At 39.9% G+C, this 72,089-nt stretch overlaps 1 protein-coding gene across 3 annotated transcripts; it reads right to left on the bottom strand.

The window, feature by feature from the left end:
* Nucleotides 1–25,057: 25,057 nt before the first annotated feature.
* Nucleotides 25,058–38,838, bottom strand: Mbip (MAP3K12 binding inhibitory protein 1). 3 transcript variants are annotated; one of them, XM_075947751.1, is made up of 9 exons: nt 38,654–38,838; nt 35,152–35,271; nt 33,228–33,446; nt 33,043–33,139; nt 30,615–30,680; nt 30,228–30,380; nt 28,700–28,797; nt 26,906–26,944; nt 25,058–25,676 (listed from the first exon to the last, which is right to left on the bottom strand). In XM_075947751.1, the coding sequence occupies exons 1-9, from the start codon at nt 38,780–38,782 to the stop codon at nt 25,569–25,571; spliced, it is 1,029 nt and encodes a 342-aa protein (XP_075803866.1). In that variant the 5' UTR covers nt 38,783–38,838; the 3' UTR covers nt 25,058–25,568. The 3 variants fall into 3 exon arrangements, with proteins under 3 accessions (XP_075803866.1, XP_075803867.1, XP_075803868.1); XM_075947752.1 differs by having other exon boundaries at nt 25,427–25,673; XM_075947753.1 differs by lacking the exon at nt 28,700–28,797 and having other exon boundaries at nt 25,521–25,676.
* Between the last annotated feature and the right edge of the window lie 33,251 nt (nt 38,839–72,089).

Raw genomic sequence — 72,089 nt, 5'->3', positions numbered from 1 at the left:
TCTCAAATAAGACTACAGAGCATGAGACCCAACACGCACGACTAAAAGAGACTGTCCATTGGAAAGCATCCGAGACAACGTTAGTAGAGGAGTATCCGAGTGGATTATGTCTTTCTGGATCATCAAATTTATATATATTTATTTTTAACAGATGATTGCGCTTTTTATTATCTAGTTTAAAAAGTAGGAGAGGTAAAAGTCTGCATCACAAAACTTAATATCAAGTCGTATTGAAGATGTCTATCCTTTTATTATCCTCTTGGAGAGCTCGTATTGTATTGTGGAACTAGAAAATGAAGCCATAATTAATTTCAGCAGCTAGTCCAGCCACACGGACAGAAGCAATTCACCTGCACTTATGAAACAAATTGGTAGTGAGAATCTATTTTGCTGCTGAAACCAAATAGATTTTTCATGATATTGTTATGCTAAGTTGAACATCACACCTTTTGTGTTCTCTCCATTTGGCCTTGAATAAACATTAGTACAATAATAATCTAAATGGTTTGCAAATGGTCATGAGCAGTTGCCCATCTGTTTCGGACAAAATTATACAAATCAATTACATGGACATAAAAGCCAAAAAATGTGGGCGAATCAGCAGCATAAGTAAAATGGATCAACCCTTACACGTTTTTCACCATATATCATCCCTCCTAACCAAAGATGAGTAAATTAGACTCATTAACCTTGAAAAATTATATAATTTATGCATAATGGGTTTGAAACAATACTTTGTCTCTGAGTTCTGATGAATATTTTGTCAATGGCACTGTATAGCTTAATTGGAAGTTGTCAAAGGGGCTTATTTGAAAAATTGTTTGTTCTTTCCTAGGAAAACTGTTTCATGAAATTGGCTGGTATTTGTTGCCACTCTAGAACCCTAAATGAAAAATCTAATCACTCCATCATGTTTAGACGGAAATGAATGTGCATTAAATTTTATGAAATTAGCACTGAATCTGTGTACAAAGGTTTGACTTGAGAGAAACCAAGAAGCCAGGTGGTGATGGCTCATGCCTTTAATTCTTGAGAGGCAGAGGCAGGTGGATCTCTGTGAGTTAGAGGCCAGCCTGGGCTACAAGAGTTATTTCCAGGACAGCCAGGGCTACAAAGAAACTGTCTAAAAAAAATCTAAAAAGAAAATGTCTAAAAAAGAAAGACAGAAAGACAACGAAAAGAAACACTGTTCACTGGACTTTGGCCCATAAAGTCTCATAAAACTATTTATCACTATCCTCAAAAATCCACCAGTCAGAGTTTGGGGTGAGGGTACATCTGAGACATGAAGAAGAAGATTGGGGGTGAATTTGATCAAAATACATTTATAAAATTCCCAAGGAATTAATAAAAAGTTATTTGAGACAGGGTTTCTCTGTGCAATAGCTCTGGCTGTCCTGGAATTTGCTTTGTATACCAGGCTGGCATTGAACTCACAGAAATCCTCCTGCCTCTGCCTCCCAAGTGGTGGGATTAAAGCCATGAGCCACCAACCCAGTCTCAATAAAAACATTTTTAAGATATCAACAAATAAAATTTTCATTTGGGGAAAAGGGATTAGCTTATCTGTTCTGCAAATCTACCATTGAAAATGACCAATGAGAAGTGATTTTTCTCTCCACTTGCGTCTTTTATCACTATTATTTCTTGTTTCCTGATACCTTGCTCAGTGCTCCATTTAGAGAAATGTTCTTTCTTATTCTTCCAATACTTCTGTCTCCCAAACTCGCTTCTGAGAGTGCGATGGAAGACTGAGAAGATGGGTTAGCTGGTAAGAGTACTTGCTGAGCAATCATGAGAATCAGAGTTTGGGCATCGGCACACATGAAACAAGCTGGGCATCCTATACACTTCTGTTATCCCAGTTCGGAAGGCAGTAGAGAGAGGAGGGTCACTGAGGCTTGCTGGCTTCCAGCCTAGTTAAGAGAACATGAGTCCCAGGCTCAGGGAAAGACCCTACCTCAAAGGAATACGCAGAGTGCTGAAGGAGGACAATTGGCATCCTCTTCTGATGTCCACATGCACAAACAGTGTGTGGCCACACATAGACGTGAGCATACACACAGACACACACACAGATTTAATCACATAAATCTGAAGGTGAGATGCAATATAAACGTGTGATATTCTGAGCCTTAAGTTTGTAGTCTGTTCTGATGATGTCTGGGCAATCTTTATAATTTGTTCTTGCTGCCTTTCTCTGTGTGTGTTCTTTCTCACAGCACCTGCACACATCTTGATTCCTTAATCACTCGGGGTTGTTGCTTGCGATTGTTGTATTTTTGAAAGCTCTTCATGCGTCAGGATTAATCCAGAGGACTTAAGTTTGGCACTGGGGGAGTTAAAACACTTGAGGAGTAGTGTAAGTTCTTAATTAATACAGAAAGAAGAATCACTTATAATTTATTTCAAAATATCCAGTGCTGATCCAAATAATATTTTGGAGTAAATGGGTGTGTGGTGAACAGTCTTCCATGGTTCCTCATTCACAGATTCTCCCTGCTGGTGTGAGGGCTGTTCAGAACAGCACTTCACTTTTTGGTTTATTTATTAAGATCCTGCACTCAACTATAAGAAATTAGCCTCCTAGAGGTGAATCACTTCCTCCACTGCAAAGAAGAAACCTGTTACTATAGCGAGGAAGAAACGCTTGCATACATTCCCGAAGCAGACAACAGAGAAAAGACCAAATAGCTTTATTGTCTAGTCCATCCCGAGTGTGAAACAGGGCAGCTGGGGGTTTGAGCAATGTGCACTGGCTGTCTAACAGGGTGAGCTCGTGACATCCCATTAGACAAGGGGTATTCCTAGATGGGAACGTGATTTTTTTTTTTTTTGGAGAGCTTTTAAACTGGGAGTTCTTCAGTAATTTAAAAATGGAACGACTTAAAGAAAGGTGGTTTTTACCCCCATAGGACATTCTGAACGCTAATAGCTTGACTGCAACAGAAGAAACACAGAGAAAATGCCAGTCAGGACCTGGGTCTGCTACGCAAAATCACCTGGCTATAAGTCAGTCAGTGCCTTCATTGTTGGCAAAGTGCTCTCTGAGGTAGTGTTACCTCCCTTATGTTTCCACTGAGTGTACTGTCTGTTCGTTTGCGAGGTTAGCATTTCCAGATAACTGATACCAAATAGGCTTTGAGTCTCTCAGAAGAAAAACTATTTTTCACTGACAGCTACCTTGACTAAGATGTAGCTGAATGACAGAGGACTTGTCTAGCATTGTAGAGCCCTGCGTTCTAACAGCAACACTGAAAAAACTCAAAAATAATGGTCCCTCAGGACAAAGCTGCCGAATTTACAACTAAGCTGCCTGCCTGAGCAGAGCCGTATGCAAATCTCCAAGAGGGCAAACAGTTACTTGGTTCTGGTCATGCCAGTTCCCACTCTTCCTCTCTCTTCTTCTCCTTGCTATCATAATATATATATTCATTTTTGGAAGGTTAAACTCACCTTCATCTCACAATCCACAGGCATGACACACAGAAAGATAAACGTGACCTTCACTAGTACTTTGCTTAACTAAGGGACTTTTTGACAGGGACAATTTTGTCTGACAAGTATTAGTTTAGGGACGATCCCAAGTACTACTGCTCATATATTCAAAAATTATATAAGGAACACTGAGCACTGACTTTATAGACAACACTGGGGTATATCAGGCATGTAGCCCCCAGCCTCTTTATTGAGATTCATATACTTCCTGCCTTGTGGGTCTCCTTGTTGAGACAGCCTGTTGGTAAGAGAAAAACCCAGAGTTTCTGGAGTTTCTGTCTCATGTCAAGAGCCATGATATGGGACAGAAAGAAATATGAGTTTAGAAAACATCTTTGTTCTTCTTCATATCTATCATACCTTTCATTGAATATATGTATGTCTATATGATTAATGTTTAAGTTTTTCACAATGAACAATGAGTTTTTCCTGCAGTGACATTTGAAGTTTCCAGGAAGAAGATGGGGCTCCATAACAACTTTACCTGGTTGATATGACGTCATGATACTGATAGCGCTACTATAAGACCTGTTTTGGGTACCAGCTGCACAAGACGGTTCCAACTTGGTTAGCTGAAATGGTGCACATCTTGTACAACATTCTGGCCAGACCTCCACAAAATACTCAGAGACTATTTGCAATTTTAAAAGACATTGATCTTGAAATTTAACCATCATTTTACTTTCACAGGATCCCCCAGAAAGAACATCGCCCCCATGACAGCTGGAAGTAATTCTAGAGGACGACGTCCCCTCTCCCAGTAAGGTTTGCCCTTGGGTTTAGGAACATCATTTAGGGGTTGATTATAATTAGTATATGGTTGAGGGTTGGGGGAGGAATTTTATAAGCTCAGGGATCATTTGAAAAATAAAAAGAGGGATGATGGGATAATAGATTGGTACTTGCTGGTACTTGTGAGTTATTGTTTTGAGACAAATATATTGGCATCGATTCTTATATATTGATACAAAGTTAAATTGACGTATGCATGCATACTTCTACCTCTGTTTAAAATATTTTTTATGTATTGATATATACATTGTATTGATATTGTATATTTACCATATTGCAGTGTACATTTCTCCCTCTGATTAAGATACTTATATATTGTTTGTGTATTGACATATATTTATCATATTGCAATGTATATTTGTACAGTGTTTATATTTGGAGGTCATTGTCCTCATTTATTGCACAGTTGTTCATTGTCTTAGTCTTTAAGTTAGATAGGTATTGAGAATTATATAGATCAATAGTCATCTAAGTTTGTCATTTATAATTAGACTAATCAGGTTCTTTAGATACATAGAGATTATATTCAGTATAGATAGATAATCTTCAACCTCTTCAAAGAGCTGCAGAAAATGGCCTTTAATCTAACTCAGAGTTTCGTGGTAGTAAGACACAATTGCTCCTGGCAACACTGATCTATTCCCGAGAGAATGTTGAGCACCAAAGACACTCCACCTGGAGCCTTTCTTCTTGGCAGAACTGGCCTTTGGGCAAAGAAACGCCCATACCTCAACCACTGTCAGAGATACAGAATATCCGTACATGGAAAAAGCAGGACTGTCATATCCTGCCAAGACAGGGTAAGATAGTTTTGAAAAGTTGCTTGCCTTTGAAAATGGTATGTCAGTTATGTTAGGCCTTAGCCAAAGTTGTTTGCTTCAATGCTGCAAACGTGACCTTGGGTGATTGCCCAGGTAGCTAGTTGTCTCTGTGATTTGTTGCATAACATTATTTCCCTTCTCAGGTCTTCGATGGGGTTGATGACTTGGCCAAGTTATTTATTACACAAGCCTTAAGCTAGTTAGAATAGGATATTTGTACTTATTGTATATAATTTCATAGTAGGTTTAGAACTCTCTTACTTAAACAAAAGGGGGAGGTGTTGCGGGAGGTCCTCTGGCTCCTTCAGCCAATAGCTGCTGAGATACCAGCCCACTGGGGCGTGGTCTCTCTCCCTTTAAAAAAACAGCCACTTCCCTCTGCTCTCACTCTGGCTTCTGGCTCCTCTTCCAGAGACTAGGCTCCCTTCCTGATTGAGCAGAGGGCTGTTGTCTGGGACAGTGATCTGTAAGTTTTTCCCCTTTAAATAAATAGCTTCTCTATTGGTCATAATTCCAAACTGGTGTGGGATTGTTTGTGACTTACGCCTTCACACTGTAAATGTATTTTTCTCTCCATGTAGAGACAAGGATACTGACCTGAGAGATGACAAAGTCAGGCAAAGTCATCCTGCCTTCAGAGCTCCTCCCCCTTAGGTCTGAAGGCCAAGGCCGTTCTCTGCAAACAGGGATAACACAGATACCGTAACCTCTTTGCTTATTATAGGCACACATCTGATGAGGAAATGCACAAGAAGTCCACCAGAGCTTGTATGCAAAACTATTAGTTCCACCCTTGTCTTTTATTGTTGGGAGCAGTGAGACCCCAGATCCTGAATTTCTTGTAATCCCCTGATCTGAGTACCTACAGCTGCTCTGAGCATGAGACCTTCAGGAGTTCCTGATGGCAGGAGAGTGGTTTCTGGTGGGTTTGGCTGGGGCGTGGCTATCTCTATATAATCTGCCCCTGAACACAATAAAGGGGGCATTCTTGGGGAATTCAAGGATGACCCATGTCGCTGTCTCTCTGTCTGTGTGTGTCTATATATTTTAACCTCCAGCCCCCTTGCCCGAAGCTCACGAACTGGGTGCCAGCGCACAGAGCGCAGACACAGGGGTGTGGTGCGCAGCATTTTATTCCTATTTTCTATTTTTAAAAATCATTTATCCATTATAAAAATTCGGAATTAGCCAGGTGGTGGTGGTGCATGCTTTTAATCTTAGCACTCGAAAGGCAGACACAGGCAGATCTCTGTAAGTTTGAGGTCAGCCAGGTCTAGTTTCAGGACAGCTAGGACTTTACATAGAGAAACCCTGTCTCGAAAAACAAAACAAAACAAAACAACTCAGAATTAAATAAAATTTTACATTTTCAGCCTAGCTATTCTTAAAACTGTATTTAAGTAATTATGAGAAGGCATTTCAGATACATTCATTGCAGTTTCTTCAAAAGGATCTTTTTTTTTTTTCTGAAACTGATTCTCTGACACTTAGCTGTTAAAGGTTAAGATCCTTTCTGTCATAACCACTTCCTAATCAAATTCACGTACCAAAGCATCTTCATCAGTTCCCTGCATCGTCGCCAGTAGCCAGAGGGAGCTAGCAAATGTACCAGTCTGAGGGCACAATACCCGGGTCCCCCTCACTAACCCCGAGCCCTATTTGAAAACCCCCTTGGGCCCAGAGCCTTCCTCCCTCTCAAGGATCTGCGTTCCACTCTTCCGTTTCCAGCGGCTGGCACTGCACTCCGCATATGCCCGCTGAACAATGAACTAGGTTCAATGAGGAAGTGAAGAACAGGATGGTTGCATTTTCTGGAGCCTTTATTAGATTAGAGAGTTCAGTCAGATGGCCTTCTTGCCGCTCTAGGAAAAAGTGCATTCGTCAACTTTAATATATATCTGCATTTGGCTACTAGCAAAAAAGAAAAAAGAGTCATATTGAAAAAATCAGCCTGTATATTTAAATGTCTTTTGTTTTTGACAGAGTATTTTCTCTTTTACTGGAATTCTCTAGTTCGTAAGCAGTGGGGACAATGTGCTTTGGGCAACATAAACAGTAGCTGACGGCAACCAGCGGGATTCACGTACATGCACATATGGTTAATGTGCAAAAATTAGTGTCAGCAAAATGAGTATGCGTAAGAGCCGAATGAGTATGCGTAAGAGTAAACATGAGGAAAATATACAAGTGCTCCTATTTCCCCAAATATTTTTAATACAATTTTCTAACTCTAGAAAACAGTAGAAAAGAAATATTCTGAGTAAGAAAACTCCTTAACCACAACTTAAAACTTGCTTTTGTTCTGGAAGCACTGCAAGAGAGATGGGTAATAAACATGGCGTGGAAGTCAGCTGAGCTCTGTGGATGGTGCCTGACTGTCCTCTGACTCCATTCCCCCACCGTCTTGGGGAGCTGAGTTTCACCCCCTTGCAAAAGGACTGTCCTAGATGGGCTTATTGTATGTCCATGTGAGTCAGGAAGGGCAAGGAAGATGGGGGTGGGGAAGCAGGCTCATTTATGCAACTAGGGGGAAGCCCTCACCTTGCTGAATAAATGCTTTTGTGGTGCAGGTTTCTGGGAGAGTATCACCCACATTCCTGTAAGTGTCTATGATGGTTTGAACAGGTATGGCCCCCATAGACTCGTGTGTTTGGATGTTTGGGCCATAAGGAGTGATAGAATTAGCAGCTGCGGCCTTGTTGGAGTAGATGTGGCCTTGTTGGAGGAAGTGTGCCACTGTGGGGGGTCTCATATGCTCAAGTTACGCCCAGTGTGGAATACAGTTGCTTCCAGCAGGGAAATAGGGTCTTACCCATGGTCCTATGTGAGAGACCATGGTAATTAAAGAATATTCAACACTAGAATTGCTGGAATTGGAGAAAACATTTAAACAAGCTATGAGAGATTCCTCACATCTGGCTTGTGAGTAAGCTATAGGATGTGGAGGCCTACATCAGCTTGTCTAGTGTGGGAGGAGCCAAGAAACTGGATAATATAACCACACATGGGTCCTTACGACACAAGCTGCTTTGGTGTAGGAGTTCCTTCTGTTTATGTGTTGCTTTCATTGGTTAATGAATAAAGAAGCTGCCTTGGCCCTTTGATAGGTCAGAACTTAGGTAGGCAGAGAAGACAGAACTGAATTCTGGGAGGAAGAAAGCAGAGTTGGAGAGAAGCCATGGATCTTCCGCCTGAGATGGACGCCAGTTAGAATCTCCAGTAAACCACTGCTATGTGGCGATACACAGATTAATGGAAATGGGTTAAACTGATATGTAAGAGTTAGCCATTAAGAAGCTAGAGCTTATGGCCAAGCAGTGTTTTAATGAATACAACTTCGGTGTGATTATTTTGGGGCTAAGCTAGTCAGGCAGCTGGGATGAACAAGCAGGCCTCTCCTGGCAGCACTGCTTAGCTTGAAGCAGGTCAAGAAGAGTTGGTTTGTGATGCACTGGCTCATATGAGCCGTTAGAGATGCTTAGTCCTCACCAGTGCAGGTCACCATATATATGAGGGACTGTAGTGCAATAGAGGAAGGGCAGGTTCTACTGAGAGAGTGAGGTCTGGGGGAAGCGGTATGTGGTACCCGGATTACAGGGCCTGGGAAGATTTAACAAGGAACTGGATCCTTCAAGGACCTCGAGACTGCTGTGGAGCCTTGGCAACTTTCCTGAGTCTTTGGTGGGACAGGGTGTTTATGAGGCTTTGAAGGACCTAAGCGGCATAGACCATCATGCAGAGTGTCTGGAAGGAGGAGGGAGAGCAACCTGGAGGAGATGAGAGAGAGGCAAAGCAGAGTAAGGAGGTCTGTCTGGGTTACTTAAAAACAAATGTGGCAAATACATGTGGCAAAAACAAAACAAAACAAAACAAAAACATGACAAGAAGCCCAATTCTATGCTAGGGAACTTCTGGAAGGCTTTAAAGCCCAAGGATCAGGCATCCCTGATGAAACAATTTAGGCACAGAAAAATCAAGCTATCCCAGGGTGGGCAGTTCCCTCCCGTCTAAGCAGAGCATTTTTCTGTCCTGCGAGAATATGTTAGGGGCAGAGTTGTTTTGCCTAGTCTGGGCCTCCCACAGCAGCCAGGCGCGGAGAGGCCACAGTTGCAGTGATAGCCCCAGTGCCTGCCCAGAGCCTCTGACCTATGGAGCTGGTCTGAGAGCAGCGCAGTTGGGAGAAGAGGTGTCTCGTGTCCCCCTTAGCCCTGGACAAAGCTAAGCAGCACAGGACAGTCCTGCCACACTCATCAGGGGTGGAGAAATACAAAGAGGCTCTGTAGTGTTGAAAGTGGAGAAGCTCAGAGAGAGAGAGAGAGAGAGAGAGAATGACTGGAGGGTTGGGGGAAGCTAAGGTAGGGTCCCCTATCCGTGCTACTGTACCCAACATGGGCCACGGAGGAAACAGTTGGCACTAATGGACAAAATCTTCCCGTGCTGTTAGACGCTGCTTCTATTAGACGTTAGCATCTCCTTAGTTGTGACCTTGTACAATCATCAGTTACTTGGCCTGAAGCAGATGACAACAGACTTTCAAAGTGCTTCATCAAGATTATGGCCCCAGTTCCACCCTTCATTACGAGATGACGAGGGAACTTTGGACTTGGGGACTTTGCATCATTGCTCTGCCCATCCTTGGTATAACTCTTTTGTTATGTATGTGTATAAACTGAGGGTTTGGACACCAGATCTATAAACTGAGGACATCTGAGGACATGACCACTCCAAGGGCTGGTTGAGGGGAAGGTTTTATTGTAGATAGGAGGGAGAAAACAGTCAGAGGCATCTGGAAGAGTCCAGAGCAGGGAGAGAAAGGAGTGGACTGACTGGACCTGGGCCATGAGAGGAGAGCGGGAGTGGCTACAGAGCATGGCAGAGAGAGTTCAAAGGAGACCGGGAGAGAGACAGAGACAGAGAGAGACAGAGACAGAGAGAGACAGAGAGAGACAGAGACAGAGACAGAGACAGAGAGAGACAGAGACAGAGAGAGAGACAGAGACAGAGAGAGAGACAGAGAGAGACAGAGAGAGACAGAGACAGAGAGAGACAGAGAGAGAGACAGAGAGAGACAGAGAGAGACAGAGACAGAGAAAGACAGAGACAGAGAGAGAGAGAGACAGAGAGACAGAGAGAGAGAGACAGAGACAGAGACAGAGACAGAGAGAGACAGAGAGAGAGACAGAGAGAGACAGAGACAGAGAGAGACACAGAGAGAGACAGAGAGAGACAGAGAGAGAGACAGAGACAGAGAGACAGAGAGAGACAGAGACAGAGAGAGAGAGACAGAGAGAGACAGAGAGAGACAGAGAAAGAGAAAGAGGGCCAATAGAGAGGGGATCAAGGGGATCAAGAGAGGATGAGAAAAGACAGAGATTATAGTAGGGTTATAAGAGAATGAGAAGCTGGGGGTGGGGAAGCCTGTGAACCGGGGAAGTTTAGGGTAGGGTGATGTGGGAGTGTCATATATCAATCTGTTGATTTCATTGGCTAAGCAATAAAGAAACTGCTAGGCCCATTGGATAGGCCCACCCTTAGGTGGGTGGAGTAAACAGAACAGAATGCCGGGAGGAAGAGGAAGTGAGGTCAGACTCCACAGTTCTCCTCTCGGGAGCAGAAGAGAGGCCATGCTCCGCTCTCCCAGGCAGGCGCACGCAATGAAGCAAGCCGCCAGGTCAGACATGCTGAATCTTTCCCGGTAAGACCGGTGCTCACAGATTATTAGAGATGGGTTGATCAGAATTAGCCAGTAAGGGCCAGAGCTAAGGGCCAAGCAGTGATGAAAAGAATACAGTGTCTGTGTAATTATTTCGGGGCATAAGCTAGCCGAGCCGGGCAGGCGGCTGGGGTGTTTGGGGACGCAACCCTGCCGTCGCCCCTATTACTACAAAATGGGAGCCCTGTGAGGGTAGCCACAGGTATCTGTGACCCTGTGGAAACCCAGAGGCCAGCATGTGCTCCAGTATGTTAAGACAACACAAATAGCCGCTTGTCCCCGCTTTCTTTTGGACCTGACGATATGGATAGCATAACTCTAACCTATGAGTGTTTTGCAGACTTCGAGGTATGTGAGTCTATCTATAGAAGCAATCATTGGGAATTTAGCCCACAAAGGGAGCAAAGGCTAGCTGTTCCTGTGAGAATTCTTGAGAGCTTTATGGTTGGGTAAGGCACAAGTGATACCTGCCAAGGGAATTGGGGAAAGTTTGCAATAGTCTGGGTCTCTAAACATTAAAAAGTACTTAAAAGTTTTAAAACAGATGCTCCTAAAAGCCGTAAGGTGCATAATTGGGAATTTCAGAGCTAGGCGTAGGTAACCTTCTTAGGAGTTGTTAGCCAGAGGCCTAGAGGTGCCTAAAACAGTGAAGGCCATTGCCACTTTCTGGGTTGCATTCCAGAATGAATGATAAGACATTGTTGTTGAAGAGGTCATATGCTTGGCTTCTGGATTTGGAGAAATAAAGACAGAACTTCACCAGCCCTAAGGGTCCCCTCCATGTAGGCTAGCTCCTATAGTACTAGAAGTTGCTACTGAGCACACTGGGGAGAAGTAAGAAATATGCTGTTGATCCTGCTTCACTTGGAACCTGTTTTGGAATGGATCCTGTTTCAGCACAGAAGTGCCAGGTCAGATGTGCCAGGCAGTGACTTGAGTAGTTACGGATAGAACCGACTGTCCTCTGACTCGACGTAAGGACCACCTCACAGAGGCCATTCCTATCTGGATGCATGAACATAGACAAAAGCATGTTACCATAGGCTCTGGATTTGAGTTCACAGTCCGTTTACCACTGCACTCCGTGTCTGTTTGGTACATTTCTGATTCCTGTTTTCCTCCTTTCCCTCGCTTGTGTTTTCGAGTGGGAGAAATACCCCAAAGACTCACCAACTGCCACGTGCTGGAAATGGAGAAATGGATAGAATGGCTTGAGGGTGCAGTCCCTTGATGGAGTGGGAGAAACAGAGTGAACACCTAGGTCACCCACCCCCTCCACGGCTCAGGGGCCATTGTGGAAGAGGGGGCAGAAACAGGTACGAGCCGGTAGCTGGAGGCAGGGGTGGGGAGTGGTTGTGTATGACTGTCCTCCAAGCGGAGTAACTACCATCTGGAGGGGCAGTTCAGCTTCACCCCTTGCGAAAGGATTATCTCAGTTGGAGTTGTTGAGTGTTTCCATCCTCTCACAGAGCAGTGGAGAGGTCCCTCAGTGAGTGTCCCCACCACATGTTGTATGCAACTCTGCCCTAATCATATGTGGCCTAACAGAAGGGATAGGGATGTGGAGGTGAGGGAATGGGTGTGTCTCCATCTAAACAGTTATGGGGAAGGCCTCATCCCTGCTGGGCTGGAAAAAGGCTTTCTGGGTGCAGGTGCAGCCTTTGATGGGTAAGGCAGGAGGGGTACCCACACCCCTAGGGCCTTAAAAGGAGGGGGTAGAGTTTGTCTTTCCCTGAAAGAAAATTTTCACAATAGTAGTGTGTACAGCAATTCCCAGTAGAAGAAGACAAGAGGGAAATTTGGAAAAAGACTATTTCTTCATATCTAAGGTCCCTAAATTCAGGGAGCAGAAAGCTGGGCTGACAATTAAGAAACTAAACTTTTTAAGACAGCATCACACTTGAATTTGTTTAGGAGTGAAATTCCAAGTTTTAGGCTTTATAAGTGGGCTTTTACGGCATCAAATAATCGGAGACATGACACATGTACTTTCTGTTAATCTTGTCTCATTATGGAGAATTAGCGTGTTATGATGGCAACAGTATAAATAAAATTAGCTGTTTAACACAGATCTTAATTTCCCATTCATACCAATCTTTATATATCAATGAGCCATCATCTGGTTGGTGGTTGACTGGTTTTTTTGTTTTGTTTTCAAGCTGAAAATAGAGAACATTTGGGGTCTGGAGAGATGATGGCTCAGTGGTTAAGAGCACTGACTGCTGTTCAGAGGACCTGAGTTTCCTCATAATGGTTCACATCTGTAACCTCCAGGGCTAAGAATTCAAGGTCTTCTTATAGCTTCCACGGGCACTGTGTGTGTATGGTGCACAGACATGTATCCAGGCAAAACACACACATCAAACTGAAACACTAAACGATGGTGCTGTGGGACCATGGTTTTACTCTGTAAAGATTTGTTTCTTGTACTTGTTTAATAAAATGCTGATTGGCCAGTAGCCAGGCAGGAAGTAGAGGTGGGGCAATGAGAACAGGGGAATTCTGGGAAGAGGAAAGATTCAGTCTTCAGTCGTCACTCAGATGCAGAGGAAGCAAGATGAAAAGGCCTCGCTCATAAAAAGTACCAAGCCATGTGGCTAACACAGACAAGAATTATGGGCTAATATAAGTTATAAGAGTTAATTAGAAGCCTGAGCTAATAGGACAATCAGTTTTTGATTAATGTAGACCTCTTGTGTGTTTCTTTGGGACTGAATGACTGCCGTACTAGGCAGGACAGAAATCTGGGCCAACAAGATGGAGAACTTTGGACAACTCCAAACTTTAAATGAGCCAAGTTAAACTGTATAAATAGACCCCCTACCTTGTTGGTCATTGGTTTACAAAAGCACACGGTGCAATTGTGGGGAGGATGTTGAAGAAAAAGACTAAAGGGGACATTGCTTTTGCCACTGTCCTAGACTGTTTTATCAGGATGCCATCCCTGAAAGTGAGAAATCCATGTTGCCACATGAAGTAGCCTAAATGTGAGAGCAGAAACACGGGGAGAAATCAGGTCCTCACGTGACAGTGTTGCTGAACCATAGCTAGTGAAATAATCAACGTGTGTTTCTCCTTATTTACAAACTTCATTGTTTAGACCAGTTCAGTAGTAATAGAAGATATATAAAACCTAATAATGTTTAGCTTTTCTCAATATTTTCATTTCTGTGCTCTCTTTGAACATGTTATCCATGCTTCTGGGAGCATGAGTAATAAAAACCAAGAGACAGATATTGGGTTCAACCCAAAGATCAGAAAAGCAAAGCCGTCAAGCCAGTAGAGAGCTCTTACCCCTATAAAATCTTCAGACTGAAAGACTGAGTTCCTGTCTCATCCTGGCTTATATTCCTCTCTAGTGCTGGGATTAAAGGCGTGCACCACTACTGCCGAGCCTCTGTGGCTACTGGGATAAGTGTGTGTGCCACTACTACCTGGCCTGTATGGCTGACTAGTGTGACTGTTTTGCATTCTGATTTTCAGACAAGCTTTTTTAAAATTATAATACAAATGAAATATCACTACATTTTATAGATTAGTTTGGATTAAATGGCCATGCTGTCTGATGAACTATCATCTCTTCTAATTAAGAGATGTCTCTTGTTCAAATCATATCTTTATCAATTTGATGGTATCCATAGCTTTTCTTTTCCTGTGGAAATAAAAGCAAAACTCTTTAAACATAACACATGTTCCATTCTGAGGTCAGTACATTTTTAAAATATATCAGTTGATTTAATTCTGCAGTTTTTTTTCTTCTATCCAGTGTCTCCTCCTGCAGCTGTTGCTACTTTCTCCATAGCATTTAGAAAATTCAAAGTTAATAAAGCATTATGCAATCTATTTCTGGGGGTATTTATCATTTTTTCTGTTTATTTAATACATACTTTAGACTTTGATCTTTCTATAACTGTCTGCCCTGTTGGGTTGTGTGGTATACCTATAATATGCTTTATATTATAGTAAGCAAGAAATTGTTTGTCTTAGAGACATATTCTGGAGCATTGTCTGTCTGATGTGGGATTCCCCTCTGTATGGTGTGAATACCACTGGTTAATAAAGGAGCTGCTTTGGCCCTATTGCAGTGCAGAATAGGGAAAGGTGGGAATTACAAGCATATAGAGGAGAAGAGAGTAGGTAGAGTCAAAGAGAAGTCGTGTAGCCACCACAGGAAACAAATGCCAGATGGAACCTTTTCAGTAGGCCACAACCATTTGGTGATATACAGATTAATTTAAGATATAAGAGCTAGCTAGCAATATGTCTAAGTGATTGGCTGAGTGGTGTTTTAATTAATATAAGTTTCTGTGTGATTATTTCAGGTCTGGGCAGTCGGGAATGAACAAGCAGCCTCAGTCTACATCTTTCTTTATTCATACAGGCATACCCATTATGGCCATAACTTCTGGTAAATGTGTTATTGCCAAAGTAGCCTTTCCTGAACTAAAAGCAGTTACCCATTGAAAACCCAAATAGGTATCAATGGTGTGGTGTATATATTTTAGTTTTCAAAATTCTACAAAATGGAATATGTCCATCTGCCAGATTTCATTCCTTTGAGTACCCTTTGGATTACTTCCTGCAGGATGTGGAATTTGGTTGTATAAAGAACAAGTAGGACATTTCCTTATAACTTCCTTAGCTTGTTGCCATGTATGGAAAACTTCTTTTAAACTTTTGCTATCGACATGATGCTTTTTTATGAAATTCTGAGACTTTTAGTACATTTCCAATTAATAATTGATCAATTTCTGCATTACCTTGTGCTAGATAACCTGGCAGACTCATATAGGATCAGATGTGTGTTATGTATATGGGATGATTCCTTTTTCTTTTTATATCTTGTAACTGAGTATATAATAAAGTCAGTTCTGTATCATCTGTTATAAATTCAGTACTTTAAATATGCAAAACAACCCTTTCTGCATATTGTAAATCAGTAACTATGTTAGAGGTTCTTTAAAATCCCTTAGTACCATGAGAATAGCATATAATTATAACTTTTGGACAGAATCATAGGTGTTTTGATCCACTCTATTCAAATCTTCTGATTTGTCACCTGCCTTTCTTGATTTATTTGCATCAGTATAGAATGTAGGGGCTCCAGTTATTGGTGTGTGTGTGGAAGGATCCAGTTAGTTCTCTTTATAAGTTGGATTCTCTTACTTTTGGGATAGTTGTTGCTAATCTCTCCCAAAATTTACTACAAGCTCTTTACCAGAGTTTACTTTCTTCCCATAATTTAACAATTTCATCATTATGAAAAGATACTACAATTTCTACTGAGTCTATTACTGCTAATTGATGAAGCCTCAATTTTCTTTTCATAATTAACTCAGAGACTTTTTTTCACATAAGTTTTAAATTTTTTACTCAGTTTATGTGGTAAAAGGATCAATTCTAATATAATGTTTTCTCTGTGCATTAAAATTAATGTAGGAAAATGTTTAGAGGGTAATATGATCAGAATGCTATTAAGATTTGGATCTACACAATCCATATGTGCCTTCTGTAATTTCTCTTCAAAGTTAATTCTCTCTCAGCTTTAGCTGGTAATTCCCTGGGATTATTTAAGTCCTTGTCTATCTATCAAAGATTTTGTTTAAATTAATCAGGTCCTTAGGACCTATCCCAATATTGCACCATAGATGAAAAATGTCTCCTACCAATTTTTGAAAGTTATTAAGATTCTGCACTGATCTCTCCTAATTTGTGCCTTTTAGGGTCTAATTTTTTAGCCTAAATAATTATAGAATCTCCTCTTTGTATTTTTTCAGGAGAAATTTGTATCTCTAACAAGGGAAAATTCTCTTTACTTCTTCAAATATTCGTTTTAATGTATCTACATTTGAATTAGATAGTAAAATGTCATCCATGTAGTGGTAAACTATAGATTAGGAAAATAGCTTAAGTATCATTTCCAATGGCTGACTTATAAAATATTTGCACAGGGTGGGGCTATTTAACATTCCCTGTGGGAGAATCTTCCATTGATAATTCTTAGCAGGCTGATAATTATTGTAAGTAGACACTGTGAAGGCAAACTTTTCTTTGTCTTTTTCTTGTAAAGGTATAATGAAGAAACAATCTTTTAAATCATTAACTGTAAGAGGCCATAGAGAAGGCAGAAAAATGCCAGACTGTAGAGAGTTCATTGGCTGAATCACGTTATTAACAACTCTTAGATTTGTTACCATTCTCCATTTTCCAGATTTCCTTTTAACAACAAATACAGGAGAATTCCAAAGACTGGTTGATTCTTCAATATGCTGAGCATCTAGTTGTTCCTCTATGCTGTTCTAATGCCTGAAGTTTCTCTATTGTTAAAGGCTATTGCTTAACCCATAAATGTTTGTTTGTCAACCATTTTAAAGGTAGGGGTGTTGGTATCTTTGGAAGATCAGCAGCTATTGTGCCCTGTTCTTGTATAACCTGAATGGTCAGTGACTATTCTTTACAATACTTTGTAATATTTTTCCCAGAAACATATGCTATTTTTTGGTTTGTTTCTAAGATTGGGGGAATGTTGAGTATTCCACTGTTGTAACATATCATGTCCCCACAAATCCATTGCTATGTTAGCCCCATATGGTTTTAATAATCCTCTCTGTCTTCTTGGCCCTCTACATTCAACCCATCTTGTGCTCTGCTTTACCTGAGATAAAGTTCTGATCCCTAAAAACTGAACATTTATGTCCTGAAGAGGCCAATTTGGATGCCAGATTCTGATAAAATTATTGTTATTTCTGCACCTGTGTCTACCAGACCTTCAATGACAATGTCATTTATTTATATTTTTAACTTTGGTCTTTGTTTACTCCTACCCAGAATTCTCCTGTTCTCATTACATCATTTCTACTTCCTGTCTGGTTTTCTGCCTATATTTCCTGCCTGGCCAATCAGCATTCATTTAAAATATGATTGACAGAATACAGAAAATTCTCCTGCACCACTAGACAGTTGCCAAAATATTCACTTTATAGTTTCTTCTAAATTTTTTGTTCTCTCTTTTATAGCTGTTCTATTACCCAGAGCAGTATGGTTTCTTACAATAGGCATTAGGTTTTTTAATTGCCCTGGGAAATTTCTTCTATGATGACAGGAAACAATTGAACTGAATTTGGCATAGGAGCCTGCAAGATGCCCTCTATGAAGTTTTCCAAAGGCAAAGGATTACCTTGAATATGCCTTGTTGATCTACAGTCATTGGTCCAATGCCTGTCTTTGCCACACCTTCTGCATAATCCAGAAGAGGGGGGGGGTTCCGAGTGCATTATTCTTAGGGATAAAAAAAAAAACATTGTTTCTAGCAACATTCTGTCTACAATCCCTCTTAAGGTGCCTGTCACAATTATAATACTTGACATTTTGATTTTTCCTCAAACCTCTGGAAATCACTTCCCCCATCCATATATCATCATGGTCATGAGATTCAATATTAATTGTATCTCGAATCCATTCCTCCAAAGGTGCTGACCTTGCCTTTAACAGCCTAATTATCCTTTTTCATTATGCCTTAGCATTTTTGAAAGTCAGAAAATCAATTATTATTTGTCTAGCTTCTGAATTTGGCATTATTCTATTTACTGCTGAAGTCAGTCTTTGTAAGAAATCTGTAAAGATTTCTTTTGGGCCCTGTATGACTTCAGCAAGTGATTCAGTCTTCTTTCCTACTTCTTCAGTTCTGTCCCAAGTGTTCAGAGCTGCTGCGTAGATAGCATAAAGCCAGGATGTGACCATCACAGTGCGATTGCCTCTCTACAGTGGCATAATTTCCTTCTCCAAGAATTGATCTTGGGAGATTTCCACACCTCTAGCTTTACTCCATTGTGCAATAGTCTTTCCCTCTTCTCTGAACCAGATATTCCACTGTAATTATGGGTCGAGCTCTAAAACAGCTTTAACCAACTCTATCCAGTTGTTAGGGATAATTCTATTACAAATTGACCATGAGTTTAATATTTGCTTCACCAAAGGTGAATGCATGCCTCTTGTGACTATTGCTTCCTTGGATCTCCTTAGATCTAACATTGACACGGGAGTCCGTTCAGCTCCTACTCTATCATTTGGCAATTCCTGTAAGGTTCCTGGTTATATTAAGGTTGGTTGGTTGTAAACCTTAGGCTGTTCCTCTCTATTCTTATAATGCAATGGTGACATTGGTTCTCTATCAAATTTCTCTATATGGATTTGAATATCTTTGTGATCTGTTTTATTGGGTTTTTTCTAAGGCCTGTATCTTAGCACTCAGATTAACCAACATTTTAGTAATGAGACAAAAAATGATAACACTGATGTTTACAGCTGACATCATATAACTCCCATCTAAATTAGATATCCTCTCATTTAATCGTTCCATTGTCAAACTGTCTAGCTTATCATCACACAGAATCCCAAATGGCTTTTCCCATTTTTTAATGTGGGAAAAACTCTCTTTTAACTAATTCCTCCCTTTAAGAATTCCCAATTGTCTTACCAACTCTACTGATAATGCTGATGAACATGTGGGGCTTGTTGCTGCTACATGGAACAGTAAAGGCCTGGCTGGATTTCAAGGCAGTTACTTAGTTTGGCAGCAGCCCAAGAAGGGGGTTCAGGGAGGCAGCAACCCATGGTGGAGAGAGAGCCAGCCAACTAAAACCTGCACAGGGGATTTCTCAGAAAAAGCGCATGGGGCAGAGCAGAGAGCTGCCTGAAGGCAGAACCAGCCAGGCTAGGATGGGTGAGACGTGTGACATTTGGAGCCCAGGTGCTTCTGGAGTTTGGGTGCCAGCTAGAGACTGTTTCAGAGAGGCTACAACAGGAAAATCCCAAACTTGCTTAGAGGCTTGGGGAGAAAAGAAAAGAAAGCCTAGCTGGGTGGGGCTGAGGCTGTGTAGGTGGCTAAAAAGCCATAGGCAAACGGTTTTTCGTGAAATCATACCCATGGTGGGCATCAACTGTAGCACAAATAATAAACCCCAGAGACAGATATTGGGGTTCAACGGAAAGATCAGAAAAACAAAGCAGCCAAACCACTAGAGTTCCTACCTCTATGAAATTCTTCAGACTGAGAGAGCAAACTGCTGTCTCATCCTGCTTTATGTTCCTCTCTAGTGCTGGGATTAAAGGTGTGTGCCACCACTGTGCTGTGTAGGGCTGCCTAGTGCGACTGTTTTGTGGCTGTTCTGATCTTCAGGCAAGCCTTATTTATTAAATACAAATGAAATAGCACTACACCTGGGCCTTTTCTAAAAGGTTCCAGAAGTTCTCTGAAAGGAAGCATCTGGGGCTCCTGTCAGGGATGTAAGACACAAGTGTAGGCTCACAATGGGACATTTCACCTGTTGTCTATTCCTGTGTTGTAGTCTCCCTTACCTGAGGTTTTGCTGTGACTTCAGTTTGCCGATACTCAACCACTGTCCCAAAATGTCACGTAGAAAATTCCGGAAGTGAGTCATTGTGAAGTTTGCAGTAGCATGATGGAATCTTGGTTTCAGAGACCCCATGTGAGACACCTTTGCTCAATTTGTCCACTCTGCACACTTCCCTCTAGACACCGCTGGGGAGGTCTGGGTTTCAGCCCTCCTGCTGTGTGCTGGTGTTCCAGTGTCACCTGAGAGCCTCACACGTGTGTCCCCATTCATCCTATCACCTCAGCCTGTCATGTAGGCACAGGAAAGGTGACGGACGTAAGATATCCCGAGAAAGAGACCATATCCTCATAGCTTTTTCTTAAAAAGAAAATGTACGTGCATGAGTGCTTTGCCTGCATGCATCTCTGTGCACCATTCAGGCCTAACTTTTAATTCCTCCTTTCCAGATCTTTCTTTGTAAAAGCAAACAATGATCAGAGACTAAGACCTTTCAAGCATTATTTTTTCAGCTGCCATGATATTTCCTCTACCGCTCATCTTTCTACTGAAAGTAAGACCAGGGCTCTGAGAGGAAGGGAAAATCGGTGGGGAACAGCTGCTTTTTAACTGGCTGCCCCGTGAAGCCTGGAGCTTTCCTTCAGCAGGACAGCAACTTCAATTCCCAGGCTGTTAGGGCCTACACGCTGGAATCAAGGGAGACAGCTAGGAAACAGAGCCTGACTCTACTTTTCTGTCTGTCACTTGGTTACCCCACATCTGTTTTAAAATTACATTCTAATAAATCTCAGGGGTGGCTCGTTCTCCAAGATTGGAAGGAAGCTAAGTGCTTGAAAAGCTCCACGCACACACAAACCAGAAGGAGCACAAGACGCCACATAAATGCTCACATAGCTTGTATGGGGTCCTGGGCGGAGGGGGGAATGGGGAATCTCTATTTATATTTGACTTCTTTTGTCGTTTTATTTTATTTAAGATGAAGCCTCATGTAGCCCTGGCTGGCCCAATACAAATGCATCAGACGGTAGTACTTATTAAATGTGCTTGGTTTAAGATCTATTGTCTGATATAATCCTTCCTGTGCTTTCCTGTATATTAGAAATATCTCATATTTCAATGGGCTCCAAGTTTCACACTTCTAGAATGGCAAAAATTAACTTTTCCCCTTTGTTTGGTAGAGCAAAATCCTATCAATAATCAAGTTCCCAATTCCAAATGGCTTAGGAAAAAACTATTTCCTACACACGGTCCTTCCTGGACAGGCCATTTAACTTCAGACCTGCTTACCAAAAGCTGTGAGTTTAAGAACATTTGAAGCATTTTGTCCTATAAGGATGGATGGGATAGTTTTTAAGTGTCCCTATTCATATTTGAGACTTTATTTAATCTGCATGGCCCCCTCCACCGATAACCTGCTCCTGCAGGTGGCCCACAGGATACAGCCAATACTTGGTTGGAATGTCACTGTCACCAAGAAGGCACAGCTAGGTCACAGAAGGGCTCACTCTTGTACATCCTGTGGATTCGGACACAGTGTGCTGACGTCTACCTGCCACCTCAGCGTCTTAGCCTCCCGATGCCCTAAGCCCATCTGCTCTGCCTACTCATCCTGGATTCTTTGGCTCCCCAACAACATGCTGTCCACTGGCCTTTGGCCTCCTGTCAAGTAGTCAGAACTGTATCTGTGAGGTCTCCAGAGTCACTTCTTTTACCTAGAAATATGCAATTATGTTTCTTCATCTGCTGACTGCTCTTTTCCTTTTAGGGCTCAGTAACGCTCCCTTTTACACACAGAAAGCAGTTTGCCAGACACTTTAAATGCTTCCTTTAAAAGAAGTAGAAGTATGTACATGGGTGCATTTTGCAATCTGAGAATTTTTCTCATTTTTTTTTTAATTCATTCCTCCCAACTAAAGCTTCCTGGAGGAAGGGTGTTCAGGGGAGCAATTTCATAGATATTTAAATTTCTTGGAATCACTTTTTAAAATCTATGAAAGTTATTTGCTTATATACATAGATATAATTTTAACTTTGGAACTACTTAAGAATTTAATGTTAAGCATATGAATGTTACAGAAATATTCAGATTTTCAAAATAGTTAGCTGTCAACATATCAGAAAAAATAAATATCATTTACCATCTAGTTCTAATGAATCTTAAGATTTAAATAAAGTAAATGCATTTAAAGCCATTTTCTGAGCAACTTATAGAAGCATTGAGTTTTAAAATCCTTTTTAGAAACCACTAAAAGCTCAGACATAGTAAACACAATTTTTCTTATTTTCTTGGGTTTTAAAGTGTCCATACTTGACATGAGTAATGAAGGGCAGCTAATAACTACGTGCTCATCACGTGCCACAGCAAAGGTGAAGCAAATCCATTTCAGGAAACTGAGTCGGGAGAGAGACCATCTTTAGAGCCCCTCTGAATTTACCTGATTGCATCCACAGTCATGAAAGTCCTGTTTTCTTTTAGAACTTATCATTCTAGTTAAAACCACAACAGCACCTTAAATGTATTCCTTGAAAGCTGTGGGTGTGGGTGTATGAGGGAGCGGGGAGAAGATGGTCTATCCAGACTCAGTCTCTTTTGAACTATGATGCACTTCGGGCTGTGCGAAAATGGGAAGATATTATGATAGTCATCATCCATTGTGCTGGTACATTATCCTTTATTTCATTTTTAGTCTTAGCATAGTTGAGAATAACTGTTGATTAATTCCTGTGATTTAAAAAAACACCCAAATGTTTCAAAAAGATGTAGGAAAAAATAATGCATTAAGTTTTCAAAATAGATCTCTCAAGAGTCTAAAGAACCTATACTGGAATAAATCCTTGTCCTTTTAAGGATATCCAACTTAAGATATAATATAAATAATATAAGTAATGAATGTATGTCAGTTCTTTTAAAACAAAATTTTAGACTTTTTTTTGTGTGTGCTTTAGGCGTGTTTGCTGTAAGCACACACGTGTACCACATTTGTCTGGTGCCCGCAGAGTTCTGAAGAGGGTATCAGATGACCCGTTACATGAAGCTGTGAACTACCAGGTGGGTGCTGGGAACCAAACCCCGTTCTCTGTGACAGCAAGAGCTTTTAACCACTGCGCCAGCTGTCCAGTTCCCAAATATCAGCTTCCTTAGCTGTAACTCCTACTGAACATGTTGTTGATGGGCTGAGAGATGCTGTCTTTATGATCATAAAATATTTTCAGTTAATGTACACTTGAGAATTTTTTCTCAGTAAACTGAAAATTTTAGAAAGACCCATCACACGATTATCAGTGTAGAACACAGGCCAGGGGGTTCCAGCCCATTTTCTTTGTGGCAACAACCTTCATTTATTCCCTAAAGGCCTGGTCACACATAGCAATTTTTGTGTTTGGAGATCCTATCAAGCAAGACATCATTATCCTGGGGTAGACATTGACACACACACACACACACACACACACACACACACACACACACACACGTCTTCTGCCCCTTCCCCCCAGCTATTACAAGAGAAAGAACACTGGAGACCAAGTGTTCTCAGTCATAACTTCAAAGCACCCACAGAGGCCAAGTCTGCAGCAGGATCTACTTCCAGAGAGCAGATGCTTCCTACACGAGTGTTTCTTTTTTTTTTGTTGTTTTTTTTTGTTTTTCGAGACAGGGTTTCTCTGTGGTTTTGGAGCCTGTCCTGGAACTAGCTCTTGTAGACCAGGCTGTACACGAGTGTTTCTTATGAGCCCACTCAAGACCTTGGGCGTCTCAAGGTCCAAAAGACTCTGGCTTGTAAATATCCAGCTGCAACAAGAAGTTAGGGAAGTTCAGCCCATTAGGAAACACTAGAAAAAGTGTAACCTGGGATTGACTAGGAAGGTTTTGCTGTCCCCGGAAGCAAGTCTTTTTCTAACCATTTACCATACTCTCTTCTTCTAAGGACAACACCATTAGGAAGAAACAGATGGGGCGAGGAATGGTGTCAAGTAACAAAAAGCCCTAGAGGAATGGTCATTAGGTAGCTTGGATTAATCTTCCTCCCTAAACTCCTGGTATCACTTTTCAGTGAGCGATGCACTCAAAAGGACAAAGGCTGACAGTCTACTAGCCTAGAATAGTTATTGCCAGGACCTTATACTGGACGAGTTTATCTACACTAGCGGACACGGCATGGGACCAAGTCCTGGCTTTTTCAGCAGGTTCCAGACGCAGCAGTAAGCAGTGGTTCTCAGAGTTGGGATGACACTCTGTACCAGAGCTAATCAAAGACAATTAGAAGAGGTTGAGTTTATAAAGACAGAGCTATTGTCTCAGCTCACCTGGGGAAGTAAAAGTGGACAGGCTATTTTATAACTCTTCAAGCACAGGGGGCTGGAAAGAGCAGCCAGTAGTGAGAATATCCAGACTGCATGAATGATCTAAGTAGTAAAGAAAAAACAAAGAGGGAGAGCAGAAAACAGCGAGTTAGGGAACAGAACAGTCAGGGCAATGAGCCAGACTGACTGCTGGAGACATTCTGAATCCACATGTTTAGCTATGCTCCCCCAGGTAAGCTCCATACTCCTGAGTCTTTCCTAACCTCTCTTCCTTTACAAGTGATCTGAGGTGCATTTCTGATGCTTGGGTCCAAACGGCTCTCAGACAGCTACATGCAGCTGTATCTTTCACATGCTGTTTCCAGCCGTGGTAATGAAACCTCTCTGTGACGGCCTTCTTACTGTCCAAGGAGGGATGCCTGTTAGACACTAAGGTTTACTAGGCCACTCCTTCAGGACAGACCAGCATGGTCATGCAATCTTCACAGTCGTCAGTGAGGTAGGTTCTCCTGTCATCCCCCTTTAGAGAGCAGCAAAGCAGGGCACAGAGATTAACTCGCTCAAGGCCACACAGTCAATAGTGATAAAGCTGATCGATTCTTTATTTATAATACAAAAGACATATAAAAATTATATACATGCATTTGTCAGGGTTTTTGTCAGTAAAATTTTGATAATCGCCCACTATGTACAAAATACTAATATAAACTAAGAAAATAACCATTCAATATTATAAATACAAACTAAGAAATTGGCTATTCAATGTTACAAATATAAAGTCCTTTTAAATACAACTATCAAAATAATAATCTCTGGTGGACCACCAAAAGAAGTTCTTCCAAATTAAGTTTTTCAATATCTAAGATGCCTCCTTTAAAACAGAAGGAAATAGATTCGAACAGCGCGATCTTCAAGGTTCACATCATCTCCAAACACTGGAACACCTGATTATTTGCTGCAAGCCAGACTCATGTTAAAATAAACCTTGACCTCACAGCGAAGTTTATATTCATAAACACACTGCAAATCATTAAAGACATGTAAGCTGCACGCACATGCATCCTGAAGGAAGGCGTGATGAGGCAGTTCTCATGGAAGGTGGTGAGCTGCCATGGACTCTGCTTCTCTTGATTTTCTGAGCAATGATCGTTTGAGGGCACTAATTTTCTCGTCCAGCTCAGCCAGTGAATAGTTCTGCTGGAAACAAGACGAAGACACTTAAGTTTCCTCATGCAGACAGAGTGCTAAGTGAACCATACACACCTGACTACCCAGCAGCATATTAGTGCGTGGTGACTATAAGACTGGCAGTTCTGTATGGCGACTGTGCCATAATTTAACGGTTTCTATTCCTTCTGGGCTGTAACCATTTGCCTGACGTGTGAGGCCCTGGATCCTAGCCCGGCAACACAGAACAAATGCATATATAAACGCAGTGCCATGCTGCCCTGCTTCTTCCCTAATGACAAAGCACTCGTGGAGTTTTTATGCTTTGAAAGACTAAAAAAAAAAAAAAATTGTAAATACAAAACAAAACTCCCGTGAAAAACAAACAGTGAAGAATTAGCTTAAAATACCCAGAACTTTCCTCCTGAGGGACTAACTACATCTGGGAAACAAAGGCTGCTCTTAAGAACGAACTCAAAAATTTACAATAAATATTTAACAAGCTAATCTGAGGAATATGTAGTACAGGCTGGCCTTGAACTTCTGACCCTTCACCATTCTCCTGAGTGCTACAATTTAAAAAGTTTATCATTAAGGCTAGCAAAATCATACTATTATTTCAAACTGAACTAATAAGGTACTTGGCAGAGAACTAAGCTGCAATAGCCTTTGTGTGTGAGAGGGGTCAGGAGTGTGTGTTTGTGCATACACGTGCCTGTGGAGGCCAGAGACTAACAAAGGGTATCCTCTTCAACTGTTCCCCACCTCACTTTCTGAGACAGGGTCTCTCATTGAACTGGCCAGCAGGTGACCCAGTAAGCACACACCTCCCAGTGCTGAGGGAACAGACCTACAACACTATGCCTGCTTTGGATGCAGGTGCTAGGGGCTGAAACGCAGGCCTCTTGAATGTGCTATAAGTACTTTGCCCACTAAGCTATCTCCCTGGTCATGAAATCACCCTCTTTTTGATTTAGATAATGCTAATTAGTAGTGCCCACAATAGGGAAAGTGGAAAGAGACTGAAGTTATTAGGGCATTTGAGTGTTTTCTAACCTAAATATTCTTCAATTAAAAACAAGCAAAGATTTTTATATTGAGTTAGCCTGTTGGAGTCATTCTACCCTCTTAAGGTAAAACTATCCCTAATTCAACCTAAAGTCTGCCAAGGTACGGCCTAAATGCAGCCAGAGTAGACACTTTCATTACTAAGATAAAAAGCTCATCAATCTATTCCGAAGGAAGACACAGTAACTTACTTGTGGGGGTTGGACTTTTCTTCTTTTTCCAGAGAAGTTCTAGTTTAAAAGTAACAAAATAATCATTATTTAGAAAATATCATCATTACTTCCTTTATAGAAGACCGCAATACACAAACAGCCTCTGGGAACCCAAAGCAGAGCTCCAAACTTCCCAAGCATTGTCTACAAAGTTACAGGGGCAGAGGAGGGCGCTGTTACTGTGCAACAGTGTAACAGCAAGCTCCTCTGCAAAGACCCCCTTCCCATTCCTTCCCAGCCAGTCACAAGTCCGGGAAACTGGGAAAGAGGTGCTCTTAGAATTTTCTACTTGGATTCTTTTAAAAGAATCTTCCCATTCTGGGAAACTGACCACGGGAAGCAACAGTGGATAGAGGCAAAGGGAATTTGGTATACTGCACTAAACACACACACACACACACTTGCAAACAGACATCTCTGACCACTGAAAGCACTGTGACTGAGACAACAGCTCCTTATCCACTGTGTGACTCAAAGGAGTGTCTACTGATGGAGGAAGGTCATTGGCTAATAAAGGAACTGCCTTGGCCCACGTTATTGGTTAGGACATAGGTAGGTGGAGTAAACAGAACAGAATGCCGGGAGGAAGAGGAAGTGAGGTCAGACCCGACAGCTCTCCTCTAGGGAGCAGACGCCTCAGGAGAGACGCCATGCCCTGCTCCCAGGCAGACACTCGCGATGAAGCTCCGACCTAGAATCTTCCAGGTAAGACTGGTGCTCACAGATTATTAGAGATGGGTTGATCGGGATTTCAGAATTAGCCAGTAAGGGCTAGAGCTAAAAGGCCATGCAGTGATTAAAAGAATACAGTGTCTGTGTAATTATTTCGGGGCATAAGCTAGCCGAGCAGGTGGCTGGGGTGTTGGGGACGCAGCCCCGCCGCCCATATTACTACAGTCTACCTCACCCCAATGCTCTTGCTTAGAAGCTGACATGCACACGGCCCAACTGTAGCTAATGAGAAAGGATGGGGAACAAGGAGGAATTTTCTGCAAACTTCTCTTCTGAGAAACAAAGAACAGTCCCTGTGGGCCACTACTGTATGTGGATAAAACACCTAACGTTTATAGCAGCCTTGCCATCTACCAAAGGAAGAAGCCAACACCAGACAGAGCCAAGAGGAACTCAAGTATTTCTCAACCATGACTTTGCCACAAGATCAGCCCTGAGGTCTGTGTCTCACTGTTTTATAATTTCCATACTGCTTGAGTGGGTTTAGATTCATATTTCTTACAGATGGGCTAAAAAGACAGCACAGTGGTGGAACACTTGCCCTGCATGACCCAATTCTTTTTATACTTTCGTCTTAGTTCACAACATCAGAAACCACTGTGTGGAAATTTGAAAAGGAACATTCTGGCAAAAATTCCTTGGCTGCTACCAAAGGGGTCAGTCAGGGAACCATGGCTGACTTCGTGTCATGAAGTCAACCTAACAGTCGAGCAGTGACTTTTTCTACAAATATTCAACAAATTGAAAGAAAAAAAAAAAAAAAACAACAGCCACAGAAGCCACCAAATTATAGAAACTTCAATGCTATATCCAGAGGCTTTTTATCTTCTCCAGGCAGGGATTTACTGAAAGCATTTAGCAGGGAAGTGACTTATGAAAACAGTATTTGCAAAGATTTATGATAGGTTAGCAATACGACATTAACCAAGAGTGAAGAGACAGTGCCATGTTAGTTTAACATGGATCAATTGAGTGTACTAATACATGACAAAGATTATAAACCAAAATAAGACTTTGTTTTTAAAAGACATCAGTACTTACTACAGATTGAAAGTATTCAGGAGAGATGCCTTCCAACTCAAGGATTTTATCTTCAAGCTTCTTAATTCTCTGATAAATGTCTCTTGGTACTGGACCACCTAAATTCATGAGGGAAAAATGCCAAAATCTTAATAATTCTGTTTTATCATTTTTATACTTAAAATACTATGTATACATAAGAACAAAAACACTTAAACTTAGGAAAAAGCAGAGAGGAAAGCAAAATAAACTGAAACCCTGAACTCATAGTTTCACCCTGAGTTGCAATTTCACTGAGTTCTGTGAGACAAATTATAGACTCTGCTTTCTAAATATTGCTTATGCGCCTTACGATGCTACAAGTGTTATACAAAATTCATTTTATGAGCTACTGAAAATAGTGTTTCTAATAGGTGTTGGTAGATCCTTAGAAGGTAGTCGCTCAGCAGTGACAAGACAATTCCACGTGATGGCTGTGTTCGTCCTATCATTTCCTGCAAATTCTACTTCCAGGACCTTGAGAAGCAATGAGAGGGGTTTTCCCATAATTCTCCACTGTACTTCTTTTTGAGGAGGGCAGGGTGTATTGAAGATACTTAGACATCAGGGTCATTATTATACTCAGATTCTTTCTACTCCTTCAGACATCACCACTGTGACTTGCTTGGTCTAGACCCCAGTCTCTCTGGTAAGTACTGCGTCTGCTATGTGTTTGAGAGTTACAGAGAACTATTAAAGAATTTTTAGCCAGGTAGAAACAAGATGAGATACAAGCTTGAAAAACTGCAATTTGGCCATGGGGTGAAAAATAACCTAGAGGAGGGAGTTTAGTGACAAACTCTTTGTCTGTCTCTTGTCACCCCAGGACAGAGATTACAGGCGCTTCATCTCCTGCAGTAGCTGTGCAGAGGGAAGCAGAGACATGTAGGAACATTTAGGAAGAGAATCATGAGCATGGTAACTAACAGGGAAGACTGTGTTTGCTTCCCCGTTCTCACTCACTCTGACATCCTGGGCAAGCTGCTTGAGCTCTGAACTTCAGTCTGCGCCTTTCCTGCAGGAACAGCACACACTTCCACAGAGTACTGTGGCATAGGCAGGACACTTTCACAGAGAGAGTGTTGTTCAATAAATATGGGTTCACTTTTCCCCTGCGCTTATTCATTTATGTTTATTGTCGGGAGTGCACTGAGGACCAGGGCCACATTTATCTATCTGTTGTACCTGGCAGGGTGGTTAAGAACATAGGAGTGGTCAAAGGAGTTCTGAAGTTGGCCTCAGCAATGCATTACATTCATTTCCTGTTGGCACTTCAGTAACCGAGGCTGACAGTCTACTCAGAATTTGTTTCCCAGTTTAGAAAGCGGAATGTGCGGGGAGAAAAAGCAGAACACCAGACCTTTATAGATTCCTCACCAGCAGCAACTGTTTCACGCACCTAGAATAAGGGCTTTACAAGGAATGTTCAAGGAAAATTCGGAAGCTAAATGAATCTAATTTCCTTAAGACTTGAAAGTCACATTCCAGAATGCCACCGAACTCTACTCACCCGTCTGCAACCGCAGGTGAGCCTCGATGTTCTGGAGCCGCTCTTCCACGGCCTGATTCCCACAGTCTCGAAGCGTGCCTGGAGGCTTGTGACCTGACCCCGGAATTCCTTCTGGTCTGGTCTGTGGTCCATATGTATTCACAACTCTAGAAACTAAGTTAAGAGACTTTTAGGTCCATGTGAATTTATGTTTCAAAAACAGAAATTCTCTCTCCCTAACAGTATATTTTTTCCCATAATGGTCACCTAATCAAAAGCTCAAAAAGGAAGAAAGGCAATGCTTTTGTTTTAGAATAAAGTTTAGATAGGAAAAGTATTTCTATTCCATATTGTTATGAAGCTCCACGAACTTCTGCCAGTGACAGATATCATACGGCAGCTACTTACCCTTGACATGACTTTTAAATCCAGGATAAGGAGTAAAGACGGCATCAGTTCTTGCACAACTATTTTCTAGGGAGAATTTGGATGAATTTAGTTCAAATATATTCTTAATTACAAATGTATGAAATTATGATAAACTTCTAATAATTCATATTTTCTCAAGAAAGAATTTAAAATAAAAATAATATAACTGCATTACTATCACATAGACTAGTCTGGGTGATCTTTATCCTCTGAAGTGAATCACATGTGATATTTTTATGTAATGTTCATATTCATATATAGAAAAACCATTAACATTAAATGTCATAACTTCTGATAGCTATTACTAAGTTCCATTGACCTTTGGAAAAAAAAATCCACATATTCTAGAGTACCATATTCAAACTCCATTATAGAAACAGAAACCAATTTACCAGATTATCTTTAAAAACTTTCAGCATTTTTGTTATTACCAAATTAGTGAACATCTTACAGAGGGATGGATTGATTGGATATTTTATACTTCTTTTTTAATCTTCAGATAAAAAAGGACACTGAAGTCTCAAGTACAATACACATAGAGACTTCAAGTACAGCACACACTTCACCTCTGTTCCTAGATTTCCAATGTTTATTTAAAAATTCCTCCTCAGAAGGCATCACATCTCTTAATCTTACTTTTAAAAAACTGTAATTTTAAAAAAGACATGTAAAATTTCCCAATATTTTTACCAAAGTGAAACCTGTAATTTCTTTAATTAACAAATAACTTATATGGAAAGAAATTAGAGATACATTAACAAAATGCATACTATTAAATATTAGTATAATTGTAATCTATAAACACACTATATAATAAATAACATATAGAAATATATGCTAATATTTGAAGTAACAGTAAAATTATACATTGGCAGTAAATTTTCTGTTAAATTCCCATCATTATTTTATAAAAAATGGGTACAAAACGATTTAAGAGTCTTTTGTTATTCCATGAAATCTGATTTTTAAAAATAATATTTTTCTTAGATCAACTGAAAGGTCTTTAAAATACACTAACACATGAAAATGTATTTTTTTAAGCTTAAGTTTAACACATCTGTGATAAGACAAAACTAAACAAAATTGAAAACCCACTTAATATTTTATATTTAAAGACTAAACAGACTCATTTTCTTTTCCTTGGAAACACCTCAATATATATATAAGGGGCCTATACTTCTCTATTCTTTCTATTCTTTCATTGGTCTGAGGGTATTAAAAAAAAAAAAGCTATGATCCATCCCAGGGCTAGAGTCCAAATGCAGAGCCATCAGCAAGAAGTGCAGCCTGGTGTGGGGACAGTGAATGAGTGCTAGTCACTCTCACAGCAATTCTTGCGAGCACTGTTTGGAGCCAGGAGGGATTGAATGGGCCACGGAGTCCTGCTGAGCATTTCAATTCTTGTCAATTTCTATCCCCTGATGGTTTATAATAATAGAGTTAGCAGGAAGTACAGAGGAATAACATTAGTGACACACGCACTTGCTCCCTCAACAAACCCTTTCTCTTGAGGTGCGCACAACTGGACTGGCGTACCTGAGATTTTGCCACTGTTATACCTGTTCTAAAATGCTAAATCTAGAGAGCCACAAAAGCCAACAGTGAAAAAGTTAAGTTTAGAACCCAAAGCGAGCTTACATTATTATGTTAAGAGCATCCTGTATCAATGTGATTATGAATCACTTCCAGGTTCAACTGACAATTCCATGCTTATAATCATTAGCCAAGAGATATTAAAGGCAATAAGAAAAACTGTGGTCCAATTACAAACATTCCTCCATATGTTTTTCCTAAGATCACAAGGAAAACTGACTATGAACTATGGCAGTGCCAGACAGTGTGTGGTGCTCTGCAGGCACATTGCCAGACCTGAAACACTGCAGCAGCATATGAAGAGGGAAAGGAGACTGAGGAAAACCAGCAAAGGTCTGCACAACAAAAAAAGGAAAAACACCGAGGACTCCAGTCTTCATGGCAAGCTGGAGAGATCCATGATGAGACTCTGGAGTAAAGGGAAAACTGCCCCCTCTTGAGGATGCTACCAGCTTTACTAAATGCACTGAATTAACATAATTCCACAGGTACATTTACAGATCTGAATGTCATATTGCTTTGTTCTTCCTGACAGCGAGTCTAAACACCGCCACCCAACATTCACCGTCACTTTCAGCTTCTCCCACCCGCAGTAAACATGACTCTGCAGTTTACCTCCACTTGACTTTTGTGTAACCAAAATGAAAATCAGCTTGACGACACTGCCCATTACTAAATAAAACTCTACTGCCTTAATTACCAACTAAAAACTTGTAAAACTGAATTTTGTTCTTAATGTTATTCATGTTTAAGACAAAATACTACAGCACTTGTCAAAATATTTAAAATCCTATAAAAATAAACTTCTAGTTACCTTGATTACAATCAATAACATTGCAAAATTCCCTGACGTTGTTTTCATTGATTTCAGCTTGTTTTCTTTCAATAAATGCAGATATTCTCCTGTCAATCTACAAACAACAAATATTTTAACAATCAAAACACAACAGAACTCTTAAAAGTAATGTCTCCGCCCCACCCTGCACCACTCAAACTTACTTCTGCTTTCCCAGCCTTTATCTGAACAACTTCTGGATCAAAATGGATTTGTGTCTTTTTCACATCCAAATCACAGTCTCTGAGCTTTCCTTCATCCAGTAGGTCCCCAGTGGGATGGTTAGCATTTAGTTCACTCTTGGTCTCCGTTTCTGTCTGTCTGAGCTCTTCAACAGCAGTTGAATTCTCTTTAATTAAAGACTGAAGTTTTGCTAAAAAAGGCTAAAAAGAACACAGTGACATCTGCTCAGGTTCAAACTACTCTAAATTTGTGATATATTTATATAAACGGGTACTGAGTAAATGACTATAAACATAAATGACAGGGATAAACAGGTCTGACTATACACGTGTTTGCTGCTTTCTATTACTATCGCCCTTATCGTTTGCTGTAAAAGTACTTAAAAAAAGAAACAGAAAGAAAACCTGAGGAAATTTAAATCTTTCTTTGAGGAAATCATTCTGTCACTCATCTTTTATTTTGTGCCAAATCAAAGCCTTTAGTCTCTGGCCTGGATGCCTCTTAATTAACACGTCACTCAGAGCACTAGGAGTAGCGTTCTCTCCTTAGCAGGAGAGCAGTGCTCTCTCTCACTCAGCGATGCCCTGCATTATCACAGGATCTGGAGATTCTCCACTTCAAAGTGCAGTTGGCCAAAATGAATGAGAGCACGGATATGAAGTATGTAGGTGTTACACTAAGTGAACAGCCAGCCTTTTTCTGACATAGTGAGATATCTTATTGGGTCATGAAATGAAATTTTACAAAAGAAGATGAACAATGGGAGAAGAAAGAAAAAAATGAAACAAAACAAACAAAACACGCTACAAAGACCCCTGGCTGGAAACAGCTCATTCTAACTAGAGTGGGTTTAAAATAAATGGTTCTTCATAATGGAAATTCACTTACTTCTGTTCTTCTAGCCATCCCCACCCCAACATGGTCCACATTTGAGTTCTACAGCTCACTGCCTGCCCTTTAAACAAACTGTTAGCTGTTATTTATTTATTTTTATCATGAAACACAGTTAAACATTCTCAAAAAGTCAATGAATGCAAGGTTGAAAATTAACACATTATTCCTAAACAATATCCCGATCATTTTTCATACAATTTTGCTTCCATTGTCTGCTACACTAAACACTCTTCTGAAACCTCATGACATCTTAAACACAGCAGAGTGACCGGGAAAATGGTTCTGCTCATCCTTGGTGCTTCACACTTCACTCTGACTCAAGAGAACCTGCAACTCCATCAATTACACTTGCAGAGATGTTCAACAACAACCAGCAAGGCCACAACACTGTTCATTTCTTAAACTGAAATATTAAAAAATGTAACAATACCATTATAAATAATTCAATATTGACTTCCAATATCAAGGGTAAATTATTTCAAATTATTAAGAGGAAATAGTGACTGGCTACTCACTAAGATGAAACATTAATGTCACAGAAATTACTTTCTTTTTAAAAACTATGCTGAAACTGTTTAATTGCAATAGACACTCCAGGATGTGTCATGCTGGGATAATGCCACTTCTTGAACCACTGAAAGCACTCCATGAGCCTCCAAACTCACCCAAGGCATGGAATCATTATCATAGCATGACTCACACCTGCCGTGTCTTATTGCTTAATTATAACCCACCATAGATGAACTGTATTGAATTTTCAGCAAAGCCTAGAATTGAATAGAAATGCATTTATTCAATTTCATACCCACATTGGCCTATTGGGCTTATATCCTATAACTATCATGATCACTGGCGAAACGGACACACCTAGACTCAATACAGATTTACATAACCTTCATTAATAGCACTGTTAAGAGTGTTGAGGTAGCACTGGCAAATACTGCAGCTAATTTAACTGTAATTAATTTCTATTTTCAATACCCCAGTAAATATTTCTAATATGAAATTTACCTGTAAATACAGAACGTGCTGCTCAAGTGCAGTAAGAACCAACGCAGGCTGGGACGCTGAGAGGCTCTGCAGCCTGTTCCAATCGATTGTAATTTTCACCACATCATCTCTGAGGTTAAGCTTCAAAGGGGCAAACCAGCAACATCACAAAAATTACACGATTAAGCTGTATATCTGGGATTATCACAAAAATAAGATTTCTATGGAGTAATGCATGCCTATTTGCTTGAAGTTACTAAGTTTCAATGACATAATAAATACTTTACCTAGCTGCCATTTTAAAAATCAAAGGGTGCAGCTTTGAAACAAATGAATAAAAGCACGTGCTATTACTCTAATTCTGTTCCTATGTGTGTATCATGGGGCCATCTTCGAGGGGAAGCCACTCACGAAAGATAAAAAGATGAACCCTCTTTTGATACTTGGGTATCTAAAATACCTTTGGAAAGTGTCCAAAAACAGATCTGCCCTAGCGGGACTCCTACTAATTCCAGCTAAGCATTCAAGAGAGGAAGCACAACTGCTTTACACAAGGTCCAGAAAGTGCACTCTCTTTGTTCCACACAGACACATGCCTAAAATATCCATGACTTCAAAGCCTTTTCACTTTTGTTGTTTTCAAATTTAACCAACTCAAAAAAAAAAAAACAACTTAAAACTCAAGTAATTATTTCAAATAAAAATCAAAGTATTAGTTACGAAATTGTTCAGCTGAAAAACAAGTGCTTTTCCACAGCAGTAAAACAAATGACCAGAACGGGATGTCCAGTGTTTCCAAAGGATTTTCTAGTAAAATGTAAGTCTCATTATATGAAAATTTCTCATCAGCTAGTGATTTATTAGAACAAAACTATATTCAGGAAACTACCAAGAACCTGAATATAAAATTAATGTCCCCAAATCAGTCAAAACTTTAGAAGAGAAGCTTCCATCTGTGCTCACTTGACTGAGTATGAGGGAATCCCTATAAACTTCCTAAGGACAGACTCCATAGTGGAAGCAAGTATCTTATTTTGCAAGAATAACTTATGGAAAATTAGCCATATTTTCCAAAGTAAAGATACAAGTTTCATGAGTTCAAATGTAAATAAAATGAGATTTATAATGTAAGAATAAAAAAAAACATAAATCACTGTCTATGAAACCAAAGAAATCTCAGGTTCCCAAGCTAAGCACTCTACTGTATAACAGTTATAGACACTTATTGCTCAGACCAGAAGCATTAGAAGTCCCATACTTGGCAGACATAGGAAATATGAAATTTTACATAGGCTATACTGGCAAAGATAAGGTTATAACTAGGTTAAGATCTGATGTTAGGATTAATTAGTAAGACTAGTACATTCATCAATGTGCACGAAAATAATCCATCAGCATGTGTTGACAGTCCTCCAAGAGATCTATAGTTGATTATGGCAAATTTAGACGGTTTGGGAAAAAAACAGGCAAAGCTTAAACCAGAGCAAGGCATCACATTCTCTAGAGAAAGTAAGTGTAGAAAAGCAATCTTAATGGTTGGATCATATCCTCATAGCAATTCAGCAGAATTATGTAAGTCTTTAAAGGAAATTCAAGATACTCAGGCTTTTATGGAAACTAAACAATAATGTCATCAATTAATTTAAAAATGACCCCCAAATACATCCAATTATTCATTCAGCAAATTCCTCATTAACAATATGAACTCTATGCATTTTTACCTCATAACTCTTGGAACAGCAACCAGACACCCAAAAATTTCTATTAATACACTATTAACATAGATTAATCAATTATGTAAATTCAGTAGAAACATTACTATTTTAAAAAACCTAAACTAACAGATCTTTAGCTTGATAACATGGGCCAAAGAAAGGAAAGAAATACTTTTTAACAATTCAGTTTTATACTTTCAATTGAAAAGTACTAATAATTCAATGATACTTCAGATGAACTTAGGCATGTTACAATTTACATCTTAAAAATCCTTTTAATTTGTTGCAAAAGGACACACTCCCCACGGGCAACTTATACGTGTGTATGGCTTAAATCATACATCTCGAAGTACATGATATTATTAAAGTAGCATTTAATTGATTTTTTAAAAAAAATCTTATATTTGACACTTGTACAAAAGCCCCTTTATTTGTTACGAAAACCTCACTTTCTCTAAACAGTTTTTGGCAGGTGGCATAAGTTAAGATTTAATCATTACTCCACTTGAACCTTTAAATAAATTCATTAAAATTTTGAAAAATTAAATACGCAAAATTTAGATATTCAAATCTTTTTATCAATGTACATTATTTTTACAACTTCTAAACATAATGAACGAGAATATTTTTTATTTTTTCTCATCTTGACAGTAGAATATGAATGAATAAGTCTTGAAGTTACAAATTCATGCCAAAAAAAGTTCTCTGACTTTTGAACTTTTAAAGATCTGGGTTATTACCACTGATATGTTAATAGGGAAAGTGCTTAAGACTTTGAAACTTTTTTTTGGTAAATTATGCAATTGAGTTTAAAAGTTTTAATGTTTAGAAGATCACTACTATTGCCTCATAACATTAAAGTGAACATACAGCTTAAAGTAGTTTGCCAGTTAAAATAAACGTACTAATGTTTTAAAATGTTTATTAAACTAATTTTTACAAGATTAATTTTTCATCCATCTAAGGGTTTTAAAATAATTCTCAGAAATCAGGCTAACGCCCTCCTGTCATAGGTTCCACTGCTCTGGACACAAACGTGGGCTGTTCCATTTCATAGACTAGATCAGCCCCCAGACAAACCAGAAAACACGTCTGACAAAATACTTCTAAAAGTGGGCAATCATACTTTTGCTTCTTAGTAAAAATTAGCTTCATTATATCATAAACGAGTTTATCTAATAAAGTGACAGAACCTACCTTTTAAAATCGAATTTTACTATGACATTTCTGTAAGAGCAATCGATTTGCTAATAAATAGTTACACTTACACGACGGTGGTAATGAAGTTAGAATCGGTCATACATAATTCATCCAAAAATTTACACTAAAACTTAGGCACACTTATATTTTAAAAATTCTTATACATCACCCTGCCCATTTCAAAGAGTAACAGATGCAATAAATTAAAAGAGAAACAAAACCCAGAGTAAAACACGCCCTCAAGAGTGCAGATGGCACTTAGGAAAAGTTTCAGGCCATAATAACCAGTGAATTTCTGCAGTAAATACACGGGGGGCAGAAGGACCGTCAGCGCCAGGGGCCCCCCTCAACCCTCATCATCTCTCATGCACTGATTTTCTGCGAGCGTTCGGCGCCAGCACCCAGGTTTTCTCCAGACCTTGGTACTCACGCTCGGTCACCGCGTGTGCAGCTGGCTTCTCCCGGCCCCAGGCCGCTGGGCCCCGGCTCCTCCCGGTCACGGCAGCCGCGGGCAGCACCGGGCCAGAGGGCTCCGCGGCCCCCGCCTCCGAGAGAACTAGGGGGAGAGGACCGGGATGCTCCCCACCGCCCGCCGCACCTCCACTTACCTGTCCCGTCAGGGTGTGCAGGGAACGAAAGAGTTCGCAGAGCACCTCGCGGGTGAGGAGGGGGCTGGAGCTTCGCTCCGGGGTCCTCTCGCTGCTGCTAGAGGAACTCGGCTCCGCAGCAGCAGCCATGACACCTTCACGGCAGCCCCCAACCGCGGCGGCGAGCGCTCGCCCCCGCCCCTCCCTCGCGGGCTTCGTCGCACTGAGATGACGTAAAACCACAGCGTCTCCCTTCGCTCTGAGGGTAGGCCCCACCCTCTCCGTGTGACAGACACGCACGGGGACCAATCAAGAGCAAGATAGCCGCGCTCGGAGGGAATGTGGAGGGCTGACTATTGCGAGGTGGGACCTTCTGGTGATGTTTCTTGAGGGTCGCTGTGGCTTAGAAGTCTAGCTTGGCTCTTAGATGCTCCATGTGAATGCTGGCATATTGAGTTCCGCTATTAAAATTTAGGATGTTAACATGGCGACGTGGAGATGTCTTGGGAAAGAGTGGGTCAGCGATGGAGCGGGGACTTCTGGAAAATTCACCCAGGATGATCGTAGCTGATAGGACATTTTCATCCCTACCGGGTGTTTGACACTAAGAATGTAAGAAAAATAAAAGGGCTACATTATGCCTTATTTTCCTACCAGGAGAATACATTGGTGCCCACATCTGCAAAACAGTTTGTATCAAATTTCTAACTCGCAACAGTTGCTCAGTGCGATAACTGGACCCTCAGTCCTAAAATGGTTTCAGTATAAATCCAATAGAAATGTAAACCAACTAATTTCATGTAACCACACTCTTTCAAGTTAAGCTAGAAAACTAAATCTATACTCGTCAGGTATTATTGGACATCTTTATTAAAACCGAAAAGGTTATAATTTTATAAGGGAGAGTGCTATTAAAATTTTATAACAAGCTTAAGAGACAACAAAAGATTTAAAGCTTGTTGGGCGGTGGTGGCGCACGCCTTTAATCTCAGTACTCTGGAGGCAGAGGCAGGCAGATCTCTGAGTTCAAGGCCAGCCTAATCTACTTAGCGTTTTCCAGGACAGTCAGGGCTACAAAGAGAAACCCTGTCACCAAAACAAAGAAACAAAGCAAAACAAAAGCAACAAAAATATTAAAACCCTCATTTTGATAGTTCAGTACATTAAACATACAGAAAGTAGAGGTACAGACTTAACGTGCATTCTTTAGTTTGAGAACAGGCTGAGTGAATGAAGAAATAAGGAACCGAGAGACACCGAGATAAGGACAGGAAAAAAAAAATCAAAGAACTCCTTTGATCTGTCTAACGAGTCTCTTACTCAGTTACTTCTAAAAATTTCTGGTATCATCAGACTTAACAGAATCTTGAGAAAGCTTGCCTGTTTCCTCGCTAGCAGTAAGATTTAACACACCTGATAGCACTCCTGTCTTTGGTGATGGAGCCTGTGTGAGATGCGAACCCAAATCAAGCAAGCCTCTTAGTCAAGTCCCTTGTCCTTATAGCTAAAAGAAATTCACAATTTGTTGCACAGTTAGCACATTTTTGTCTCTTATTCTCTTGTTAATGGGGAATAATTGTTATGTGGAATCTAAGAGTCCTTGCTCTGTGCCAAGTAATGAACTTCAGATTTTTTTTAAAAATAAGGAACATTTTATTACCATTTGGGAATGATTAAGGTGCTGCTCATTCTTTGTCCTGACTGATTTTGAAATCCAAGTTTTTTAATTTCACAATTTTTATTTTTAGTTGTGTTTGTGCCCAAGGAGGCCGAAGTATGGGATGTTAATTGCCCTACACTGGGGCTGGGAATCAACCTCCAGCCTTCTATAAGAACAGTTGCATGTTTAACCACTAAACAACCCTGAACTAACTATCTCCCCCCCCCCCAACTCCAAATCTTACTTGATTTCTTTTTATTGTTGTTTTGTTGTTTTTGTTTTTTTTAAGTCAGGGTTTCTCTATGTAGCCCTGACTGTCCTGGATCCTCCAGAGATTCACCTGAGCCTGGCGGTGGTGGCTCGCCTGCCTCTGTCCCCCAAGTGCTGGTATTTAAGGCATGCACCACCACTCCCAGCTTTCTGCGTGATTTCTTGAACCCCTAATATAAGAATAACTAATGGTCATCTTATGTATCTACCAATTCTCTACTCATTCTGTTATTTATAACCCAGACTGGCATTTGCACTTTATCATTGTTTGCTTAGATCACTCTTAGAATTTATTTCCTCCAAGCACTATGTCTTTTGTCTTGACATCTTCTATTCCTCCCTGATGCCCAGTGAGCTCATTTCAGACATTTTCCTTCTTTTGTGATAAAAGCTTCTATTTTAAGTAGAAGGCTTTATAGGACAAAAAGATGTTGATTCCCCGGGCTAACTGCAGGCAGAAATGTATAGATACCAATGTATAGCAAACGTATAATAAATACTGAAATTTAGAAAGCGAATAATTTGCCCTTTATAGAAAACTAATTACAGTTTATGAAGTGGGATCTGAAAAATCGACTGCTCAGCAGAAATGCTTCAAAGTGTTGATGTTGGCAATAGCAGCGGAGTTTAGAGTACTGTCCTGCAAGCTTATGCCAAGAAGCAATTGAGAGGATAGAATTAGAAGTGGAATCTAGGCTATCTCCCTTATCAACAAAAAATGCCTCTTATAATGAGCTTTAAAGGGCATTGCTGACTCCATCATAATCCATTACCCAGAAAAAATGCCCAAGGTATCATGTTTTTAAAAATATGTGATAATACAACTTTTTTTTCTAATGCACAAAATTAAATAAGATATTTGTTGCCCCTGACTTTACATCACCGGCTGGTCAGGACCAAGTTCCTTAGAAAGATGTGCATCAGGTTCCTATCACTACTGAACTGTCCCATATTGTTGCAGTTTTGGCATAGAATAGATGCTCAATACAGCCATCCCTCCTGTCTGAGGCAGGTATATACCCAGGCTTCCAGTGGATGCCTGGAAGAGCGATCAGCACCAAACAAACCTATTTATATTACATTTAATTGCTACCATAGATCTCAGCAATCTCAGCACATATAGACTTTATTCTTGCCTTTACTGAGAACTTCCATCCTTTCACTTAGAGGAAGTTTTTGTTTGGCATATCCGGATTGCTAGCATCGCTAGTACCATTACTCTTATGCTTTGGGGGTGACTGTTAAATTGCCATGGTACTGTGCTACCACAGAGGCTCTGATAAGTGAGATAACTGAAAGTGAATAATGGGCCAATAACATATATGTCCTGGGGACACTGGACAAAGGGATCCTTCGCGATCAGATAGAGCAAACATATAGCGCTGGATTATATAAACTTCATCACATTGCTCAGCATCACCTGCAACTTTTAATTGTGACATGCTTATTTCTGAAGTAGTGTTTGTATATGCAGATCATAATTTGCCAAAAGTAACTGAAACCATGGAAACAAAGCCATCGGTAAAGGTAGAATTACTGTATATACTCACTGAGTGCAACTCATGTGCCTACAATGGACTTGTATAATGGGGAAAAGAGAAATTAATCGCTTGGAGGAAAACTGTAACAGATAGTAAGAATGCTATTCAGCAGTTTCTTTTAAAATTCGTGTTGCTGTTTATTTTCTTTGGGGACAGAAAACTCAAAGTGTCCAACTTTTTCTTTAATGAATAAATCTAGATAACCTTCTGTGATGGCTAGTCTTATGTCAACTTCACATACAAATTAGAGTTATCTGAAAGGAGGAAACCTTAACGGAGAAAATGCCTCCATACGATCAGGCTGTAGCAGGCAGGCCTGTAAAGCATTTTCTTAATTAGTGATTGATGGGGGATGTACCCAGCCCATTGTAGGTGGTGCCATCCCTGGGCTGGTGGTCCTGGGTTCTATAAGAAAACAGGCTGAGCAAGCCATGGCGAGCAAGCCAGTAAGCAGCACCCCTCCATGGATACTGCATCAATTCCTGCATCCAGGTTCCTGCCCTGCCTGAGTCCCTGTCCACTTTGATGTGAAAGCATAAGCTAAATAAATCCTTTCTTCCCAAACTTGCATTTTAGTCATGGTGTTTCATGACAGCAATAGAAACCTAACTAAGACACACTTCCATCACCATTCTTATTAAAATATATGTTTCCATCCCAAGAGGAAAGATTGGTGATATAGCAAAAAAAACACTGGACCAAATCGAGACTGAAACCCAGCAGGGTAAATGACAAAATCCGTAGGTCCTATAGCTGCAGGTCCTCTATCCCAGGCTCCAGTTTGAAAGGGCTCAGATGGCTCTGCTCCTCCAGCTTTGTTGTCTGTGTAAGAAACAGCCATAATCTTGGCGTCACACACATGTCGCCCAGTCATGCAATTCTTTTTGTAAAAGGGTCCACCAAGGCCCAAACTGGGCTGGCAAGAACACATTTGGTTAAGTTGATGTCTGTCTTTTACCCTTGGCATGGAAAGTGACTGTGTCTTATCCCACCAATGAGTGCTGGACTTGGTGCAAAGGGGAAGATTTAAGTTCAGTAAATGTGAGTAAATTTGATGGGATGACAAACTCTGATAGGAAAACAAACAAACAAACAACAAAAACAAAAATCAAAACTAACTTCGAAAGAAAAAAAGCAAATAAAATTGTTTCTCACATCTGCAACATCCGTCTCTCTTTTGGGCTGGTACAACTCCCTGTGTGCATCTGTCCTCGGCAGATGTCCCGCAGTTCCAGCATCTCTAGCATCGTGAGGGCTACACTGCAGCCCAGGCTTCACCTTCATGGTTTCACACAGCGGGCTCTCAGGGCCTTCTTGTTAGGAGCACACTGCCTGACTTCAGTGGCTCTCTGACACCATGGAGAAAGAGTCCATTCACCCCACCCTTGCAACTTCCATGCTTCCCAACCAGTACCACGTGGATGGCGCTGCCAAGTTTGATTGCCATATTGGGATGCTTCCTTACCCCCTGGGATCACATCTGTAGCAGATTATATATCCTGTTTAGGAGCAGAAAACCGTTTAGACCCATGGCTTTCATAAACTGGAATTTTAAATTGGGTAGAGTCTTGATTCGAGGACATTTGCTTTGTTTTGTTTATTTTTTCCAATGTACCTTTTCCCATGCTTAATAGGTGGCTTTTCTTTAATGGTGCCAGTTTTAATGACTGCAGCCTCTTCTTTAGCACAAGACTCTGCTGCTATGGAAAAGCAAACTAGAACACACACACACACACGTGTGTGTGTGTGTGTGTGTGTATACACAATGTGTATATATACATTGTGTATGTATATATACACAATCCAATAAATATTGTGAATAAAAATTTCTTTTAAAAAAGAAGCCGTGTCTGACTGCGAACAAAAGACTCCCGGAAGTAGTTTCTAGTCTGCAGAGACTGGTGAACTGTTTGGAATTTCAGTGCTATGAGGAGAGTGGAATTTGTATGTCCGAGGCTAATTATTTTATGTTGGATTAGTTATAGCCTCTGGAACAGCCTTTCCTTGCCCCACCCTGTATCTGAACTAACACCTTGTGATAATAAATTAAAAAAAAAAAACTTCTCAGAAGCCATTAACTTAGCAGAACACTAGCTTCTGCCAATCCAAGAGCTAAGAATGTCTTCAGGTAACATCTTAGGTCTATAGGAAAGTGTATCATCCTCTGTGGTGTACCCACCAATGTAGTTTAAAGCAGCCTTGATTTATGACTTTTTCTCTCTCTAGAAGTATAAAATCCCAGTGAAACTGCTTTCACATTGGAACTGGAAATTTGGGGTAACCTAAACTGTGTTCCCAGCCCATGGCCACTCAAAATGACTCAGAACAAAATATCTCTTCTTCCCTTTAAGATGAGAGCTGTGGTATTTTTTTTTACATTGACAGTATAATACACTACATTAACAGAATAAAAGACAAAAATCATATGAACTGCTCAATAGACACAGAAAAAAATAAGATGCAGTGTTCTTTTCTGATTAAAGAAACTGAACAAATTAGGTCTGAAAGGGAACTGATAAAGTAATTAAAGGAAGTTACAGAATACTAAAGCAGCATTCAAAGTCAGTAGCATTTTATACAGCTGTAATGAGGACATTGAGAAAGAAATTAAAAAAAATCCCATTCACAATAGCCACAGACAAAAGTTAGAAAGAAATAAATTTACCAAGGATATGAGAGACATCTGCAAAACAAGAAAAAAAATCAGTAATGATCTAAGAAATTGAAGAAGACATACATTGACATAGAAAGGCCTTTGTAGCACAATTAATAAAAACCCAGAGACAGAGATTGGGTTTCAGTCTGAAGATCAGAAAAGCAAAGCAGCCAAGCCATTAGAGACTTCTTACCTCTACCAAAGCTCAGACAAAGGGGCGATCCTTTCCTCACCATGACGGAGACTGCAATGCTCTCCACCAAACCTCAGACTGCAAAGAGCTCTTGTCTCCTCCTGCCTTATACACCTCTCTCTGCCCAGTCCGGTCACTCTGTCTTCACCTCCCTAGTGCTGGGACTAAAGATGGGTGACTCCGGGTGCTGGGATCACCTTAGTTTGAGTTCTATTTTTCTTTATAGACAGACTCAAATCTCGTGTAGCCCAGGGTGGCCTTGAATTCTGGATTAAAGGTGTGTTCCACCACTCCGTGGCGTCCGGTGGCTTCACTCTGCACTCTGATCTTCAGGCACGCTTTATTTATTAAAACACAAATAAAATATTACTATAGACCTTCTTGGGTAAAAATATTAACAGCTGCTAGGATGACCAGATTAATGCCACTATCGGGGTCCCTTCATGGCTACCAGATGAAAGAAACAAATAAAAAAATCAGGCTTCCCTGATTTGGATTCTTGGTCTTTTTAACAAAGGAATTTAAAAATGGAGTCAAACAGAAGCTCAGGAACAACTTTATTAGTGTTTAAAAGAAAACCTCCCAGTGCTGGCAAGTTATAAACCTCGGAAGCTGCCTGGAGGAGGAGAACAGAGGTGAAGAAGGAAACCGTCAAGCTGTTTAAGCGGGTGTGGGTCTTAGACACAGCAGACAAGCAACCATGTGGCAGGGACAGAAGCATTGGAGAAAAGAAGCCCCAGGTGTTGGGAGACACCAAGATTTTAAAGAAAGCAAGCCCATAACAGAGAGAGAAGGAAAGAAGTGGTGCTTACCCGAACAATTCTGAGTAACTCAGGAAAGCAGCAGACTAGGAATGCGTGGCCATGGCCCCCAAACTACTGCACTAAGGGAGCACAGTCTTGGGAGGAAACGTACAATGTCTTATCCTATTTCTTTATATGACTTAAGGTCAACTCACCTTCCTAGGTGTGGGTGGTCCCTTGCCAAACTGATTTGAGCTGGCCCAGTTGTCATGTTGGGTCTTCATTTAGGCCAGAGAGCCCATTCGCTTGATCAGAAGGTTTTTGAAAGTTTTTTTAATTTCACTATGACACTATTCAATGCTGTCTGTACATTCAACACAAATCCTATGAACATACCAGAACTAGGAAAAAAAAAACAATCTTAAAGTCGATATAGGCACAAAGGGACCCCAGAGAAGCAAAGCAATAGTAAACAAGAGCAAACCTGGAGACGTCACAATAATTTATTTCAAGCTAGACCACAGATCGATAACAGATAAAACAATCTGGTACTAACATACCTCTATATCAACAGATTAGAGATCCCAGAGCCAACCTGACACATCCATAGTCAACTAATTCTTGATGATGGTACCCAAAACATAAGAACAGCCTATTCAACAAATGGCACTGGAGTGTGTATATCCATATGCAGAAGACTGAAATTTGATGTGTATCTTTCATCCTACACAAAAATCAACGCAAAATAGATCAAAGACCTAAGTGTAAGACCACTGTAAATCTACTCAAAGAAGACATCAGGGAAATATTTCAAAACATTGGTATAGGCAATATTTTTTTACATGTGCCCAAATCACAAGAAAACACAAACAAAAATAGATAAATGGTATTTAAAGCTAAAGTTCTGTCCAACAAAGGAAACCACAATGGAGTAAAGAGAACAGAGAAAATATCTGCCAACTATTCATCTGAAAACGATGACTTTCCAAAATAAAAAAAGGAATGGAAAATAGTTAAGAAAAAAAATCAAATAATTAAAACATGGTCATATCTCAGGAGGCAGAGACATTCAGATTGCTGAGTTCAAGGCCAACCTGGTTTACAAAGTGAGTTCCAGGCTACACAGAGAAACCCTTTCTTTAAAAAAAAAAAGACCACAACAGCAAAAAAAAATTGGCCAAATGATTTGAATAGATTTTCCTATAAAGAATAAATGCAAATGGCCAATAGGTTTATGAAAAGTCTCAATATCATTAGTCATTGGGGAAACAAACACTGAGTCTACAGTGATGATGACAGTGTTTGCTTGAGGTGGAAGGATCATTTGTGTTCATGAGTTTGAGGCCAGCCAATGTAATGAAATCTTGTCTCACAAAACAAAACAAACAAATAGTGCATCACTGTATCATTTTATCCCAGTTAAAATAGCTGTTATCAAAAATTAAAAACTGACACATGCTGAAAAGATGTGAAGAAAAAGGAGTTGTTATACACTGGAGATGATAATGCAATTTCATCAAAGCTGTTATGGAGGACATCATGGGGGTTGCTTTAAAAAAACCCTACAGATAGATCTACTGTATATATCATTCAGCTATCACACTTAGCGCATATATTCAAAGGAAGTCAAATCAACATAACAAAGAGATACCTGTGAACTTGTGTTGATTGTGGTACTTATCAGTGGATACGTGAATAATGAAGCTTGATGTATTTATTATATATATGCAATGGAATATTATTCATCATTCAGAAATGAATGGAAATGAAGGACATCGTGTTAAATAAGTCAAACACAAAAAGTATGTACTACGTGTTCTCTTAGGTTGAAGTTTACAAAGTCAGACTGTTTGGAATGGTGAGTGCCAGTAGTTGGGAAGGATGGGGAGACATAGTGAAGGGAGGTTAAATCTGAGTGTACTGAAATACTACACTGAGCCTCGTTAATATGTACATATTAATTAATTAGTGTTAATGATGCATTTTAGTAAAAAGAACACAATATTTTAAAATTAAGTTTTAACTATATACAACTGAATGAAGGCCACTTTTTACATGCAGAAGGTATAGCTAAGTGGGGAGACCTGAGCTCAGTATGTATGAGACCTGGAGGATCAATTCCCAGCAATCCTTTCTCTCATACACTAGCTGTCTCTCTAAAGAGACAGAAGATGTTAATAGTGGGATGGTAAGGACATACTGTGCAAACACAGAGAAAACCCAAAGTAAAATAGTTCTTTTAACATCAGATGGTGTAGGTGTAAGACTATTGAGTGATGTTAAAGAGATAATTCACCAAGGAGAGTAAACAGTATTAGATATTTGTACATTAATATTCTAGCTTAAAAATACTTGGAAGCAAAACCTAAAAGACGTGCAGGGAGAACTATACAGTTTTATAATCATATTTACTGTTTGTTTGTTTTTGTTTGTTTACATGTGTACAGTGTTCAACCTGAATGTGTCCCTGTAGGCCAGAAGAGGGCACCAAATCTCATTACAGATGCTTGTGAGCCACCATGTGGTTGCTGGGAATTGAACTCAGTACCTCTGAAAGGGCAGCCCATGCTCTTAACTGCTGAGCCATCTCTCCAGAACCTATTTACTGTTTTTAAGACCCTTTCTTAATAAATAGCTTTAAAAAAATATTTAAACTGCCAATTGTAGGAGGTAATAAACCAACTGAAAGACCTCAAATTCTAAAAACAAAAGCCCTTTTGAAGACTTTTATTCTTTCATTCAATTATTGTGTTTATTTGCCTCATTTATTTCAATGAGTGCTTACTTTATATACAAATGTTTTTCTTTGAAAAATCATGTGAAATAAGTTTTACTAATCCAATATCACTTTTCTCATTTATTCAATTTTTAATTTTAGGGGTTAGTGGGAGGGGGGTCTTTATTTCTAATTCATCTTCAGAATTTATGTTTTCAAAAACCAATCTGAAAAAGATAAAGTTGACTCGAACACAATGAATTATCACTCACATTCTCAGCTACAATATAAACATGAACATTATGGTTTCCACACATTGCTATGTAAATTTAATGTAATTTAAATAAAACTATCAACACCGTTTTTTTCTGAAATCTTACAAAGTCAATTTTAAATATGGATGCAATACAGAGAATAAGAAAACCTATGATAACTAATGACTACTTTAGTTTTCGTCTTGTATAATAAATTACCTGTTTAAAAAAGGTGAGACACGAAATCACTTTTGTCTGTTTGAGGGATGGTGTCTCATGTCATTCAGTCTGACTTCAAACTTGTTTTGTAGACAGGGATGTTCTTGAACTCCCGATCCTCCTGACTCCGCTTCCCGAGTGCTGGGGTTATACGTAGGCACCGCTCTGTCAGACAAGACATGCATTTCCTAAGAGCCGTGTGCCCATCTTTCCTGCTGCTGCTCATTCACTGTGTAGATCCCTGTTTCATCTGGCGTCCCTGCTTTACCCAGTGTCTGAACTCTGACCTTTCTTCTACACTATCTACCATTTTCTTAGTTGTTCCTTTTTTGAAAGATTATCTTGCTTTTAAGTTTTGTTTTTTTTTTCATATAGTTGCTGAACAAAGAAGTTCTTGCTACACTTACATTTCAGTGCTTCGATGATGTGCCTCCATTGTCTTCCCTCTCTGTGTGTATGTGGGTTCCCATCCCAAGCAGGACTGCTCTTAACGTCTCTTTTACACTAGTTTTCATTAGCTCTGGTGTGCTCTGCAAGCACTATGTTTTGAATTTCTCCTAAAGTTCACTTGATAGAACTTAATTGCTAGTGCAATGTTGTTAAGGGGTGGGATTTTACGGAGGTGAGCTTGGTTTATGCCCCATGGACGGATTAATGCTCTTTGTTAAGGATAGTGGCACACACATTTCACCCTAGTTGTTTGTTCATCTGTAGGAGATGAAGTTTTTGCTGTGTAGCTCAGACTGACCTTGAAATCCATAGTTCAAGTTGCCTTCAAACTAGAGACCTTCCTGCCCCTGCCTCCCTCATACTGGGGTTCCAGGCATGCACCACCAAGGCTGATTTCGTGTTTATTTTTATGTCTGTTTTTATCTGGGCACCAAGAGCTTTCTTCAGTCTTATCTCCAGCTTAATTCCTTCTCCATCTGTATTTTTCTTTATTGCCCAGCTTTTGAGTTTCTTTTTTTAAAATCCTCAATGCACTTCTCCTTTATGGGCTAGACGACTGGTTATTTTGTAACTACTTTTCTCTTTAATCGCCTTCTGCTTTGGCTTGTTTGTTGACTTTCTCTTTTATGTCTTTGAAAATACATTAAGCATTCATTTAAAAGCCGTATTCACTCTATTAGCCTTAGTTTGCCTGAAGTAAATTTCTCCACTTACCAAATGCACTTCTCTCATGTGTGCTGATGATCTAATTTTTTTTATTATGAAATCATTTCTGGTTCTGAAGGTATCACAATCAGAGTCCAACTCCCTTCCCTCCCCCTCCACCTCACACACCCAAAGAATTATGGGAACTCACAGGTCTCTCTTTTTAGATTTAGCAAAGTCTTCCATTGTTTGAAGGTGGTTACATTGTCTCAGCCTTTGGACATGAGAATGGAGTTTCAATGACTTTTACAGTTAGGTGGGTGCTTATCCCTGAGTTTGATCTCTGATATGCACGCAGAGTGGTGTGCACCATATCCAGGCCACACTGCTAAAATTTCCTCCACGGTGCTCTCTTGCTCTTTCTCTTCTTTATCCACTAACCAACTACAGAGAATCCAGGCCAGAGCTCTGAGCTATATAGAATTCTGGAACTCTCAGATTAGAAGTTTCTCTTTTGGAAGCCATAACTGTAATAGATGGAAACAAGGAAAGCCACAAGCCTGAATATAAAATAAAGACACATCTTTATTTCTGCCAACATTTATCTAAAATTTAGAATTCAGGACTTTGAGAGATTAAGTATTCAAAAGCACCAATATATGGCAATTTCTTACAGCGCCTTTAGGGAATGAATACACTAACCACATTGTTAAAGTTTATTGTTCCAGGGTCATTCTTCTGCGAGTACAGCTGGCCCTCGTGTTTGTGGCTCCAAGTTACTGGCTTCAATCAACACAGACCGAAAGTATTCAGGAAAACCAACTACACCTGTGCTGAATATATTTATAGTCCCCTCTTGTGATTTTTTCTTCAACAATACCACATAGCCACTGTGTGGCTAGAATTTACATTGCATGAGTTGTTATAGTTAACCTGGAGATTATTCCAAGTATATGAGAGGTTTGTGTTGGTTACCGTGTTGTGCTGTTTTATGTAAGGGGCTTGAATACAGAGTTTGCTACCAGGGTGGTCCTGGAACTCTTAGTGGACACTGAGGCATAACTATGGATCCCTTGGTGTTTTGGTTCCCCTTCACTGGTTTTCCTAGTTCATGTCACTAGTTCAGCCATTACCAGTAGTGTAATTTTTTTTTTTTTGATTTTTGAGACAGGGTTTCTCTGTAGCTTTTTGGTTCCTGTCCTGGAACTAGCTCTTGTAGACCAGGCTGGTCTCGAACTCACAAAGATCCGCCTGCCTCTGCCTCCCGAGTGCTGGGATTAAAGGCGTGCGCCACCACCGCCCGGCACCAGTAGTGTAATTTTTGGGTGAGTGAGTGATCTCTGTTCTTGTTTATAAGCTGTACAATGAGAATAACAACAGTCCTGTCTTATATGGTTGCTATAAGGAATGAATGTTTTAGTATATATAATGCTTAAATAGGATCATGGCATACGATATGCGTTCAAAAAGGTTTGTGTTTATTACTTCTAATTTATTATTATTATGCCATTCAGCCCATAATGCTTTAAATACTTGCATAAAAATCACCAATAAATCAATAACTTCTTTCCCCTCTTGATTAGCTTTAAGATATGTGTGACTAATCATAATTAGGGTTAAAATTGAATAATTTTCTGTTGGAAGAGTGAAATACATTAGCAACTAGAATAATAATTACGAATCCTCAGTGGCAAGAGTTACAAGATGAAGTAGTTCCTGATGAGGTTGTTTCATGGGATTAATAATATTTCTAAGTTAGATAACTAAAACAATATTTTAAAGATTTATTTGTTTTTATTCTGTTTTATGTGTATGAGTGTTTTGCCTGCATGTGTGTTTATGCACCACATGTGTGCCTGGTTCCCTTGGAGGCCAGAAGAAGGTGTGGGGTTCCCTGGAGCTGGAACTCCAGGTGGCTATTGAGCCCCCAGATGGGAGTGCTGAGAACTAACCCTGGATCCTCTACAAGAAGAGCAGGTGCTCTTAGCCACAGAGCAACTCCTCCGGCTCCAAAACAGTGTTTCAAATGAGGTTAAACATATATATGGGCTCTGAGGAGAAACATCTAGAACAAAGGAAAACAAACAGAACCTGCTCGGCCAGACACTGTCCGTCTTCTTTTAGTTACTATTGTAACCACCTGAGACAATGAACTCATAAAGAGGAAAGGTTCATTTTTGGCCCCCAGTTGTAGAAGTTTCTGTTCATGATCCATTGTCCACATTGCTTTGGCTTATAGCATGATAGCATGGGGCAGAGCAAAACAGTTCATCTCACAGTTTGGAAATAAAATAAAAGGAGGTTAGGAGCGGGAGGTCTATTGACACCTTCAGGGTTATGTCCTCAAGGACCTGAAGATCTCTGGAGGTCCTTACCTCCATCCTCTTCAATGCTATGTGTGATGGTTTGATGGGAAATACATCCACAGTTCATGTGTGTGATCCCCACCCCCCAACGGGTGGTGGCACTGTTGAGAGGTTATGGGACCTTTAGGGGTTACAGCCTTGTTGAGGGAAGTTTATCATTGAGGGTAGATTGATAGCCTGGCCCCACTTCTTGTTCTCTCTCTCCACTTCCTGTGTGCAGATGAAATGTAATCTCTTCTTCCTGACTGCCACGCCAGCCTCAAGCTCCACCCCTTTCCTGTCATGAGTGGCTAAGCCCCTGGAACTGTAGGCCCTCTTCTCCTCTAAGCAGCTTTAAAAACAAACAAATGAACAAACAAACAAACATTTATTTTGAGGTTTGCTTTACAAGAAACCGTTTCAATGTATAGCCCTGGCTAGACTGGAATTTGGTATACTGATAAACTCGCAGGGGTCTGCCTGCCTCTGCCTTCCCAGTGCTGGGTGGGATGAAAGGTGTTTACTACCGTGCCTGCTCTGAGTTTGCTTCTGGTCACAGTATTTATTATAGCAACAGAAAAGTAGCCAGCACAGTGCTGCTCCGAGGAACAAGCCTTCGACTTACGGGTTTGGCAGACATTGAGGGCCCAAACTATAGCAGCTATCGACACCTACCCCTGCCTATGCGATATCTCTTCATCATACATTACTATGTGGAGAAGTATTGTTATTCTGTCCAAACTGCTTCCCTCTTTCCTTCACCTCACTCTTCTGAAGCGATCGGCTAAGCACTAGGCTGTTTGTGCATGCTTACGCATAGAGACAACATGGCCAACGTGGTACTTCACTCCAGGCCAAATGCGCTCATAGATTTACACCTTTATTATACTCAGGCTGTAAGTTCTACTTCAGGTCTGGTACTTCTCTTCCTTTTCCCCCAGGTCTCTAGCTGGTTTCTGATATGAACCAGTGTCAACTCAAAGTGAAGTTGTGCTAACTTTTCCTGCCGTCATGTGAGCAAATACCTCTTCACCCCTGATAGGACTCCAGAAAAGGATTAACAAAGTGCACCTTGGTGAACCATTGCATTTACTGGGCTCACTTCCAGGACATAGGTGAGGGCTTGCTTACAGAGGTGTGTGTGTGAAACCAATACAGCTGCATTGTCACAGCTTCCCACTCTATCACAGATAGTGACCTTACAGAAGCGGCATCTTGAGTCCCCACTTCCGGTAACTCTTCACTTCCTAGGTATTCTAAAATCTTCCAAGGTCACTTGTACTTGCAAGAGAACCAAATAAAGTAATAGCTGGGCTCCCAGATGAGATTCTGTTCCTTTTCCCTTCTCCACTTACTAGGCAACATCAATAGTTCGTTACCATTACCGTACACATATACGTAGCTACCTTTGTATTGTTCTACTCAGTTAGTTGCCATGGCTACCTAGCCAAGATATTTTTTACTCCAAGATGGCAATCATGTTATACTTGCAGGGGAGAAAGTCATACTGTAGCGGATGGGTCCCGGTTGCCATGTGTCTTAATCTAACACAGCACTGATCACAGAGTTATCTTTACTCTGTCTAGGCACATCTTTTTAGCCTTCTTTTTTGAATGTAGACTAAAAACACAGGCTAATTTATCTTTTATCCACACCCTGCCTCCCTTATTTCTGCAGCTCCCATTGGTGCTTGTCTGTGGGACAGAACATTGGCACCAAGGATCTGACTAAGCAATTAAGAGTGCATAAGTTGATTTCTCTCTAAATGGGTAGGTTATCTCTGATTTACTTTTGCATATTTGAGCCTGCAGATTATTTAAATGCATACAGTTTAATTTTCACATTTTATGCACATCCTTTTGGTGGCATGAAAATAAATCCATGTTTTAACAGAAGAATTTGAGAAAACCATATGATGAGATGACAACTAGAAGCTGAGTTGCTAGAGCACTGTTTAAGCCCTTGGATTGCTTTCTGGACATCAACCATCGTTTGTAAGTGAAGACATATTAGCGTCTGTATTCTGGTCATGCCATCAGTGTCTTTGCTTTCTCAGCTTAACTCGGACATGCAGCTTCCAGCATTTTTGTTAGCTTAACATTGCTACAAGGGGATTAGGATTTCCATTGCTGGGTTCTAAGGAGGGGCAGCTGTGATGCTCCCCTTTCCAGCGTTACCAGGGAAGTGGGATGTGAGATCCAAAGCAGATTATGAGGAATAGACGTATCCTCAATGGCCTCCAAGCCTGCCAATGTCAACTTAACCACTGTTGATGCAAAACCAACAACTCTTTCCTCAAAGGGGATAAGAGATAGCTTATTCTGGAGCCAAATATGATTGACCATGCCCCAGGGACGCAAACTCAGGTTACCTCACATTCTGTGTTTCAATGAGGCAACTACTTCATTATTTTTATAGGACCAGAACAAAGAAATTCATAAATCAGGACACATTTCAATTATGTTGGCAGAAGCACCAAGCAACAGGAAAGAGGGAAATCAGCTATAGGCCTTACATGCTATCTGACCGCATTCTTAGCTTCTTGGTTGATAGAAGCTAGTGGCCTGTTCGTAGATTCCAAATGATTTGCTTAATAGTCACAGAGACGTTAGGTCACATATGGAGGTTGGTAGTCAATGGCTGTTAGGTGGACAAAACACATCCCAAGATGATTTGTAACTAAGCCCTGAGCCTGTCACATTCCAAACGCTCCTCCGTCACTCATGTTCCAATCACCCGATGTTCTAGAAGGTGAGCCTTCTTTATAGGAAATTTTGTCCACACTTTCCTTACAATAATGCCATTTCAACCTGATCTTCAAGCACCCTTCTATATGTACATTACCTCAAGTTATATCTACAAGTACAATCTCACCACATCCATTAGGGTCCCTTCAGGTTCACTGTCGCTTGGCTTTGTTGCTGTGACCTGATGCTTCTCATGTTCCAATCATCTTGCAACACCTTGAGCTATCTTCAGGACCACATACAAAGGAAGCTTCCCTGGGTACCAAGTGCCTTATTATTGATAGTGTTCATTGTTTTCATATAGGTTAAGAGATAAGACAGAATATTGCATTTAGTGATCTATTTTGTTCTTGGTTTGTTTTGTTTCTAAGCATTCTGTATTTGAAAGTCTTCAAAGAAGCAGCTGGTGGCATTTGAGGATTTTAGAATTAGAATCCTTAATCTTGAAATAACTTCACATGAAACGTTGGAAATTTTCTTTTAACAGAGGTAAAAATAGAATTATTCTCAAAAGCAATAGGATAAGCTGTATAAAGAAAACCCCTTTGGATTCCAGGATTATTTCCAGTATTTGGTAAATATAATCTTATAATTCATTCCTATGAGACTATGCCTTGATGCAAGGCCTTGAATTTGAATCCCAGAACCTCAAAGGAGAGAGAGATTAAAACAGATACAGAGCTGTAGAGAGTGGGAGAGAGAGAATATGAATATAAATATGAATGGGAATGATCGAGAATGAGAGAACTGAGCAAGTTTGGCTGTAGAATGAACCCAGTATTGGGGGGCGGGGGGTTAAACATTAAGAGATGTAGAATATTTTTCTATTTATGAATGTTTAAAAGCTAGAAATGTCTGATGTAGCTGTTGAAGTATCTTTCGAGACAAAGAGAAAGTGCTTATTTCAGTGGGGAAAAGGGGAGAATAGAGAACTCTTTATAGACGGTTCACTTCTACACAGGAATAGCTCATGGGGAGAAAAACAAAAGGAACTTCATGCAAGAGTTAACTATGGTTGCTTTAGAGTGATCTTTTCCTTTGTGGGTCTCTGTATTTAAAGTTTTTTTTTATCATGACTAGTAATTGCCTCAATAATGAAAGAAATAGAAAAAGGTCAATGGTTTAATGTTAGCTGCATAGTTTTCAAATTAATCTAAACAACGTGAAAGAAATATTGTAACATATACTGAAATGGTAGGGTAAATTATTGTGGTTACCAATAACTGAAAGATAACAATTCATCCTTTGAATTCTTACATGAAAAGCTCACTTTTCAGTCAATTTTATCTCATTTATTTATTGTTAATACAAATCAGCTTCTAAAACACTTGGAAAATCTCCATGGAATCTGATCAACTAAATTATCTGCTTTGTCGTTATCAGGGGCTGTTTCAAAGGTGAAAATAAAATCCCCTAAGCTAGTTTTACCTCCTTATATCCAAGCAAAAGAATCATCTTCCTAAAAATAAATAATAAGTAATAAAGAAAAAAGGAATATTGAATTTTTATGCTGATTTTCTCTAAAAGGTGAATTGGTTAAACCATAGAGAAAGAAAATATTAAAATTTACATGAACAAATGTATGCCTATTAAGCAACACATTAACTGCAAGTGATTTCGTATGTAAATTACCTATAATTTGAATGCAATTTTCTAAATTTTTTTAATGTGAGTAGTTCCAAAAGTTCTTTGGTGTTTAATAACACGAGCTATTATTAAGAGAGTTGTTAAATTGCAGATGTTTTGTGCAGTGCCTGACCCTTTCAGCACACTGCCTACGAAAATGTTACTCAGAATGGAAGCGAGTTCTTGGGCCCCCCAGGACCCCTCCTCCTCCATTGATTATGTGTCTGATGATGACAGCCTACGGGGATTTAACTGCTAACATGTCAGCTACCTCCACCCATGGATGTATAGAATCTACTCACACAAGAGTTTGAGTGCTTTGGGGGCGAGCTCAGCCCTGTTCTAGGAATGTTAGAGTTCCTGTATCAGTCAGCATGCGTCATTATAACAGAATACCTGACAGGTAATACGTGAAGAAGAGGCTCATTCCGTTCAGTTTTTAGAGACTCACCTGTGTGGATCCAGCATGCTTGTAATTCTGCAGAAGCCATGTCTTTTGGCCCCACTGCATCATGGAAAGTAAGGATGTGTGCTCGAGAGGGTACATGGCCAAACAAGAAGCCAAAGAGAGAGGCCAGGATCCCCAAATCCTCTGCAAGGCAGCATGCTGTGACACCTCACCTGTTAAATGAAAGGTCTCATGGCCTTCTGCTAGCACCATCCTGGGAATCAGTGAGCCCACGGGGCACACAGGAAGTATAGCAGTTCACAAGTAAAAGGGACACATATGTTTGAAGTGCTTCTGAGTTTATATTCTCTCAAACGCTAGTTTTCTGAGGACTACGCAATCTCATTTTCCTCACCTACCCGACTTCCTCATGGAGAAAAGGGAAAATAGCTGGACTCAGCCACCTGTCCACTTACAGTAGGCTCCATTTACAGTCAGGAAACATCAGGTGCCAGAGAACTGGTTAAAATAAAAGATACTAAATACTGACATAATGTGTTTTAATACTGTGACGTATTTAATCATATCATTTTTAATATGGTATACCATTTTACTCTATTTTCTTCTGAACATTACAAATATGCAGACAAGACAAATTTGATTCTACAATGGCAACATGAATGAAAATGGTCGCCAAGTCAGTAGATACTGTTAATTAATTTTGTATGTTTAATGCCCCCTCAAGGGGTATCATTTATCTTAAATTACAGGATACATGGAATGAGATTTTCAAAATCTCACAACAGAAAAACAAATGCCATTCCCTCATAATTAATTTTGCAATATATTGAATTGAGATTTTTATGATGTCATTTAGAGGAGTTTATCACAAAAGGACATACCTAAAGACATTCTGATACAAATAAAGGATTTTTAAAACAAATTTACTAATATCCCATCTATTTCAAGTCGCACAGGAATGCCATCTGAAAAATGAATAGTTCAGAATAGGAGAACTTATTTTTGTATAGGTTAATAAATAACCTGAGGTAAGTATCATCTAACACCAGGTTATGTGCCTCTAGCAAAATGTGGACCTTTACTCTGTTGATTTAACCCCTCTTCACTCCGAGGCAAGCCCACCTTCAGTCACATCTTACTACTATGCTTCTTTGATCCTTTGACTACGCCACAGTGGATTTTGTTCCAACCATATCCATGGAGAGATTCAGACCATCATGCATACCCTAGCCTACTACAAAATCAATCAATCCATTTGCCTGCTGCTGAGCTCTCGTTGCTGCTTGACCACCCAGGTATCGATCTCCCGTTTATCCTCCAGCACACGTTCCTATAGCAGGTGCTTCACAGCCCTCTCTGTTCACACACGTAATTCACGACCTACCTCTTCCTTTCTCACCAGATAATAACTGTCCCCCCTTACTGAGAAATTCCCAGATAACTCATCTGTGCTTTCTCATTTTCCCTTCTCTCTACTCTGAAGTAACAAACTATCAACTACGTGGCAGGCAATGGTGTGTTAAAAGTGCTGTAGTGGATTGGCCTCTGTACCCACCACATCCGTAGCTGCCAATACCAAATCCTCACTGTTGCTTAAGGCCAGATTTGCTGCTTCTCACACTGTTTATGCAACTCCTATAATGTTTCCTAACCTGTCTTCTCCCATGCAGTGGCATGGATTTTCATAGTCAGAGCTCAGTGAATGCTAGTTGAAGGAGCACTGGTAAATGGATTATCAAATTACAGTTGGAAAACAAGTCATCTGTTTTTGATTTCTTTTCTCATTGTTTATTTGTTTTGGGGGGAGAGGATGAAACAGCATATAAGCAGAAACTAGTGGACAGCTTGCAGAAGTCAGTTCTTTCTACGGTGTGGGTTCTGGATATTAAATTTGGGTGTTTGGGTTTGGCACCAAGCGCCTATTCTTGATAAGTCATCTTGCTAGCCCTAAAGTCATCTTTTAAAAATACGTTTTCTATAGTTATAATAAAATAATTTTAAAATCTATTCCTATTTATAATTTACCATATGAACAAATGAAGCTATCAGAAATCTGGCTGGCCCCATCTTTTAGGGAGCAAAATATATACTGACATTTTGAAATGGTGACAGTGATTTAGCCTTTGTTCCCTCCTACAGTGAGAAGAATTAGTATCTTAGTGTCATATATGTTATGAAGGCTTCAGTTTCTCTAGTGAAGCTTCACAGGAATTACAAGGGATCTCTGAAAGGCTGGCTTCTTAGCTGATTCAAAAGCATATTGCTTAAGACTATAATGAGGATTTCTGGTTTGCTCCCATCTTGGTCCGTTAATTCTCATTTTGTCAGTTTCTCAGCTTACACTGGTATCGCTCTACTCTGAGATAGTTTCCCCGTTTCAGCTCAGAATGAAGAGGTTCTTGGATAAAGGACTTGTGAAAATCAGGTACAACAATAAAGTCACGGATGGTTCTTGGAATTTGTTAAAATGAAATGCTACATGTAAGTGCAATTTAAGTGTGGGGTCTTAGCCATGTAAGATCATTATCATAAAGCAATCATCCTGATTAAAAAATTCTAATTGAATCATTATTCTTTCCAAAGACTGGAATTCTAAGAATACTTCTCAGAAGCTCTCAAACTTAATATGGAGCAGGAAATATTGCAGAGTCCTCAAGAGTGAGAAATTGAAAAAAAAAACCAAGTTGTACCATTTTTCATTATGCTGTTCAATCATCTCATTATTCATAACGACACGGTGCTTGTATGTGCTGAAGATATAGGCATAAGGGTGCACATCTGACAGCATATTGATATATAAAAAGAAGGAAAGTAAAAATAAAGTAAGCATACTCAGTAACTGGGAGTCCGTGACTGAAACTTTAGAAACATGGTCTTTTTTTGTTAAACAAACACAAGAAAACCATCTCTCTCTTCCCACCTCCACCCCATAACTAGGTAAAGGCAACCCTTAAATAGATTAGTAAAGTCAAATCTATGGTTTCTTACGTGGATTCTCTGGATATATCAACTGAAAAAATAAGGCTGAAATAAGCATATAATTTTGCAACTGTACCTTCAATGATGTGAGTCTCAGATTAAATCTGATATTAACTTATCAGTTGAAAAATCCATCTCTAAATTTTTGATGGTTCAGATTTTAGTGAAGTCTGCAATAAGTATAAAATTGTAAAATACAGCAGGAGTTAGAAAAGAAGCAATGGATACGACAGAAGGGGGTGAAGACGTCTAACAACTCAGCAACACAATGACTGGAAGGCCTATCAAGCTTCGTTTTCCACCTAACAGGCTAGCACAGCAGTTCTTAATCTGTGGGCCACGATCCCTTGTGGGTTGAATGATCCTTTCACAGGGGTCACCTAAGACCAGTGGTAAACACAGATGTTTACATTATGATTCATATTCATAAAAATTACAGTTATAAAGTATTAATGAAAATAATTTTATGGCTAGTGGGGTTACCACAGCATGAAAAGCTGCTTTAAAGGGTCACAGCATTAGGAAATGCTCTAGTAAATGAAAGGTCCAATCATTAGAATGGGGTCATTTCCAAAGACGCCTCAGTTCTTGCCACTTCCTCTGGTTTTGGTCTTCTGTATTTGCATACTACAACCTATCTTGACATCAGTAGGCTATGTCATAAGTCAGGTTAGAATTTGCCACACTACAATAACAAACCTTAGTTACTTCTAACAAGATTAAGTCAGTTTTGTTTCTTCCTCTTCTTCTATGGCCATCACAAGCAGATTGGGTGTCTGTTCTCCATTACTCTCAGTTAAAGACCCTGGCTGAGGTGGGGCCTCTACCTTTGTTCTTTTACAATTGCCACAGCAAGGGAAAAGTGAGATGATCAATAGCACTGGGGCTATCAGAATTTCTCCTCCAACATGCTATTCATTACTTCTGATTATGTTAATTGACTCACACCAATCTTCTGACCATTATAATGGGAGTCAAGAAGGGCAATCATATGCCTAGGATGGAGAAAATCCAGAGATTGTGCAATATGAATAACCATCCAGAAAAAAAATGGCAACTCTTCTAATTTTTTGTTCCAGCCTGATTTGAGTGGTGATGTCTTCCTTTTCTGATGGTAGTACTACATCAAGGTGATATATTGGTAGATAGACCATACCTTTCATAATAGCAATCAGGAGGCTGAAGCAGGAGGATCACGATTTAGTGCCTAACATAGGCTGATGGTAAGGCTGTTGTCTCAAAAAACAAAGAGACTTATCTACTGGTAGGTCTGGAGAGTATCAGGGAACACTGAAAGAGACTTACTTACTTGTTGGATTAGAAGAGGATCAAAGAACACTGAAATAATCTGATTTACTGCTTATTCTTTAATCTGTGGATTCATAGTTTGTTGTTTTTTCCACCAAGAGGGTTATATTTTGGTGGAGCACATAGCCCTAGATTCCATAAAACAATTATCAACCATCAGATCAATCAGCTACATGATGATAGGACACATAATGAAGTCATGGGGAAAGATCAAATTAAGTGAAAGATCAATGCAAATAGAATGGGAAAAATTATTTTCTTGGGGATGACATACTATTGGATAGACATGGAATGTTAAATTCAGAAAGAAAAGGAGAAGAAGGAAGGACAGACAGAATGAAAGAAGGAAGGAGTATTTCTAGTAAGAACTGTTCCCGCAGAGGACTCTAATTCAATTCCTAGCACCATGTCAGGCAGCTTACAATTGTTGGTAACTCTAGCTTCTGGGGATTTGGGATTTATAGGTCAGAGATATCCTTGGACGCCTACAGTCTCATGCACGCACCTACACACAGCCACATCATTTTAAAAATGATAAGTTGTTTTTCCTGAATGTTTTATCACACAAAGACGTGAACTAACACAAGTATGGAACACCCAGGCATGCTAGTAGCAACGGCAAGGATTTCCACAGGCGATCGATCACTCAATAGTCTCAAATTAAATTTTAAGAAAAGGTTTAATATATGCATATTCGTAATGTTTATAAAATTACCAGATCCTAGCTACTACTTATTTATTGACTCAAGTTAACCTCATAACTTTATTTTATTAAGAAAGCCAATAAAAGGAAGAAAATAAAGTTTGTTAGTGAATATAGTGTTATCTTTCTAAAGTGGTTATGAATCTTGATTGGTTTTATCTCACTTAGCCATGTTCTCTCTTCCTCTAAAGGCAAAGAAAGCTTTCAGTGATGCCTACTTTTCAAGACTGTTTGTGGTGAGCACTGTACGACTAAGAAAGCTCTATACAACAGACATTGCTTATTCTCAACGTTAGCTGAAAGCCGGTGTTAAACCATAGCCCTGATTTAAACCACTGTATTGATTTTGTTGTCTACCAACAGATTTATAGGACTTACTCTTTTATATTAAAAGTTATGGTTCTGAGTGTGTTGAGCCTTAAATCTAAGCTCGTTAAAGATTCCATCACTTCCCGTGTGGTAGCCATAGTCTTTTCTTCATACTTTATCAACAGTGTGGGCTCTTTAATAATGTGGTAATTAAATGAATGTGAAAAATGAGATAATTCATAGTTCACATACTCCACAACTTTAGGATGATAGCATTAAATTTTAATCTGATAATTCCATAAGGACAAAAATCAGGAAGTTTGTCTTAATGGTGTGTGTGCGTGTGTGTGTGTGTGTGTGTGTGTGGTATTAATATATTTGGGTAATGAGCCTTTAGATTAGTAAGTGTTGGAGGACCTTTTTCCACTACAGATTTATCTATAGTATGTGGGAAATGTCTTAGTCTGAGCAGTAATAAAGAAATGAGGAGTGTTCATCATTTTCCTGAAGCTTCTTTGGGGGTTCCCCCAGGTTGCCCCGGAAGAATCATGCAGACACTACCACTTTCTCACTCCTGAGCATAGGTCCTAGGATGGAGAATATATGTGCATGCGTATGCATACTAACTAAGAGTGGTCCAGACTATCAGGATGTACGCGTTGAAAACAACTGGGAAAGCGATAGGGTAAACTCTTCGTGAGTTGGTTCGACTAGGTGTTTATTTCAGTCTAGCGTACGATGGTCTTTGGGAAATGCACTTGGCAGCTCACTGAGAAAAATACAAATTTGATGATTGGACAAGACTGCAGCTATGCCACACAAATGACGAATTTGCCTCGTGAGGAGCCGCAGAGAAAGGGAGCAGGGAAAGACCCACGACTTAATTTCTAGGTTTTATACTCTGTTGCGCTATGATTTCTGGTTGCAACTCCAGTTTCCTTTTTCCTCTTTCTGCTTGCAGGCCCACAGCTCCGAAGATGGACATTTGGCAAGCCATAATAGACTGCTCCTTTCCCAGGTAGCTCCTGCTTGTTCCTTTATCTGTGAATAGGAAATGGCTTAAAGGCACCTGTGTGATGAAGGTCCCGGGCAGCTGCCTGACTAGTGAATGCCTGATTATGTGTTAACATGCTTTGTCAGATATTGGCAGAATCTGTTCTCTTCTTTTTGCCTTTTCAGCAAGGGCACCATTGACAGCCTGGCTACCCATTTATAGAAATGTTGTCCATCAAACTGTGAGGAAGGACAATGGTGTTTTTCTGTGGCCAGTGACTGTGGGAAACTTTTCTTTGGCTATTCAGGCAATTTTTGTAGCTTGCTCTGAAGAGGAGGGACTGATGAGTGCAAGAAGTACAATTAAGCCAAGCCAGACTCAATTGAAGGCTGTAGTGTAGTCTGCTGCTCTCAGTTTTTTCTTAGAGGGGGAAAAAAAAACCCCTATGGGTTTTTCACGTTGCTGTGTGGCATTCAGCAGGGGGCTATTACAATCCTAAATTTTTTTTTCTAGACCACCTAATTCTAAGTTAAAATTAAATGTAATGAGAGCCACTTGGAGCTCTGAATATTTTAAAGCATAATTCCCACAGAAGGGATTCGACCTAAACTGCAGTGAACATCAGTTGGCTAATTATAGCTGCATTTTATATTACAGCAGGTGTCAGATGCAGCCATCTCCATAAAGTCCACATAATACTCGGCGAAATAACAAAGACTTTTCTTTGAATGTGGGTACTAATTTCTGCTAGGTGTCATAGGAGCCTTGATACTTCTTATTGGCATTAACAAGAGCACTGCCGCGCTCAGAAATGCTTTTTTTGCTTGGGATGAATTGATACTGTAAAGCACTTACCAGGCAGACTTGGCAGATGTCAGTAGTTAATACTAGTGCTGCAGAGGTTGGAATATAATGCGAAGAGTCTTATGTAAATACTCTTAGATGATGGGCTGGCTTTGAGAAGGCGCCCGAGCACTGCAGCAACTCACTTAATGGCAGCTAAGCAGATAGCAGTGGGGTATCTGCATTGACTTCGGCTTCTGCTTTATTGAAAGTCCTCCAGAAGTGAAGGGCAGATGGTAAGGCAATAAACTAGGTGAACAAAATACCCGGGATGGGGATAAGGGCTTGTTATATTCACAGCGATTTCCTTGAACTTGTGTGGGTGATTCGAATGACGGAAATGATAGTGAGTGCAGAAGCATGCCTGGAGATAAGGGCTCCTTGTCTTATTAAAAAAAAAAAGAATTTAACTTAGAAAATATGCCTCCGTTGAAATACAACTGGATAATGGGGTAGGCAAGTGGATGTCACTTTAAATCACAACAATTGTTCCATACTGCTGCATTCTTCCAGGACAATGACAGTTTATCCAATCCATTGTAATTATATTGGATCATTGTAGACGAGATCAAAGTGAAGAATTTATTAAAGCACTATCTTATAAACTAGCATCTCTGATCCAATAAAGGACTCCTTGCATACATTCCCCTGTGAGATCCACACTGGGGTTTTTGATTTTGCTTTTAAATCTGTTTCCAAGTTAGCAAAATAATAGCACCGTGTCCTTAGTTTTGATCTTTAGAAGCAGTGTTGGATTCTCATTTTGGCAGATTATAATTTATGTGCATCTCAGAGCAAACTCTGCAGGATGCCGGCAGCAATTAGCTCCAACATGGAGAAGCTTAACATGGATTCTCTGAGAACTTGTGGGAAGGAGGCACTGGTGGTTTTTGTTTGTTTGTTTTGTTTTGTTTTTCTCTGAGACAGGGTTTCTCTGTGTAGCCTTGGCTGTCCTGGAACCCACTCCATAGACCAGGCTGGCTTTGAACTCAGAGATCTGTCTGCCTCTGCCTCCCAAGTGCTGGGTTTAAAGGTGTGCACCACCACCACCCAGCTGGAACCAGGCAATGTTAACCCAACAGGTGGTTAGTGCCTGTCCCCAGAATGCTGACAATCTAGTCAGAACAAAATCTCTTCACTCATGAAAGAAATCTTTGTTGAACCCTTCTTTCCATTTTTGCTTTGGTTAGATATGACTATGATTCTCAAATTTTGTAAGATAAAATTATGAAATCTGTAGAGAATCAGGGAAAATTGATCTAGCACATTCTCTTAATGACAACACCCAAATATCTGAAATGTTTCTATTATGGATAGTGATTTTTATTTATCTTTTCTTCCATAAATGTAACATTTTTAACAGAAAATTTAGGAAACATTGAACACCAGAGAAAGAAACTAATCTATATTTCTACTATGTAGGCTCAGAATACATTAGATTACATTATTTATACTTTGGTGTAGGTCTTGTTTGTTCTTGCTCTATTAGGATGTATTCATGCATTTTAAATACTGAGAGTTATTATCTATAATCATCTTTTGAAGCAAACCTTATGATGTATTTAGAATATTTTTTAAAAACACATTCCTTCCTAATATAACTTACATATATTTCATAATTTTCATAATTATAAATGTCACAATATTCTATTACAAGGAAATATACATGCCACACTTTATGGCTCTCTATTCCTGTACACTTATTGCATTTTCAGTTTTTGCTACTATAAACTATGTTTAATAAACAGGTTACACCTTAGAACATGTATGCTTCTTATTACTTGTAGCCCATGTATTACCATCCTTACATCAAAAGGCAAGTGCAATTTTATTAAAGCTATACATTTTTAATTATTTTTATTGGGGGAAGGTATGCACACACACCAACATGGGAGTGAGAGGGCAACTTGCAGAAGTGGGTTTTCCCTTCTGCCACATGGGTGGGCTCCAAGGGTTGACTGTTATTGGTGGCAAACACCTTAATCCACTAACCAGCTCACAGCCCTAACCTAGAGACTCTCAATACAATTTCCAGGAAGTATTGTAATTCTCTATTGCTTTTATTTGGAAGCGAGACTTAGTTTTAAATACTAAATTGTGAATAAGCCCAGTCTTTCAGACTGACCATGAAATTGTCAGTTTTCAAATGATCAGTAAACAGGTGGTTTTTGTTGCTATGCAATTTTTGAGTTTAAATAGGATTTATGCAGTGATATTCAGATATGTGGTACCTGACAGCGCAGTGTGCCAAGGGGTCACTTGGTGTGCTAGGTGAGCACACACACAACATATGTGCACCACAATGGGGACCTCACAATCTTTAGAAGCTAAGGGCAAACTTGTACCCCTCAGGAAATCTTACTGTGTTTCGTTATTTTCATTATATTGTTCAGCAAAAACATCTACCTGCTGTCTAGGAAGCAGCGCCATTTCTGCCTTCCCTGCCTGCTGTAAGCAGAAAATAAGGGAGGGACAGAAAACAGTAAGAAACACCGTCTTCACTTGCATTCCTTTCTCGTGACCAGAGATTGCTGCACACACCCTGTACTTCTTTGCCTCTAATCAAGTAGCTATTCATAAACAAAGAATATAAAAAGTACTGGGGAAAAATCCTTTTAGATTTTAATTATTTCTTTTCTAAGATTGAATCTCTTTAAACATCAATTTGTATGTTGGGTTTTGCTTTAAGCACTCAGGTCTCTCAGCAACTAAAATCCCAGGCCAGGAAGCTCCATTGATTTTACTGAGCCAACAAAATCACTTGACAGCCAGCAGAATCTGTATGCTGGAACATTTATAATACCTGTCATATAGTCCTGTAGAATTTCTGTCAAGGGTGGGTCACAGGAAATAGTACAATGCTAGAGAACTGTGTCTCATGAGTTCCTCATCTCATCATCAGAGCTTCTAATAGATTTTATTCCAAAAATCTCTGGTCCATCACTTTTTAACATGCTTCCCACAATCCAAGATTCCTTTATTCTCTCTCAAGCCAATACAAGAAGACTCATAAGAAATAGAAAGGGACAGAGCCCACAATTTCTTTATTTTTGTTGGTTGAAAAACAGAAATATTTTGCTTTAATAGAAAAAAGTGGCACGCTGTGATGGGCTTTAACTCTTTTCTAGGGTGGGCTTTATACCCATAGTTGTTAGACCTGAAGGCGGAGAAACTCGCTGATTTTCTTGATCTTCCATCTCACCCTCGAAGAGATGGAGACTTCCTGTGTCAGAATCCTTTTTAAGTATCTTGTCCTAGCTAGGTGGTGGTGGCACATACCTTTAATCCCAGAACTCTGGAGGCAGAGGCAGGCAGATCTCTCTGAGTTCGAGGCCAGCCTGGTCTACAGAGTGAATTCCAGGACAGCCAGAGCTACACAGAAAAACCTCGTCTTGGGGGAAAAAAAAGTAACTTGTCCTATTGGAATTTTGCATTCTATTGTTTAATACAGTCTTATTAAATCATGTGTTTCTTTATATAATAGACTCAAATTGACATGGTTGCCTGGATTTGACAACCTATCTACAGCAACCTGTCTTTGCTACCTGTCTCCTTGATTCTCGAGCAAGGCCAGTTTCTAGTGTTACAACTAAATAATCTAATCACACTCTTTTCTTACGAGCTATATAGAATATGGGCTATGTTGCTTTCATATAAACCCTGTACTAATAAACATTCTAACTTTCTGATTGTCCGTCCTCAGAGGAAGCACTAGAGTTTAAAGTGAAAAATTAGTCATGGGAACCTCTTCCCAGAGCTCTTGGCTGGGAACCAGAAAGCAATAGTAACAGAGTTCACACAAGACAGCTTATGAAGCATTTTAATTTTACCTTATTAACTGTTCATATTTTTAAGGGATTTTCATTGCATTTATTTGGGGTTAGTATGTGCACACTAATGTCAAGAGACAGCCTACATGAACCTGCTCTCTCCTTCCACCATGTAGATTCCAGAGACTGAACTAGGTCCTCAGGCTTGGCGGCAGGTGCTTTTGCCTGCTGAGCCAATCTCACCAGACCTGTAAATTATACTTAGCTCTCATGTTAGTTTGTTCCGTTATCCATTTTATAACCATTTTACTGGTGTTTTCCTATAGACAAAGGACAGTAGTAAGTGTGGTCAAGGAGTAGATGGAATAGCTTCCTCACTCTCAGGAGACCCACATGGCTGGGAGCATCACGTAGCAAACAATATTTATCAAGATATTGTTCCAGGTGCTTTAGCCATTGATTCCAGAACTTGTGATATAAATAAGAATCATTCTTGCCTCCGTCTTCTAAGTGGAGAGACTGACCTTCCCCACTGTTCCAGAACTGAGGGCAGGGATGGATCTGGGGTTAGAAGTCAAGCTGTGTGATCACAGGGTCCAAGCTCAGTTGCTTCTGCTAGCACTAAAGTCCCAACTTTTTAAACAGTCATTCTTGAAGGCAGTCATCATTCATATTACATACTTTGTATAGTAAGGTTCAGATCCTTGAGACTGTATAGAACCCATCTGCAGTTCTTGTTTGTATATGGACAGATACCCACACCTTGGAAATAAGTAACTAGTGTTCACGTGTTTTACACAAAGCTTCCCACTAGCAGGGAACAGGGTCTTCTTTATGGCTTTGTAACACCCAACCATGCTTTTCTGGCTCTCTTAAAGAACACTCCTTAAATATAAAAAAAAATGTGTGTGTATATATGCACATATATTGCAAATGTTTTTGTGTGTAGTACAGAATATATTTCAAATTGTTCTTAGTCCCACCATACACTTGTATCCACTGACAGTATTTATCATCCAGTTTATGGCATAAACACGTATTTTCATGTTAGATAGAAAAGTATTTCACAGAATGTGAGCATGTCAGCTTTACTACACTGTCTTCTCTAATTTAGATTCAGAGGTGTGCTTTTCAGTATGTGACTGGATTTCTGGTAATTTGTGCTGAGATTGGTTGGTGCCCCACCTGGTTGTTCCACCCAGAATTGCACATTCATTGTGTATGGCTGGCTTCTCTGCCACAGTGAACTTAGAGAACACTGCTGAATACCTCCCTATGAGCAGGGAAAGAAGGCCAGTGTGTATCTGGGACACATAAATCAAATTCCTCTGCTTCAGAACATGATTTTCGTATCAGAAAATTTGCCTGATTTCTGAAGATTTTTAAAAGATTTTACTATTAAAATATAAGCACTTTGGAATCTTAATAACCACATCTAATACTCATCAGTATCGTTAGCACATTAACCGGGGTTAGTTGAGTTGGTAGTCTGAAAAACAAGTGTCCAAAGCAAGAGAAAAGAGAAGGAAGGGAAGTCTAGTCAAGTGGTCTGGGTTTAGTTCCCGCCTCTGCAATGTCCTGGCGGTATTTAGCATCTCCATAGCTCACTTTACACACTGGGAAAATAGAAGAAATTACTACTAATTGATTTGCTAATTGTTATATTAACGATGACAAAAGAGCTCTGAATGAATTAATAAATAAAAGAGCCAAGATTATTGCCTCAATAAAAATTTTAAGACCTACTATGTACTTCATTCTTTAAGATATTAAGGATTCAAAAGTAAATACAAGATATATAATTTTATGATTATAGTATAATTGTATGATTTCCTTTCCCTTTTCTTCCTTCCAGGCCTCCCTTGTATCATCTCTTGCTCTTTTTCAATCTCATGTCCTTCTTTTCCCTAATTGTTGCCATGCACACGTGTATGTATGTGTGTATGTATGTATGTGTGTATGTGAATGTGTGTGTTCATGTGTACCAAATGCATTGTTTTGGAGACCTCTGATCAATAACTAAATAATAAATTTAGACCATCCAGAACAGTCATGGTTGTTGTGGAAAGGGAGAGTTGGTATTTGTCTCTTGCTAGGAGGGTAAAGGAGGAAGCTTAGTTTTAAAAATATCTGATATGTGTGCTCAAAGAGCACGCTACTAGTGGTTATATAAATTTTGGAGGGAGCACATTCTCCTCATCCAGGAATGTGTAGTCAGGCGACCTAGGTAGAATTTTGATCTTAACTCTATATAGCTTGGTCACCGTTGGAAGCCTAATTAATCTGCATGAGAAACAATTTTCTTATCTATAATATAAAGCATTTCTCCTCTGTACAAATGTATCTCCTATGAAATTATGGACATATTTAATAGACATTGTATTTAAAAATATCAGATGACTAGTAGATATTATGTGTTGAGAAGCTAGTGTGTTGGTTCATGTCATATAATTTGGTATAAAACTAATATTGTAATAAGTATGCAAGAGTTAATATTAAATTTTTCTATTTTTTCTTTGCTATTATTCTCTCTGTCCAGATCTATACTTCAATGGCTCAACCACATTTTATTTATGACTTCAAATTGTTCATGCTTATGACCTACCTCCATCTTATTTTATAACTTATTTCTGCCATATTATTTGGTTTATGCATAAAATTGTGAACTATGGTCGGGGCGTGACTTTGAGAATCCCAGCAGTCTAGATCTTTGCAATAAAAAGTATTCAAAGTCATAACACAAACATAGAGAATAAAAGAAAAATACTCTTGAATAACCATGTGAAGGAGAAACAAATCATGCCAAGACTATTGGAAATAGGGCATAAGCTCCGCCAACACTAAGGACTAAGAGGAGTGAGCCTTGCTAATACTAAGGGCAAGGATATTCCAAACTGAGAAAATAAATGGTGGGAATTTAAGAAAGGCTGAAATTATGACTTGTGCAGACGACGTCTGACACAAAGAAACTCTGAAGTACATGTTCAGACTTGACTGTATTTATGCAAACTGTATGTTGACTTCTGGAACTGGGAAGCTGGCCCATGCTTGTAGTCCTAACCCAGGGAGCCAGAGTCAGAGGTCTGAAGATTGCTCACAAATTTCGAGCCAGTCTGGTTTACATAATGAGTTCCAGGTCAGATAAGGCCACATAGAAAGACTTGTCTCAAAATAGTCAATTACTGTCTGGCATCATAGAATGAAGCACTCTGGGAAAACAGGCCAAGATTTTAAAAGAAAAATGAAAAAAAAACACCCTAAGAAACAGTCAAAACCTCAGGAACTGGTCCTAGATGAAAATGGCCAAATGAAGAAACATCTATTGAAGAAAATCAAGTAAGGACCTGGTTTTCATAGGTTTTTTTCTTTTTGCATAGCCATTGGTATATATATATATGCATGTTTGCAGGATGGGCCCTTCTGTCTAATTCACTGAGGTAGAGTCTCCGTTCTAGTCAAGAATACGTGGCTCTCTCTTTCCTCCAACCCCAGCTGAAGGCCTTTCTCTGGTGAGAAGGGTGCTTCTCAGCACCTGTCACAGACTCAAAAGTCCTGGATCAGTGGTTTGGTGCCATGGGACAATGCTTTTTACCCTGTAAAGATTTGTTTCTTGTACTTATTTAATAAAATACTGATTGGCCAGTAGCCAGGCAGAAAGTAGATGCAGGGCAATGAGAACAGGAGAATTCTGGGAAGAGAAAAGCTTAGTCTGCAGTTGTCACCCAGACACAGAGGAAGCCAGACACAGAGGAAACAAGATGAGAATGCCTTGCTAATGAAAGGTACCAAGCCATGCGGATAACACAGACAAGAATTATGGGCTAAAGTAAGTTATAAGAGTTAATAAGAAGCCTGAGCATTTAATAGGCCAACCAGTTTATAATTAATGTAGGCCTCTGTGTGTTTCTTTGGAATTGAATGGCTGTGGGACCCGGGCAGGACAGAAACCTCAGCCAACAGGTTGGGAGTGGGGACTCTTCCCCTTAGTCCCATTTATGGGAGTTTATGTAGGCTGTACCTTGGTGTGGAACCCTGAAAGCCCTTTCTCCTCTTTCCTGAGATAGAGTGGTTCCATGT

Source organism: Microtus pennsylvanicus, chromosome 14 (genome assembly GCF_037038515.1).
Source record: "Microtus pennsylvanicus isolate mMicPen1 chromosome 14, mMicPen1.hap1, whole genome shotgun sequence".
Taxonomy (NCBI): Eukaryota; Metazoa; Chordata; class Mammalia; order Rodentia; family Cricetidae; genus Microtus; species Microtus pennsylvanicus.
Note: the sequence above shows the minus strand (reverse complement) of the source record. Positions and strands in the feature narration are given on the sequence as shown.

What these genes read in the sequence shown, in the direction of transcription:
- Mbip (XM_075947751.1), bottom strand. Translation starts at nt 38,782, where the DNA reads ATGGCTGCTGCTGCGGAGCCGAGTTCCTCTAGCAGCAGCGAGAGGACC. An exon ending in AGCACGTTCTGTATTTACAG is followed by an intron (nt 33,447 to 35,151) that starts GTAAATTTCATA and finishes TGTTCTTTTTAG; the next exon opens with CCTTTTTTAGCAAAACTTCA. An exon ending in GAAAAGTCCAACCCCCACAA is followed by an intron (nt 25,677 to 26,905) that starts GTAAGTTACTGT and finishes TCTTGTTTCCAG; the next exon opens with CAGAACTATTCACTGGCTGA.